Source organism: Syzygium oleosum, unplaced genomic scaffold (assembly GCF_021117445.2).
Source record: "Syzygium oleosum isolate NSW1041296 unplaced genomic scaffold, Sole_v2.1 Sole_v2.01, whole genome shotgun sequence".
NCBI classification, from domain to species: Eukaryota; Viridiplantae; Streptophyta; class Magnoliopsida; order Myrtales; family Myrtaceae; genus Syzygium; species Syzygium oleosum.
Window position 1 is genome coordinate 27,199,732 of NW_026607485.1, and position 57,521 is coordinate 27,257,252.

The 57,521-nt window shown below is 40.8% G+C and overlaps 2 protein-coding genes and 2 pseudogenes across 2 annotated transcripts; 3 read left to right on the top strand and 1 right to left on the bottom strand.

The window, feature by feature from the left end:
- Window positions 1-6,165: 6,165 nt before the first annotated feature.
- LOC115668237 (probable nucleoredoxin 1) lies at window positions 6,166-53,418 on the top strand (annotated as a pseudogene).
- Window positions 33,997-36,617, top strand: LOC115665164 (probable nucleoredoxin 1). Its single transcript, XM_030587051.2, has 4 exons — window positions 33,997-34,164; window positions 34,656-35,135; window positions 35,241-35,720; window positions 35,922-36,617. The coding sequence occupies exons 1-4, from the start codon at window positions 34,084-34,086 to the stop codon at window positions 36,441-36,443; spliced, it is 1,563 nt and encodes a 520-aa protein (XP_030442911.2). The 5' UTR covers window positions 33,997-34,083; the 3' UTR covers window positions 36,444-36,617.
- LOC115665163 (polyubiquitin) lies at window positions 37,629-39,371 on the bottom strand. The gene is made up of 2 exons (XM_056313076.1): window positions 39,339-39,371; window positions 37,629-39,252 (listed from the first exon to the last, which is right to left on the bottom strand). Exons 1-2 carry the CDS (start codon window positions 39,354-39,356, stop codon window positions 37,879-37,881), a joined length of 1,392 nt encoding a protein of 463 aa, XP_056169051.1. The 5' UTR covers window positions 39,357-39,371; the 3' UTR covers window positions 37,629-37,878.
- Window positions 46,184-51,947, top strand: LOC115686269 (probable nucleoredoxin 1; annotated as a pseudogene).
- Window positions 53,419-57,521: the final 4,103 nt, after the last annotated feature.

Below are 57,521 nucleotides of genomic sequence, written 5' to 3' on the forward strand. Positions count from 1 at the left end.
ATACTTGAATTAGGAAACTTTCATTGTTGGGCTCAAAATCGAGACATAATTATAACAATCTCCACATTGGCTTGACGTTTGAGCCAAGTCACAATCGTTTTGATAAAATCTGAATTTTGCTACTATTCCCCCCACAGCCCCAATGGGCTCAACTGCCACAGACGTCTTTCAAGTCCAAGCCTCGCTTGAATTTCGCCATAACCGTGGACCTCTTCAGATTACCAACTTCACATGAACCTTTAACTGCTCCACAAGGATTTTCTGACACAACCTCTTCAATTGCAGATAAAGCAAAATCATTGTTGCATCCATATCTGTTAGGAGATTGAATACGCACTTTGTCAATATTAGTAGTTATAACAACTGTTGGCTCTACAGTCTCCATCTCGCTACAAGCACCATATGTATCGATTACTTCACTAGTACTCACTACCTCAAGAGTTTCTAGTTGCAACTCCACTTCAAACTGAATACCGTTCAGATCCGTATAAACACTGCCACAAACACTCCTAACCGGAAGTACAAGAGACCCGTCAAATGTAACTTCTCTACTGACAACAGGTGAATTTAATTCCGGGCACCACTACCGATAACCTTGTTTACCTTGTGCATAGCCTAGGAACATGAATTTTCTTGCTCTATGATCAAGCTTACCATCACTAACTCGAACATAACATGAATAACCAAATATTCTAAGAACAGAATAATCAGCAATGTTACTTGATCACACTTCTTCGAGAGTTTGACATCCAATTGCAATCGATGGGGATCTATTTTCAAGGTAGTTCGCCGTACTAAGGGCATCCGCTAGAAATCTCCTAGCCATACCAGCACTAGAAAGCATTTTATAGGCCATCTCTAGTAATGTTTTACTCATCAATTACACAACATGTTGTGATTCACTAGCACTAGTACGGTGTCTCACTATGCCTTCCTTCAAGCAGAATTCGTTTAGCAGTTTCGAGCAAAACTCCATACTATTGTCGGTCCGCACCTGCTTGATCGTTTTACCAGTCTCCTTTTCGATCAAAGCTCTCAACTGCGTGATCCCAACAATAGCATCAAACTTGTGCCTAAGCACAAACACCCACGTCTTCCTTGAGTAGTCATCAACAACTGTTAGCATAAATCTAGAACATTTCCTCGAAGGAAACCGTGACAACCTGCGAATATCTAAGTGAATTAATTCTGCAATATCTATAGTTTCTCTAATAGTCGCACTGAACTGCACTTTCCGCCATTGATCTAAATTACAACACTTGCATACATTTAGTTCGTCAGCAACATAACCACACAGCAAATTCCTTTCGCTTAAAACCTTCAGGCTTTTCTTGCTAATGAGCCCCAAATGCATATACCATAATTCAGACTCTCGAACAGATGCATCCGACGTCTCCGCTGTGAATTTCGTCACTGTCTGACCTTAAAGCTCATACAGGCCATTGTGCTTGGTTCCTTTCATTATCACCAAGGCACTTTGAACAATTTTTAGAACTCCACATTCTGTAGAATACTAACACCCAGCTGAATCCAGGGCACTTAAGAAAATAAGATTTTTCTTCAACTTTGGAACATGCCTCACTCTAGTCACTGTCCATGTAATACCATCATGCATTCTGATTTTAATATCACTAACATCCACAACATTGCACTCAGCATTTTCCCCAACTGTACTGTACTACTGTCTATGCACTGATAAGTAGTAAACAAGTTCTTATTTGATGTAGCGTGAAACGAACAATCAGAATCCATAATACATTCATCAAACGACTAATCATTAGTGACAGACGAGACAAAATCAGCACTATCCGAATTACTGTCTGCTATAACCGCAACATCATTCGTAGAGTCAATTCTAATTCCTTTACCCTTGTCATTTTTCAGCTTAAAACAATCCCTTCTAAGATACCTCCTCTTTCCACAACTCCAACAGACAACACCACTAGTCCTAGACTGATTTCGTCTATTCATGTTTATACTACTTCTGCTAATACGAGTACTTTTTCTATTTTCACCTACTAAAGCAGTAGATACATGTTCACCAGATTCTTTTCTTCAGATGTCCTCACTCAGGATTAAATCTCGACTACCATCAAACGTCAAGCTTATTGACGCAGAGGAATTACTAACAGCATTAACAGTAGCATTCCAACTATTAGGCAATCAAGATAATAGAATCAAAGCATATACCTCATCTTTAAAATAAATATCAACTGAACTCAATTGACTAATGATCACATTAAATTCATTAATACGATCAGAAACTGATGCACCATTGATCATCTTCAAGTTAAACAGACGTCGCATCAAGTAGACTTTGTTGATTACAGATGGCTTCTCATACATGTTCGATAGGGCTTTCATCAAACTTACAGTGGCCGTCTCTTTCACGATATTAAACGCGACGTTACGAGCTAACGTCAATCAAATAACACCTAAGCTTACTTCATCGTCTCTGGCTTCTCCCCAGACAGGGGCAACTGCAGTTTCAACTGATATAGATGATCCTCAATCTGCATCTTTCAGAAACCAAAATCCTTCCCATCAAATTTGTCGATTCTCACTTTTCTTTCTTCCGTCACCATCGATTCGCTTCAACTTAGCCAAGCCTTGCTCTGATACCAATTGTTGTAGAAGCAATTGATCGAACAATAAATTTGACAGAATAAGAAAATAAATCAGACACCAGATTTATGTGGTTCGATTGTAGTGACCTACGTCCACGAGGAGAGCAGCACGAAATTCCACTATAGATCAAGCGATACAACGGAGATTACAACCAAACTCAAGTCACTTAAACACTCTCAGTATTTCCCAAGCCCCAATTACACTCAATAACTCACGCAGTATTTAGCCTCACAATTCCTCGCAAAATAATCTCTCAATCTCGCAAAGAAATTATACATAAATCTTATCGCAAGATTTAATCGCTACAAACACTTAGATATCTTCAGAGTGTAATTCACCTCCTCTTTGATGATCTTCGCAAATAACATCCCCTTCTTATTTATAGGTAAGAATTGGATCCAAATTAGGAAACCTCTTTTTTAGGAAACCTTCTTCAATTAGGAAACATTTTCCAACTAGGAAACCATTCAGTTAGGAAACCTATTCAAAATAGGAAACCTACTTGAATTAGGAAACTTTCCTTTTTGGACTCAAAATCAAGACATAATTTTAACACTTTTCTTGAGCTGCTGCTTCTTCTTCTTCTTTATCTTTTTCTTATTTTTTTTTCTCTTTGAATTATATAGATTAATGGCGATGATATTACAATATTTTAAATTACAATTACTATTTATTTGGATTAGGATTAAGAGGGCCCATTCATTTTTTTTTTCAATTATCGTTTGGAGTAATTCTTTTCTTTAACTATCCATATCAACTCGAGGAATTCGTATTCATCTTTTTCTTGTCTATGATTTTTCTCTTGATTAGATAGATTAATCGCGATATTTTTACGATTTTCTCATACCCTATTTTATTATTTATTTGGACTAGGGTCAAGAAGGCACATCGACTTTTTTTTTTTTGCCAACCAACTAAAAACTAAGGGTTAAAGCTGAAATTCTGAAAAATTTAAAATCTAACTTATAATAAAAAAATGTTCTTAAAACTGAAATTCTAAAAAATTTAAAGAATTACCGAAAATTAATCCTAATTGCTCTCCCATTAGCAAAGTCTAATACGGTCAACATCGGTATACTGTTCACCGTAGATCGATGTATATCCCCCACCCGCCAAGAAAAAGGGCCCAATTCCCTAAAAAACCCACAACTTTAGCCTTTGTCCCAATTATGTCCCAAACTTTTTTTTGTCTCATAAAAAACCCCAAACTTTCACTTTTGTCCCAAATCTATCCCATTAACTTTTCGTCCAATTTTTTAAATTTTTTTTTTATTTTTTTGAATTTTTTTTATTTTTTCTTTTCTTTTCTTTTTTCTTTCCTTTTCTTTTTTTTTTTTTGATTCACCTTCAACCTCTGGCCGGCGGGACCGACCTCGCCAATAGCCGGCGGGGGCCGAGCCTCGCCGTGGCACGGCGAGGCTCGGCCCCGCGACAACCGGCGAGGCCGAACCTCGCGTTGCCGGGCGAGGCCGAGCCTCGCAGTGGCACGGCGAGGCTCGGCCCCGCCGACAACCGGCGAGGCCGAACCTCGCCGCTGCCGGGCGAGGCCGACCTTGCTAGTTGCCGGCGGGGCCGAGCCTCGCCAGATCTCGGCGAGGGCTCGGCCACACCGACCGCCGGCGAGGCTCGGCCTCGCCGGCGTTGGGATCAGGCCGAGCTCGCCACCACCTGCGAGGCTCGGCCCCGGCTATTGGCGAGGTCGCCGCCGCCGGCAACCGGCGAGGTCGGCCTCGCCCAAGAACTGGCGAGGTTCGGCCTCGGTCGACCTCGCCGTTGCCGGGCTCGGCCGACCTCGCTGCAGCTGGCGGCGGGCCGAGCCCTCGCCGTGGCCGGGCGAGGCTCGGCCCTGGCCGGCCGGCGAGGCTCCTGGCCGAGGCCGAACCTCGCACGTTGCCGGGCGAGGCCGACCTCGCCGTTGCCGGCTGGGCCGACCTCGCCAATAGCCGGTGGGGTCAAGCCTCGCCAGCCCACGGCGAGGCTCGGCCCCGCCGACTATTGGCGAGGTCGGCTCACCGCCGCCGGCGTGGCCGAGCCCTCGCCGGATCTCGGCGAGGCCTTGGCCCCGTCGCAAGAATCGGCGAGGTCGGCCTCGCCCAAAGAACGGCGAGGTTCACCTCGCTGCTTGCCGGCGGGGCCGAGCCTCGCGTGGCTAGCGAGGTCGGCCCCGCCAGCTATTGGCGAGGTTGGCCTCGCCCAACGCCGGCGAGGCCGAACCTCGCCAGCGGCCGGCGGGGCTAACCTAACCGGCCAGAGGTTGAAGGTGAAACAAAAAAAAAAGAAAAGGAAAGGAAAAATAAAATAAAATAAAAAATAAAAAAATTCGAAAAAATAAAAAATAATATTAAAAAATTGGACGAAAAGTTAATGGGGTAGATTTAGGATAAAAGTGAAAGTTTGGAATTTTTTATGAGACAAAAAAGGTTTGGGATATAATTGAGACAAAGATAAAAGTTGAGGGTTTTTTAAGGGAATTGGGGCAAGAAAAAGAGGTATCAAAATAGTTGCGTTACATGTCAACGCGCGGTCATTTCATGATGTCTTATATTTCTTTCGTGCTCATCCAATAGATTATTTATTTATTTATACAATCTGTCGACATTTTCCAATCATTCTTTCACGTTCTTTCTTCTTTAGTTCCTTTTGACTAAACGACGACACATCCTGGCCACTACGCTTTGCCCTCTTTCCGCATCCCTACAAATCAGTCTCAAGTTCCTACTCATCGCGAATACGGACTTTACAGGATTCCTCGTTTATGACTTTTCTCTCGATTAAACTGATCAATCGCGACAATTTTACAAATTTTTCCAAATTCGAACGGGTGAGGGCGAGGGTGAAGCTTGAAAAATCAAGATTTAACTTGGAACATAATATTGAGAGGGTAAAAATTTAAATTCTTTGCAAGACTTCAAACATTTTGGAGACTAAGGAAGACGCGGTTTCTTGGGGAGGAAGCAAGGAATGATGGTAAAAGGGCGTAAATAAAAAAAAAAGTACAATAAGAAAAGATGAAGACTGAGATTTGCTGACGTGTCCAAGGCATTCTCACTGTCTTTTCTAGGGGTGTGCAAAACGGATCGCTCAAACCGAGAACCGCACGAACCGGACTGGACCGGCCAGTTTGGTCCGGTTCCCGGGAGTGTAGGTCCAGTTCCGATTCCAAAGGGGATCGGATCGGACCTACTGGACCAGACCAACTACATACATCTTTTTTTATTTTTTATTTCTTCAAAAAAATTAATAAAATGTCAACTAAACTCTAAGTGAAGCACGTTTTTTTATTTGTCTTTTCAATTGGAGGATCAATGCATACATTTCACTTAAATCAACACGAAAATATGGCATAAAATAGTAGGGAAAAAAAATGATCGGTTCCATTGGATCAGACCGGAAGCGGTCCGATTCTAGGTACAAGGACCAATTGGTCCGGTCTCCGGTTTCTAATTTTGAGAACCGATCTTCTTGGTTTGGTTCCCTATTTTATCTTGGAACTAGACCGGAATGGGAACCGATCACCCCTATTCTTTCCTACGTTGGAGCCCACTTCCCGAGATGCCCATCAACCTTGGCTTGCGTCAAACAGTCCCAGGAAGTCTCCAGAAATTTATATCTGCATGCCCGACATTTTTTCTCTATCTACTGCGTAAACGGAAGAGCAGGAGCCGGCCATTGGTGGATTCTCAGGCACCCTCACCCTCAGCAAACGATACCCTTGAGCACAGGAGCGAGCAAGAAGCGACGAGGATGGCGGACGTCGTCGGAGGCGGGGCTGCTTCTCACGGTGTTCAGTCCCTCTTGTCTTCTCCGGACAGGGACTTCCTCATCCGGAACAACGGCGATCAGGTAGAACTCGGTTCTCCTTTTTACTTTTACTCTTCGGAGAAGGGAAGAAAGAATCGTGGGTCGGCGTCCTTGTTGAAGTTCTCGGGAGCCTTCGTGTGGGTTGTTGTTTCGCTGACGACCCAGTTTCGCGCGAGGAATTATTGTTCTGGGGATCGGTTTTTTTTTTTAATTTCGAATCCGGGGGAATGGTGGAGAGCATTACTGGTCTGGTTCTTTGTTGGTGCTTCTGTTGTCGGATTGGAAGATGCGGTTCGTTCGTGCGCCTTTTAAGTTTAGATGCCGATGTTCTTTTTGGTTGTTCTTTGCTGGGAGTCTGTGATTACGAAGCCGTCGGTTTGCGATGGCTAAGCTGGCGAATTTAGTTCAAGATCAGCTAATTTGGTCTGATCTAGGATTATCATTTTTCGAGTACTACCCATTTGTTTCCTTCAGAAACTGGATGGTTGGTAAGTGATGCATTACTTTTTTAGAGAAAGATATGTACTTAAGAGTCACGTGAGTGTATATGAATTATTCGATATTGCTATAAAGTAATGCTCTTTAGTGTAAATGCTCACACCTTCAATGCGGTATACTTGTTTTGGTCGACGAGACTGCTGATTTGCGAGCAAATTAATGAGCAGTGCTCAAGGGAAGTGCTTCTCTAGTTGGCATTTGGATGTATCTTGAGCATTTTCAGGATTTTTGTTTGGTGATCAAGTGATCTGGTGTGCCTTGCTTGCTGATTAGTGTATGAAAGAACTCAAATTAGGAATATCTTTTGTCCTATATCAGGTTAAGGTCAATAGCTTGAAGGGGAAGAAGATCGGCTTGTACTTCTCCGCGTCGTGGTGCGGTCCGTGCCAGCGGTTCACCCCGACTCTTGTGGAGGTGGACAATGAACTTTCCCCAAGAGGTGACCTGAAAAGAGAAATTAATAGAAAACGAAAAGTGCGATTTGAATCATTTTCAATAAGAATCCAAAATATAAGGGGATAATGACAAAAACAATCCTTGAACTTTGGCTACAAGAGCAATTTGATTCTTCAACTTTTAATTTGTTTAACGTAGTCCCTGAACTTTAGTCTAATGTTCAATATGGTCCCTAAACTCTTAAATTGTTAAATGTGATCCTTAAACTTTTGGTACATGTTCAATTTTTTCATTCATTCATATTTCCAAATAGTTCCTTTTCTGCGTTCCTTTTCTGCTAAACGGATGGATCAGAAAACTTAAGTCACCGGTGCCATGAATTTCTGATCTCCTCCTTCCTTCTTCAAAGTTTAATTTGATCTCAAAGAGTGTGAACACCAAATGGATGAGATCAAAGACCAATTTGCTTTCATGTACGTGTCCGATCTAAACAAGAATAATTACATTACACGTCACCATAGACACGTCAGCGCGCGATCATTCCATGATGTCTTCTATTTCAATCATGTTCATCTGACAATGTAGTTTATTTTATTAGTACGGAGGTCATTTTCCAACCACTCTTTCATGTTCTTTTCTTCTTTAGCTCCTTTTTAACTATCGATAACACATCCTTGGTCGCTAGTTTCGCATGATACTTTTCGAGTTCCCCCTTTTCGCCTCCCTGCAAATCAGTCTCATCCTCCTAATTGTTGCGGAATTTGGATTTTATAGAATTTTCGATTTTCAAAAATTATCATTTGGAGTGATTCTTTTCTTGAGCTGCTGTTGCTTCTTCTTCTTTATCTTTTTCTTATTTTTTATTTTCTCTTTGAATTATATAGATTAATTGCGGCGATAGTACAATATTTTAAATTACAATTACTGTTTATTTGGATTAGGATTAAGAGGGCCCATTAAATTTTTTTCAATTATCATTTGGAGTAATTCTTTTCTTTAACCATCCATTTCAACTCAAGGAATTCGTATTCATCTTTTTCTTGTCCATGATTTTTCTCTTGATTTGATAGATTAATCACGACATTTTTAACATTTTCTCATACCCTATTTTATTATTTATTTGGACTAGGGTCAAGAGGGCGCATCGAATTTTTTTTTTGGCAACCAACCAAAAATTAAAGGTTAAAACTGAAATTCTCAAAAATTTAAAATCTAACTTATAATAAAAAAAATGTTCTTAAAAAATTTGAAAATCTAACTTATATAAAAATTGAGAGGGTAAAAAAACAAAATTTTTTGTCAAGCTTCAATTTTTCGAGATGGACTTCTTGGAAAGGAAGCAAGGAATGGTAAAGGGGTCAATAAAAAGAAAATGAGAAGATAAAGACATGGATTTGCTGACGTGTCCAAGCCATCCATGTGAATACTAAACCATATGAAATAGGATTAGTCACGAGTTAATTCCATAACTAATCAGGTGCAACCTAAATGCAATATTAATCCAATTTTTTTTTCGGGTTCTCTTTATTTGATAAACAGACCGAACGGCATCTTAAAAGAATTACCGAAAATTAATCCTAATTGCTTTCCCATTAGCAAAGTCTAATACAATCAACGCTGGTGTACTTGTACACTGTAAATATTATATATATTTATTTATTTATACATACCGAGGTCATTTTCCAACCACTCTTTCGAGATCTTTCTTCTTTAGCTCCTTTGAACTAAACGACGACGTATTCTTGGCCACTAGGCTTCGCGCAAAGCTTTTCAATTGCCCGCTTTCACGTCCCTACAAATCAGTCTCAACCTTCCTAATCATTGCGAATTACGGATTTTATAGGATTGTTAATGATTTTTCTCTCGATTGAACACATCAATCACGACAATTTCACAACCGGGGCGAGGGCGAAGTTTGAAAAATCAAGATTTAACTTAGTATAACACCGAGAGGGTAAAAAATGAAATTCTTTGCCGAACTTCATACGTTTGGAGACTGAGGGCGCAAATGATGATATTTCTCTTCCCTGACCCCATTCCTGGCTAGAAATAGATTTCTATTTCTCTTTCCGAGATAAGTTTTTGAGCAAAAGTAGCGTTTGATACCGACACAAAATTTCTATTCCCGAAATAGACGGGGGACAGCCGGCGAGCGGCAAGCAGCAGTGGACAGTGGACGGCCGGCCAGTGGACGGCGATGAGTGGCAAGGGTGAGCAATAAAAGAAAGTTTTATTTATGTTTCTGTTCGAAATCTATTTTTGAGCCAAAATTTATTTCAAAAATAAAAAAAATGCAATTATTTTACCGAAAGAATTTATGTTCTAAATATATTATCAAAAATAAAAAATATATAAGAAAACAGAACGATTATTATTCGTGCAACGAATATCCGCGATAACGATGCGGCTTCCCGAGAGAAGCAAGGAATGATGGTAAAAGGAGAGTAAATAAAAAAGAATAAAACAAGAAAAAATGAAGACTGAGATTTGCTGACGTGGCCTAGGCATCCTCGTCCTCGTCCTCGTCTCGTCTTTCTTTCCTACGTCGGGGCCCACTTCCCGAGATGCCCCCATCAACCTCGCGTCGAGCAGTCCCAGGAAGTCTCCAGAAATTTGTATCTGCATGGCCGACGTTTTTTCCCTATCTAACTGCGTAAAACGGAGGAGCAGCAGCCCGCCATTGGAGAGGATTCTCAGGCACTCTCGCCCTCAGCAAACGATACCATTGAGCACAGGAGGGAAGCGAAGCGACGAGGATGGCAGACGTCGGCGGAGGCGGGGCTGCTTCTCACGATATTCAGTCCCTCTTGTCTTCTCCGGACCGGGACTTCCTCGTCCAAAACAACGGCGATCAGGTGAAGCTCGGTTCTCTCCTTTTCTGCTTTTGCTCTTCGGGAAAACGGGAAGAAAAGAATCGTGGGTCGGCGTCCTTGTTGAAGTTCTCGGGGTCCTTCGCGTGGGTTGTTTCTTCGCTGATTGCCCAGTTTCGCGCGAGAAGTTCTTGTTCTGGTGATCGGTTTTTTTTTTTTTTTGAAATTTCCAATCGGTGGGAATGGTGGAAAGCAGTAAGCATTACTGATCTGATTCCTTGTTGGTGCTTCTCTGGAAGATGCGGTTAGTGCGCCTTTTAAGTTTAAATGCGGATGTTCTTTGCTGGGAGTCTGTGATTGCGAAGCCGTCGGTTTGTGATGGCTAAGCTGGCGAATTTAGTTCAAGATAAGCTAATTTGTTCTGATCTTTGATCATCATTTTACGAGTGCTATCCATTCGTTTCCTTCAGAAACTGGATGATTGGTAATTGATGCATTACTTTTTTAACGAAAGATATGTACTTAGAGTCGCGTGGATGCAGTATATATGAATTCGATATTGCTACAAAGTAATGCTCTTTAGTATAAATGTAGGCCACGAAAATGGCACGCCCAGGATCACCATAATTAGAAACCGAAACACGATAATGGAGAAATTGTAGATTCGTGTACCTGGTTTGGAATCCATCGAACTTGACGCGGAATTTGCGACGGTTTCCGAACACGAACTCAAATGCTTCTCCCCTATCCCTTCGTTAGAACACTGGCCTAATGAGATTGCCACTCACGAGAAGAAAGTTCTCTCTAAATCCGTATGTGAGTCAAATTGTGCATCATCAGGTTAGGGGAGGGACTTGAGCGCTATTTATAGAGTCTTCGACCACGGGCCCTCTCATTACGGGCCGGGCCGTACTCGGCCCACACCAGCCAGTCCCATATTAGACTTATTAAGAACCCATATATCTTACCTTTATTAGACCAAACTAATTCAGTTAATTTCAATTAATGAAGCCCACATTAGGAAATTCTTACATTCTCCCACTTGGGCGATATTAATTGAAATGTAACCGTGTGCGCACCCTTATATTGGTCTAGAGATTATTCTTAATAGTCAATCCGATCCCATAAAGTCTCGAACACCGAATCATGGCGGTAACTGCATGTACTCACGCAGAGCCTTCCATGGTCACGAGTGCTTTTAACTTTACTAATATGGATTCAATATGGTAGTGTGTCAAATGGACAATACCTCATAATGAGTGATACTTTATGTGTTGTCCACGTTGTTAGTCCAAATTATCTCTCCTTAAGTGTCACAAAACCTAATGTGTCACCAGAGAATATCCTCCATGGTTCCAACGAACCTTCATATGTCTTACCTTGATAGTTAACTGTACTTTATGTGTAACAAGACATATCGTTAAGGCTAATACTAAGAATGCCCCATAGCCTGTACTCAAGGTTTACACAATGTCTCGAGATTTTCATCAAATATGTATACTCAACTTGATAAATCTACATTCACAAATGCCTCATTGAATGCAAAAGAGTTGATACATATTCAAATATTACAAAATGTAACAAAATCAGATACAAACTTCATAAGAGCAACATAAAACTAAACAGCTCCCACTAATTAACAGTATCCCATGATACTCCTAAGCCCATATTAATGACATGTCGATCAAATACACAAGGGCGAAGGCCTTTAGTTAGCGGATCTGCAATCATATCATCTGTTGAAATGTGCTCTACTGCAATGTCACCATCCTGAACTTTTTCCTTTATAGTCAGGTACTTGACTTCCATATGCTTAGATCCCTTGAGACCTCTGTTGTTGTTAACAAACAACACTGCAGAGTTATTGTCACAATACAACTGTATGGGCCTATCCACAAAATCAAATACGGTCAACTCCTTAATGAGGTTCCGGAGCCAAATTGCCTGAGTAGCTGCCGAAAAGCATGCTACAAACTCCGCTTGCATGGTAGAGGATGTCATTGATTTCTGTTTCTCACTTTTCCATGATACCGCACCTCCCGCTAACTTGAAGATGTAACCCGTTGTCGACTTCTTTTCATCCCGACACCAAGAAAGTCTCGAATCCGAATACCCAACTAGCTGTAGGTCCTGAACATGTTTGTAAATCAGCATATAATCTTTTGTCCTCTTTAAGTACCTCAAAACCTTCTTGGCAGCAACCCAATGATCGTGTCCTGGATTTGACTGATATCTGCCTAGAAGTCCTGTTGCAAAAGCAATATCTGGTCTAGTACATACTTGAGCATACATAATACTCCCAAGTGCACTAGCATAAGGTACATTCTTCATTTGGGCTTTCTCAAAATCTGAATGAGGACATTGTGACAGACTCAACTTATCACCCTTACTGACAGGAGCAATTCCTGGCTTGCATTGCTGCATGTTGAATCTTTCTAAGATACGATCAACATATGCCCTCTGAGATAAACCCAATAGTCGGCGAGAACGATTCCTACGAATCTCAATGCCAAGGACAAAAGACGCCTCACCGAGGTCTTTCATATCAAAGTTCTTTGACAACATCCGCTTTGTCTCATGCAAGTAAACCAAGGTCACCGCTGTGCGTAATATCATCAACATAGAGTATAAGGAAAATGAATTTCCTCCCATCGACCTTGGAGTATATACACCGATCTACTTTGTTCTCAACAAAACCAAATGAAGCGACAACACTATGAAACTTCAAGTACCATTGTCTAGAAGCTTGCTTGAGACCATAAATAGACTTTTTCAGTCTACATACAAGCGTACTCGAATCATCTCGCCGCAAAACCTTCGGCCGCATCATATAGACTTCTTCATTAAGGTCTCCATTGAGAAAGGCGTTTTAACATCCATCCGGTGTAACTCCATATCGAAATGAGCTACCAATGCCATGATCACTCTCAAAGAATCTTTCGAAGAGACTCGGAGAAAAAGTTGCTTCATAGTCTACTCCTTCTCTCTGAGTGAAACCCTTGGCTACCAGTCTGGCTTTAAACTTCTCAATCTTTCCTTTGGAGTCCCTTTTAGTCTTATACACCCATTTGCAGCCAATGGGTCTATGACCTTCAGGTAATTCAACAAGTTCCCAAACTCCATTATGCTTCATAGACTGCATTTCATCTCTCATTGCATCCAACCACGGTTCCGACTGAGGACAAGAAACAACTTCCGTGTAAGTCACTGGATCGCCTACGAGAACCAATATCGTAGTCTTGCTCTCCTATATATACTAAATAGTCGGTGGTATAGCCGATCGTCTCTCCCTAATGGATCTCCTTACTGGAACAACAACAGCCTCATCCTGTACCTGAGAGCCTTGAGGAACTTCATTAGGAGCTGTCTCGACAACAGGATCCTGAGCCTCAACAGGTTCAGTCTGTGGTGTGGGAGTCTCCACAATTATCTGTATGGGAGGAGATAAAGATACAACATTACCAACCGTACTATTATCCTCAATAGTCTGTGAGCAGCTACTTTCTTCGGCCACATCAAACTCCAGAAACTTGGCTGTCTGTGATTCCACAATTCTTGTGCCTCCATTGGGATTATAGAACCGATATCCCTTCGAATGATCAGGGTAAGATACAAAGTAACACCGAGTGGTTCTGGAGTCCAACTTACTTAATGTTGGATTGTATAACTTCACTTCTGCAGGACATCCCCAAACCTTAAGATGGTTTAAGCTAGGCTTACGTCCAGTCCATAACTCAAAAGGAGTCAATGGAACAGCTTTAGTAGGTACACGATTCAGAATGTACAAAGCTGTTTTCAAAGCTTCACCCCACAGAAAAACAGGTAAATTTGTCCTACTTATCATACTCCTCACCATTTCCATAAGGGTGCGATTGCGCCTTTCGGCTACACCATTTTGCTCAGGACTTCCCAGGCATAGTAAACTGAGCCACTATCCCAGAATCCTCTAAGTATTTGGCAAATGGCCCCTTAAGCTGTCCGGCATCGCCATGTTTGCCATAATACTCTCCACCTCGGTCAGATCTAACAACCTTTATGACCTTTCCCAACTGTTTCTCGACTTCAGTCCGAAAAATCTTGAACTTGTCAAGAGACTCAGACTTTTCTTTAATCAAGTACAGATAGCCATATCGAGAATAGTCATCAATAAATGTAATGAAATAAAAATTTCTACATAAGGTTGCCGTATAGGGTCCACTTATATCAGTGTGAATGACCTCCAACAGGTCAGAAATTCGGACTGCAGTTTTCTTCCTTATCTTGGTCATTTTACCTCTACAACAGTCTACGCATATCTCTAGGTCATCTTTAAGAGCAGGCAGGATGTTAGTATTTATCAGCCTTTCTACTCTATCCTTAGAGATATGACCAAGCCTTTTATGCCACAATGCATAAGACTGTTCCTTAGGTAGTGGTCTTTTGGAAACAACCTTTTCAGCCGTATAAGCGACGTATATGTCATTGGGAGACAAACACAATCTGTACAATCCGTTGGACATATTACAGCACCCAACCTTATTTGAATTAAGAAACAAAGAAATAACATTGTTCTTGATTTCAAAAGAGTAGCCATACATGTCCAAACACGATACGGAAACTAAGTTCCGTCTAAAAGAAGGTACATAAAAAGTGTCTTTCAACATTAATCTAAAACCGAGTCTAGAATCAAGATTACATCTCCCACAAACACAACATCGCCTTTCTCGTTATTTCCCACAAGTGAGTCTTGACTCATCCCGATTTGGCTTCCTCCGGTTTATGAATCCCTCGTATGGTAAACGCAACATGATTAGTTGCACCGCTATCGAGCCACCAAGAACTGGATGGTGCTTCTGATAGGTTGGATTCACAAACAAGTGCCAAAGAATCATTACCTGTAGGCTCACGTTTGGACAACCAAGCTTTAAACTTTCCACAGTCCTTCTTTATGTGACCTTTCTTCTTACAAAAGAAGCAGTGGCCACCATCCCTTTTGAAGGATGTTTTCTTTGGACCCATATTGTCAGATTGACCGGTAGTTTCATGAGTACCTTTTCTGAGTACGATTTCTGAACTTCTTATCCTTCTTTTTGTGGGAACCAGAAACATATAAGGCTAGATGCCCTTTTTCCTTCTTAAGTTTCTCTTCCTCTGCCACCACCCTTGCTATCAAGTCATTCACTGACCAAGTCTCATCTTGGGAATTATAATTTGTCTTTATAATCCCAAAATCAGATGGAAGGGTGTTCAAGGCTTGATGCACAATACAAGCATCAGGAATGGAAACATTAAGAGCTTGAAGCTTCGTCTTTAGGTCTACCATCCTAAGGACATAATCTCTAACCCCAGCAGTACCATCATACTTCATATTGAAGAGCTTTTGAAGAAGTGTACCAACCTCAGCATTAGATGAAATGCGGTTTCTAGCCTCTAAGGCTGTCATCATTTCCTTAGCAGTACAGTCAGCTGGCAAATCACTTTTCAAGTGTTCTTGAATGGATTTTTTCATTGTCAATAAGCAAATCCGATTGCTCTTTTCCCAGGCAGCATAGTCCGTTTTCTCAGCTTCAGTACTGGTGGCCATGATATCTGCCGGCTTATCCTTTGTAAGAGCAATGTGAACATCCGCCAGCTCCATTCCAAATAGAAAATCCTCTTTCCATTTCTTAAAGTTCAAACCAGTAAGGACCTCAATGGAAATGGAATTGCCGTTTACAGAAAAGGTGATTGGAAAACAAACAAACAATACAATCAGCATCATGTGAGTACTTATCCAAAGAGTTACATACATCATCACATAATCACCTTTGGGCAGAAAATATGACATGCAGTTGTATTCTCTTCACATGACAGCGGCCATGAGAACATATTCTAATTTTTCGTGAAATCACCACCTTTGGGTGTATGAACCACTAAGATTAGTCATTTCTCAAGCACATGCTATACATGTACCCCTCCATGAACCAATACAAGATCACCTCCTTTGGGAGTATGATCATGCAATAGAACAGGAGACATCCCACCACAATATGAGACCGATATTTCTCAAACCCAGTCAAGTGTGCCACTTTGGCGGTCACTACCCAACTGAATCTTTGAAAATCTCTCATACCAGGGATATGTACTTTATGTATCACATTCACTATATACATGTAATGCTAGACGTAAAGACAGGGGCGTATATCTCTAAAATTACATGCCATGCTAATTATATTGTTCCATTCATTGATAGACAATGAATTATACTCTACATAGTCCTTATGTGGTGATATACATGTGAGCTACCATATGTATTTCCGAAACCAAAGAGAAATACAAGAAAATACGCAAAATACCCTAAAAATACGAGTATATAGGGTTGTATACGTATTTTCACATCTTTAAAAGCTTCAAACATATAAAATAAATACACCACAATGTAGAGCATCTCAATACGAGCGCGACGATACCAAGAATGTCCAAAACGGACGTCGGACGCGCCTCACGCGCCGTCGGAAGGCGCGGCGCGTGCGCAGCGTGTTCGGCACCGGTCAAACCGGTCCGAACAGCCGGTCCGACCGGTCCAACCGGTCAACGGACCGGTTTGACCGGTCGGGTCGGGTCAACGGGTCGGGTCAGGATCCGGGTCGGGGCAACTATCCGGTCGGGTCGGGTCGAGATCCGGGTCAACCGAATCCGCGCCTCGCCGACATCATGCCGACGTCTGCCTGCAGCTACGGCGAACAAACGCGCCGGCTTGGCACGGCCGCACGTGACCGTCACGCGCCTCCGCGCCTAGGGCGCGTGTAGGCGCGTGAAGGCGCGTCCGGCCTCCTCCGCCGACGATCCGCCCACCATTCTTCTCGTCTCGACGAGTAGATTCCAAATATATAATAAAATTTAACTTTTATCCTACAAAAAATTTCGAAACTGGGCAAAAATCTCTCGGACAAAACTAAAACGGTCCTAATCCGTATGTTTCAGTTCTAATCTATGGCAGGCTCTGATACCATATGTAGGCCACGAAAATGGCACGCCCAGGATCACCATAATTAGAAACCGAAACACGATAATGGAGAAATTGTAGATTCGTGTACCTGGTTTGGAATCCATCGAACTTGACGCGGAATTTGCGACGGTTTCCGAACACGAACTCAAATGCTTCTCCCCTATCCCTTTGTTAGAACACTGGCCTAATGAGATTGCCACTCACGAGAAGAAAGTTCTCTCTAAATCCGTATGTGAGTCAAATTGTGCATCATCAGGTTAGGGGAGGGACTTGAGCGCTATTTATAGAGTCTTCGACCACGGGCCCTCTCATTACGGGCCGGGCCGTACTCGGCCCACACCAGCCAGTCCCATATTAGACTTATTAAGAACCCATATATCTTACCTTTATTAGACCAAACTAATTCAGTTAATTTCAATTAATGAAGCCCACATTAGGAAATTCTTACATAAATGCTCACACCTTCAATGCGGTATACTTGTTTTGGTCGACGAGACTGCTGATTTGCGAGCAAATCAATGAGTAGTGCTTAAGGGAAGTGCTTCTCCCTTTGGCATTTGGATGTATCTTGAGCATTTTCGGGATTTTTGCCTGGTGGTCAAGTGATCTAGTGTGCCTTGCTTGCGGATTACTGTATGAAAGAACTCAAATTAGGAATATCTTTTGTCCGTTATCAGGTTAAGGTCGATAACTTGAAGGGGAAGAAGATCGGTTTGTACTTCTCCGCGTCGTGGTGCGGTCCGTGCCAGCAGTTCACCCCAACTCTTGTGGAGGTGTACAATGAACTTTCCCCAAGAGGTGACCTGGAAATCACTTTTATCTCCGCAGATGAGGATGAAGAGTCCTTCGGTGGATACTTTTCCAAGATGCCGTGGCTTGCAATCCCGTTTTCCGACTCGGAGAAGCGCGATAGCTTGGATGAATTGTTTAATGTCAGGGGAATACCCCACCTTGTGATTCTTGATGGCACAGGTACAGTCTTAACAATAGCGGAGTCGAGATCATCCATGAGTATGGAGTGGAAGCTTACCCTTTCACTCCAGAACGCATTAAAGAGTTGAAGGACCAGGAAGAAGCTGCTAGGAGAAATCAATCATTGACCTCTCTTTTGGTCCATGGATCTCGTGACTTCGTAGTTTCATGCGATGGGAATCAGGTAAACCTAAACAGATCATCAATGCATTTGAAATTGATTGTCGTGTGTGATTATGATTCGGTTTTCCATCCTCCTTTTACTAATCTAGTTATGTGACCAAACTAGGTTCCTGTTACCGAGCTTGAAGGGAAAACTGTGGGTCTGTAATTCTCATTGTCCACGTACAAATCATGCGTTGATTTTGTGCCAAATTTACTGGCGGTTTATGAGAAATTGAAGGCCAAAGGAGAGAGTTTTGAGATCGTTCAGATACCTCTCGATGATGACGACGCATCACTCAACCAATCCTTTGGAAGCATGCCATGGTTTTCATTACCATTGAAAGACAAGAAATGTGAGAAGTTGGCTAGGTACTTTGAGCTGTCGATTCTACCTACTCTGGTCATAATCGGTCAGGATGGGAAGACTCTCCATTCCAACATTGCTGAAACCGTTGAAGAGCATGGCGTTGGAGCTTACCCATTCACTCCAGAAAAGTTTGCAGAGCTCGCGGAGATAGAGAAGAAAAGGGAAGAATCTCAAACCTTGGAGTCAATCTTGGTTTTAGGGGATCTGGATTTCGTCATTGGAAAGGACGGAACCAAGGTAAATTTGTTCTTTCACCTAGAAGCTAATGACTAGGAAATTTTTAATGTCTACAATGAGGCCCCATATATCCTTGTCCCTCAGGGGAGGTGTGGTCGTTTTTTCTGCGAGGAGTGTGACTTTGATCTCCATCCAAAATGTGCTGTTGTAGAAGAGAAAGCAACTAAAAACGAGTCGGATGAAGACAATGAAGCAGCTGGGGAGGAGGCAGAGGAAGGAGGAGATGCCAAAGAAGGATGGGTCTGTGATGGTGAGGTCTGTTATAAAGCCTGAAAGTTACTTTATAGTAGTTTTGTTATCTGTGACTCGTTTGGAGAAGTTCTCCTTTCTTTTCTGGGTGGATGTTTCCGAGCTTGATCTGCGAAGGGCTTGTTTGTGAGAAATATGGTGTTTACGATGACTATGATGATTTGCTGTCATAATAAAATGTTTATTGTCGACGAGCCGTGTGCCAAACAGAGCAATAGGCTCAAATAGTCCGTGATCAGCAGTTGTCATACAAGTGGCTCCGTCTCTCCTTTTGAGGACGCAGCTTTGAGATTTGAATGCGCACTGGACTTAAAAGAACAGGCTCAATCAATACAATGTGTATGGATCATTCCTAAAGTCCCAGCGGTTGGTTCTTGCTCCGTTCATCATTATGGTAGTAGGTCCTGTGTCATCTAATTAGATGGTGACTCTAGATCCGGATCAGTTGATATAATTTGTGACAATGGAAAGTTGATCAGCCTCCCGTTAAGTCTCCCAAGTCTTGCTCGATAATCCCATGCTCCTGGAATGTGCGTCGCTAGACGTCTTAAGGAAGAGCCATCGGGAAAAATACAAGACGGAAAAAAGCACTGCGAAAGGAGTTCATTCCTAGCCGATACTTGATGCTTATAAAGCAATCCTGTTTGCAAGAACTGTTAACTTTTCTAGGCCGAATTGCAGCTCACGTTCATAGAAGAGCATCTGTCAGCAATACGTCTAGTCCTTGGGGAAAGAAGATGGATTAATTCGACTGTTATGTAATGTCAAGAACACGAGACTTGATGTTCGTATATCTTCAACTGCGTCGAAGAGGTTGAATTTACGGATAGAATCGGTACATTCCACGTCGAATGATCTTTCTTTCTTTAGCAGAAAAAGGAATTTGGTACATTCAACGACTCCATATGCTTTCAATTTCAACATTTCCGCACTTCTTTTTTCGGTCAAATTCTTTATCTTGTAAGGTCGAAACAATGACAACATTTCCACTCTTCTTTTTTGGGTCAAAATTCTTTATTTGAGCTGAATCATAGGTCACAAAACTTTTGATCAAGAAAATGAAGCTATGGAGATGCTAAACTCCTCTTATCTGGTCCAAGTTTTCCACTTGGCCATGTATCTAGTTCAAGTAGAGTGGCAGATTTTTTTTAATATTACTTGAAGCACAAAAGATTTTACTAAAATCAACATACAATATGTGAATGATTTACAATTATTGTTTCTCAATTTGAAAACATGACTCCATAACAATTCTAATACTTAGTCATGATTGCGTAAGCTTTTACTTTTTAAAGAAAATTATACAAACAGTTCATAAACTTTGGCCCAATGTGCAATGTGGTCTCTGAACTTTTAATTTGTTCAATGTGGACTCTGAACTTTAACCGAACATGCAGTGTAGTCCCTAAACTTTTAATTTGTTCAATGTCATCCCTGAACTTTTGGTACATGTTCAATTTAGTCTCTAAACTATATAAACATGTTCAATGTAGTCTTTCCATTAATTCAAGTTCATGGACTATATTGAACATTTTTATATAGTTCATGGACTACATTAAATATGTATAAAAAGTCCAGGGACCACATTGAACAAATTAAAAGTTCAGGGATCACATTGAATATTAGGGTAAAGTTCAAGGTTTACATTAAACAAATTAAAAGTTGAGAGATTATATTACGCATTGAGCCAAAGTTCAGGGACTATTTATGTCATTATCCATGCTTTTTAATTAGGGTAAAATCTTATAACCCTATCAACACTATATCTACGTTGATTTTAAGCAAGGACAAAGCCGGAACATTTGTCAGTGGGGTCAATAAAACGATATAAAAAGTTTAAAATAAATAAATAAATCCATCTAAATTTAAAAATTTATGGTAAAGTTGTAAAACTATGTTTACCAAAGCGTGAAGAAATATTATTTCGTTTATAGCATATGCTTTGTTTGATCTAAACTGTAGTTTAATGAGATGAGGTGGGGATTAGTTATAATAGGTTTGACAAATTAGTGGGCTCTACCTCCAAAACAATTTATTAGATAAATTTCATTTAAATGCAAAAAATGAAAATTACAGGTACATAGCAATATTTATGTACTTGACTCAAAAATTTAAGAAAGATGACATATACGATCTATGAACTTTGATCTAATATATAATGTGGTCATTGAACTATCAGGAAATGTTCAATCTAGTTCCTGGAATGCCGTCCTTTCGTTAATTCAATTTAACAAAATCTGGTGATGTGTTTGAATGGTGGACCAAAAATAAAATTACACATGGTGTTGCAACCCTTCTTTTTCTATGGGTAAAGGACGAGATTTAGAGGTAATGCCAAAAAGTGGGCCAATGGCCCTCAATTAGGTGTGGGCTCTCCCAAGCCCTTACCTCATGACGGTGGGTTCATTTTAAGTTTGAATTTAACCCTAAAGAATTCTATATTAGACGGGAGACGGCACTAGCCTTTTGGGGTTGGCTTGAAACAAAGTGAGGCATGAGAGATTCCCTCACTTTCTATGCAATTAGAGCTTTTTTAGGTTCGGAAACTTGATTACACTAATAGTCTAATAAGCACCGTTTTGGTGCCTCTAACTTGATTGATATGTTCATCTAAGTGATCAAACATTTTATTTGTTACCAATTACGAGTTATAAAGGCCATTCAAATCACTAACTGCTCATGCAATATTTTTTAGGAGTTTATTATGATCTTAGGCTTATTCTAACCATTCTAGAAAGGAAAAAAGAACAACCAATGTAATGAAAGTGCGGAAATTAAATATACAAGTATTAAAAGGCTCAAAGTAAAGTGCGAAAAAGAAACCCTATACTTATCAGGCAAAAAATATACATGATTCTGTTACATGCCCCGGGACATGATCCCCCATGAGCTTGACCCGATACCAGGTCGGGGAAAGAATATTACATTGCCTTGTTCTAAGCCTTAGGACATGAACCCTTATAAGCATGATGCTAGAGACTACTCCTAAATTTTAAATTCGGACCAAATTAAAGTGAGCCTAACTTCCACTCGTTTTAATCGAGGATGATGATGCTAATCTAGACTAAGCTACTCCTTTATTGAAAGAATGGCTCTAATTGATTTTTATTTTCTAACTAAACCATTTCAACTAAATTCTAAAGTTCAAAATTATTGATTAATAAAATAATGGTTCTAAGTCTGAAAATTTGTTGTCGAAAATTTAGGTGTCAAGACATGGATTATCAGCGTATATTATTAATCTCAAATCATGATATAATAATCCATGTTATGAAATAACGTCGGACATGTCAATGCACAACTTTTTTCCTTGTCTAAAATAGACAAGTAAAAGGATGGACATGTTAACTCACCATTTCTAAAAATTCAACTCAATATATAATAATTCACGTCTTCAAAATAACATTCGGTTTGTCCTTTGAGCAAATATAAGGATGGCATCGAACAGTTATCAATAGTTTGCAAATCACATTGAACAAATTAAAAGTTCAGGAATGACATTACATATCAAGCTAAAATCTCTAATTATTTGCGTCATTTTCCCTTAAATTTAACGAGGAAGAGAAAAGTAAAAATGCAGCAGCATATAAAACTCAGATTAAAAGCAAATGGAAAATAAATCTTTAGGGAAAAAAAGGTAAACAAAAGACACGTGGCACCTCACAATGCAATGGAAGGACAATAATTTTATCTTGTTTTTTCCCTCAGTGTCTGTACAAAGAGTCAGTTTTCCAACTCTGCTGTACCACGATGACCTGCCCTAGATTGGTACTGTCCACAACCGTCGCCAATAAGTAACACCCGAAGACTTGCTTTTGCCTCTCTGTTCTTGGCCTTTCCCTCTCGAAATTATTGGTACAAATGTTGTTGTGGACCTGTGGTGTGTTTATAAAATGATGTGGCCTTTTATGTTTTTGAAATGTATAAATTTTATAAATTGCAGTAGCTTCCCAAAAGGTCATTATAAGCTGCTGAAATTTTGAAATAGGGGCAGCCGTGGGGTGTTTACCAAATGATTTATGAAAGTCGCAACTCTCATTTTCACGACTGAAATTGCTACGGAAAAGCTGTTCAACAGGGTAATAGGCATATGAATTTTGGATCGTAATAAGGGGTTTCTGAAGATTCTTCGAGAGCGGATCCTTAATCCTTGATGGGGTTGGATAGAAAAAAGAAGTAATCTCGCCATTGATCGTAAAATCTTTTTAAGTCTTTGTGTGTTACACTATCTTATATACAAATTACGAAAAAAAGTATTTGATTACGATAAATTGCGATCCGAAAAGTCATTCTTCGAGACCATCAAGTGCCTCATAATGAATTGACATTTGGGATGGTATATTTTTCTTGGTTGATTTAGGACCCACATGTCTTTTCAAGAAAATAAATGTTTCCTTTTCATGATTTGTATATTAATTGGCGAAAATCCCAAGCTAATGCATATTAAAATATAAAGAGTCACTTCGATTAGAAAATAGGTTGTGCAAAATTACAATAGGGAAGGATATTAATGAGCCTTTGTCTATATGAGACGGGAGTTGCCACTAGCCTTTTAGGGTCGGCTTGAAACAAAGTGAGGCATGGGAGATTGGCTCACTTTCTATGCAATTAGAGTTTTTTTAGGTTCGGAAATTTAATTACACTAATAGTCTAATAAGCGTTGTTTTGGTGCCTCTAACTTGATTGATATGTTCATCTAAGTTATCAAACATTTTATTTGCTACAAAATACGAGTTATAAAGGCCATTCAAATCACTAACTGCTCATGCAATATTTTTTTAGGAGTTTATTATGATCTTAGGCTTATCCTAACCATTCTAGAAAGGAAAAAAGAACAACCAATGTAATGAAAGCGCGGAAATTAAATATACAAGTATTAAAAGGCTCAAAGTAAAGTGCGAAAAAGAAAACCCTATACTTATCGGGCAAAAAATATACATGATTTTGTTACAAGCCCCGGGACATGATCCCCCATGAGCTTGACCCGATACCAAGTCGGGTAAAGAATATTACATTGCCTTGTTCTAAGCCTTAGGACATGAACCCTTATAAGCATGATGCTAGAGACTACTCCTAATTCTTAAATTTGGACCAAATTAAAGTGAGCCTAACTTCCAATCGTTTTAATTAAGGATGATGATACTAATCTAGACTAAGTTACTCCTTCATTGAAAGAATGGTTCTAATTGATTTTTATTTTCTAACTAAACCATTTCAACTAAATTCTAAAGTTCAAAATTATTAATTAATAAAAGAATGGTTCTAAGTCTGAAAATTTGTTGGCGAAAATTTAGGTGTCGAGACATAGATTATTCGCGTATAATATTAATCTCAAATCATGATATAATAATCCATGTTATGAAATAACGTTGGACATGTCAATGCACAACTTTTTCCTTGTCTAAAATAGACAAGTAAAAGGATGGACATGTTAACTCGACTTTTCTAAAAATTCAACTCAATATATAATAATCCATGTCTTCAAAATAACATTTGGTTTGTCATTCGAGCAAATATAAGGACGGCATCGAATAGTTACTGGTAGTTCGCAAATCACAATGAATAAATTAAAAGTTCATGAATGACATTACACATCAAGTTAAAATCTATGATTATTTGCGTCATTTTTCCTTAAATTTAACGAGGAAGAGAAAAGTAAAAAAGCAGCATCATATAAAACTCAGATTAAAAGCAAATGGAAAATAAATCTTTAGGGAAAAAACAAGTAAACAAAAGACACGTGGCACCTCACAATGCAATGAAAGGACAATATTTTTATCTTGTTTTTCCCTCAATGTCTGTACAAAGAGTCAGTTTTCCAACTCTGCTGTACCACGATGACTTGCCCTAGATTAGTACTGTCCACTACCGTCGCCAATAAGTAACACCCGAAGACTTGCCTTTGCCTCTCTGTTCTTGGCCCTTCCCTCTCGAAATTATTGGTACAAATGTTGTTGTGGACCTGTGGTGTGTTTATAAAATGATGTGGCCTTTTATGTTTTTGAAATGTATAAATTTTATAAATTGCAGTAGCTTCCCAAAAGGTCATTATAAGCTGCTGAAATTTATAAGTAGCAGCAGCCGTGGGGTGTTTACCAAATGATTTATGAAAGTCGCAACTCTCATTTTCACGACTGAAATTACTACGGAAAAGCTGTTCAACAGGGTAATAGGCATATGAATTTTGGATCGTAATAAGGGGTTTCTGAAGATTCTTCGAGAGCGGATTCCTAATCCTTGCTGGGGTTGGATAGAAAAAAGAAGGAATCTCGCCTTTGATCGTAAAATCTTTTTAAGTTTTTGCGTGTTACAATATCTTATATACAAATTACGAAAAAAAGTATTTGATTACGATAAATTGCGATCCGAAAAGTCATTCTTCGAGACCATCAAGTGCCTCGTAATGAATTGACATTTGGGATGGTATATTTTTCTTGGTTGATTTAGGACTCACATGTCTTTTCAAGAAAATAAATGTTTCTTTTTCATGATTTGTATATTAATTGGCGAAAATCCCAAGCTAATGCATATTAAAATATAAAGGGTCACTTCGATTGGAAAATAGGTTGTGCAAAATTACAACAGGAAAGGATATTAATGAGCCTTTGTCTATATGAGACGGGAGTCGCCACTAGCCTTTTAGGGTCGGCTTGAAACAAAGTGAGGCATGGGAGATTGGCTCACTTTCTATGCAATTAGAGTTTTTTTAGGTTCGGAAATTTGATTACGCTAATAGTCTAATAAGCGCCGTTTTGGTGCCTCTAACTTGATTGATTTGTTCATCTAAGTGATCAAACATTTTATTTGCTACAAATTACGAGTTATAAAGGCCATTCAAATCACTAACTGCTCATGCAATATTTTTTTAGGAGTTTATTATGATCTTAGGCTTATCCTAACCATTCTAGAAAGGAAAAAAGAACAACCAATGTAATGAAAGTGCCGAAATTAAATATACAAGTATTAAAAGACTCAAAGTAAAGTGCGAAAAAGAAAACCGTATACTTATCGATCAAAAAATATACATGATTTTGTTACAAGCCCCGGAACATGATCTCCCATGAGCTTGACCCGATACCATGTCGGGTAGAGAATATTACATTGCTTTGTTCTAAGCCTTAGGACATGAACCCTTATAAGCATGATGCTAGAGACTACTCCTAATTCTTAAATTTGGACCAGATGAAAGTGACCCTAACTTCCCCTCGTTTTAATCAAGGATGATGATACTAATCTAGACTAAGCTACTCCTTTATTGAAAGCATGGTTCTAATTGATTTTTATTTTCTTACTAAACCATTTCAACTAAATTCTAAAGTTCAAAATTATTAATTAATAAAAGAATGGTTCTAAGTTTGAAAATTTGTTGGCGAAAATTTAGGTGTCGAGACATAGATTATTCGCGTATAATATTAATCTCAAATCATGATATAATAATCCATGTTATAAAATAACGTTTGACATGTCAATGCACAACTTTTTTCCTTGTCTAAAATAGACAAGTAAAAGGATGGACAAGTTAACTCACCATTTCTAAAAATTCAACTCAACATATAATAATCCACGTCTTCAAATAACGTTTGGTTTGTCATTCGAGCAAATAGAAGGACGGCATCGAACAGTTACCGATAGTTCGCAAATCACATTGAATAAATTAAAAGTTTGGGAATGACATTACGTATCGAGTTAAAATCTATGATTATTTGCGTCATTTTTCCTTAAATTTAATGAGGAAGAGAAAAGTAAAAAAGCAGCAGCATATAAAACTCAGATTAAAAGCAAATGGAAAATAAATCTTTAGGGAAAAAACAAGTAAACAAAAGACACGTGGCACCTCACAATGCAATGAAAGGACAATAATTTTATCTTGTTTTTTCCCTCAATGTCTGTACAAAGAGTCAGTTTTCCAACTCTGCTGTACCACGATGACCTCCTAGATTGGCACTGTCCACCACTGTCGCCAATAAGTAACACCCGAAGACTTGCCTTTGCCTCTCTGTTCTTGGCCTTTCCCTCTCGAAATTATTGGTACAAATGTTGTTGTGGACCTGTGGTGTGTTTATAAAATGATGTAGCCTTTTCTGTTTTTGAAATGTATAAATTTTATAAATTACAGTAGCTTCCCAAAAGGTCATTATAAGTTGTTGAAATTTTGAAGTAGCGGCAGCCGTGGGGTGTTTACCAAATGATTTATGAAAGTCGCAACTCTCATTTTCATTGCTGAAATTGCTGCGGAAAAATTGTTCAACAGGGTTCTAGGCATATGAATTTTTGATCATAATAAGGGGTTTCTAAAGATTCTTCGAGAGCGGATCCCTAATCCTTGATAGGGTCGGATTGAAAAAAGAAGAAATCTCGCCGTTGATCGTAAAGTCTTTTTAAGTTTTTTCACGTTACAATATCTTATATACAAATTACGAAAAAAAATATTTAATTACGATGAATTGCGATCCGAAAAGTCGTTCTTCGAGATCATCAAGTGCCTCATAATGAATTGACATTTGGGATGGAATATTTTTCTTGATTGATTTAGGACCAACATGTCTTTTCAAGAAAAGAAATGTTTCTTTTTCATGATTTGTATATTAATTGGCGAAAATCTCAAGCTAATGCATATTAAAATATAAAGGGTCACTTCGATTGGAAAATAAGTTGTGCAGAATTACATCAGGAAAGGATATTAATGAGCCTTTGTCTAGTAACAAAAGACCACCCACTAATATGTACAAAAATTGAAAAAAAAAAAATACGGAACGAAAAGTGCAATTTCAATAAATTTTACTAAAAATCCAAAATATAATTGGATGTACAAAAGTAGAATAATTGTTAAAGTGATAAGATATTTTATGTAGTAAGATGATATTTATATCATATTTTTGAAGTAATCAATTTATCTATCATTCGGTATTTACATCGTTGTTATTCATCTTATAGTAAATATTGGCCGGGTCGGAATTTCTTTTTCCGGAAAAGTTTTTTTTTTTTTGGTAAGGTTTTTCCGGAAAAGTTCTAGACCTCTCTTTTGAAGAGTTTGATGTGGGATGGATGTCCACTGAGATTGAACTATAACAATTTTTTTTAATTATTTTCAAGACCATTACGTTACTCGTTATGCTAGGACAAGATGATTATGGTTTGTCTTCGGATGTCTATCAGGCTCGGTTTGTTTCGCGAAAAATAAATGATTTGAAAAATAATATCCCTAAAACTGATCGCTAATATTGCTTAAATAATTAGCCAATAAAAAACTATTTTAATGACCGACAACAACTCATGTCTAAGCATATTTGCGGGCAATGAAAATATTTTTAGTTCATTCATTTTTCCAAGTCAGACATTTTCCGCAAAATAGACGGATCAGAAACCTTAGTCACCAGTCCTATGAATTTCCGATCTCCTCCTCCCATCTTCAAAGTTTAGTTTGATCTCAAATTTCATGTTACCTTTTTTTTCGGGGGTGGGTGTCGATATAGGAGAGCTCAACCAAAGAGTGTGAACACCAAGAGGATGAGATCAAAGATCAATTTGCTTTCACTTAGAAAAAGAAGCATCAACATGAAATATTCCTATGTTTTTGTAGGTGCCCGGCCTAAACGAGAATAATTGCGTTAAACGTCGCGACAGACACGTTAGCGCATGATCGTTCCATGATGTCTTTCATCCGTGCTTTATCCAACACGGTTTATTTCTTTATACGAATGTCATTTTCCAACTACCGTTTCACATTCTTTTCTTCTTTAGCTCCTTTTAACTAACAATAACACATTCTTGGCCACTAAGACTGCGCATGACAACTTGCCAAACAGTGTTTGATTACTTCTTTTGTTCCCGGAATCGGTTTGGGAAGTAAATGCGTTTGTTTAATTTTTTGATTCGGGCACAATTTTGTCAAAAATTGTTCCCTAATCGATTTTGAAGCGAGAATCAAGAATAAAAAAAAAGTAGCTTCTTGATTTTGGGAACAATTTTGAGAATCAATTTTTTTTCTTCTTCCTTTTCTTGGTTTTTAATTTAGCTTCTAATGTCCGGCGAGGACCGCCCTCGCCGGATCTGACGAGAATAAAATATTTTAATAAAAAATATTATTAATAAAAAATATTTTACCGGCCATGGCCGGCAACCAGGCCATGGCCATAAAAAAGAAAAAATATACTTTTAATAAAAATATTTTAATAAAAAATATTATTAATAAAAAAAATATTTTACCTGCCATGGCCGATGACCAGGCCATGGCAAAAAAGAAAAAAAATATTTTACCGGCCATGGCCGCCGACTGTGCCATGGCAAAAAAAAATAAAAATGTATATTTTTAATAAAAATATTTTAATAAAAATATTATTAATAAAAAAATATTTTACCGGCCATGGCGCAACGGCCATGGCCAAAAAATAAAAATATATATTTTTAATAAAAATATTTTAATAAAAAATATTTTAATAAAAAAATATTTTACCGGTCATGGCGGCGACTGTGCCATGGCAAAAAAAAAAGAAAAAAATACTTTTAATAAAAATATTATTAATAAAAAATATTTAACCGGTCATGGTCGCGAAAGGCTATGGCCAAGAAGGAGGAAAAGAAAAAAAGAAAAAAAAAAAGAAAGAAATATTAAAATATTTAAAAATATTATTAATATAAAGAAATTTTGTGGCGTTACCAAACGCATTTATGTTCTTTTTCTATTCCAGGGATGGAATTTTGGGCCATTAACAAATGCCTTAAAATGCTCAGAATCAATTCCGGGCACAGAATAAAAAAGAATCATTTCTGAGCAGAATCTGTTTCCGGGCACAGAATCGTTATCATGCACAGCCTAAGTTTCGCATAATGCTTTTCAGTTCCCCCCTTTCACATCCCTGCAAATCAATCTCATCCTCCTAATTATTGAGAATTTTGAATTTTTACAGGATTTCTTATTTATGACTTTTCTTTTGACTAAATAGATTAATCGCGGCACTTTTACAATTTTTCAGCTAAGAAATATCATTAGAAAAGTTAAATAATCAAACAGCAATAATAATGTACTTAAAAACAATATTTAACGAGCAAGAGAAAAAGTTAAAGGCAATATCCATATGAAAGTGAGATTGGAAGCAAATGCAAAATAAAATTTTAGGAAAAAAAGAAAATAAAAGACTGTGCAAGAAAAGGACAATAAATTTTTTTATTCTGTTTTTTTCTCTCCTCTTGGTCATGCCCTAGATGTGAAATGTTGTGAGGGGTTAATAATGTCATTAGAATTTCATATTGGTTGTACCCCTATTTTAAAAATTAATTTCCGTGTTATAAAAATTCGAGATTAGTACACTCGCGAAAATTCTATCGTCCGCTAACTTCCGCCCAATATACCCATTCCATTGCCAACGAAGAAACACTCGTGGCAAATAACCTGGATGATCGGGGCGTGACGAGAGTCCGACATGAAAATTCAACTTAAATGAGTCTTCTAAACAATGTCGTTTTGGGGAAGGCATATATGAAGAAAATGAACCGAGATTGAAAATTAGGACAAAATTGAATCTACTCCTCTCTTTTCCAGATTGCCAAGATCTTATGGCCAAATTAAAGATATATCAATTTGAGATTTTTAGTAATGTGGATCTTACTTTTAAAACTGAATACTTCGATTTTGAGTGAAGCGGCTTATAATAAAGCTATTGTAAGCTGCTCTAGTTTTGAAGTAACTGTGGCTGTGATGTATTTACAAATCGCTTTATGAAAGTCCCAGAACTCCGTTTCGCAATTAAAGTCGCAGCGGGAAAATTGCTGTAACCGGAAGTAAGCATATGAATTTTAAATTTACATAATGAAGGGAGCATTCCAAGGGTTTTTTTAAAAGCTTTTTTTTTTCTTTAAAAAAGCTCTTTTTTAAAGTTTAGTCAGACCCTACAATTATGTCACCTTTTTTTTTAATTATTATTTTTTTTTAAAGTTTTAGCGAACTCTGCTGTACTTGTGCACACAAATGCATCGATGTATTTCAACCAAAAAATCCCCCAATAAAAAAAAAGGTTAATACCACGAAAAATCCTAAACTCAGTACACTTGTGACACATTTATCCCAAACTATTTTTTGACCACAAAAACCCTAACCAGTACACACTGTGACAATTTTACCCGAACATACCACAAAAACCCCAACAGTACACACGTGACATTTTACCCAGAACTTACCACAAAAACCCCAATGGTACACGTGACAATTTTCCCCGAACTAATTTTTTAATAATATTTTTTATTTTTTTGAATGTTTTTTATTTTTTTCTTTTTTTTTTTTCTTCATCTTCAACCTCGGTGGTCGCCGGACAGCGACGGCCAGAGGCGGATGCCGGCAAGGTTGGCCCCGCCGGCCATGGCGAGGCTCGACCTTGCCGGCGTGGGCGAGGGCGACCTCGCCCGATGCCGGCGAGGCTCGACCTCGCCGCCGCCGGCGAGGCTCAACCTTGCCGACGTGGGCGAGTGGCGCCCTCGCCGACTCAGCGAGGTTGCCTCGCCGCCTGTGCGAGGCAGTTCTCGTCCGACGCCGGCGAGGGTGACCTCGCTCGCGTCGGAAAAGGGCGCCCTCGCTGGATCGCGAGTGCGGCCCTCGCCGGCGTGGGCGAGGTGCCCTCGCTTGACTCAGCGAGGGTTGCCTCGCCGCCAGCGACGCTCGTCCGACGCCGGCGAGGGCGCCTCGCCGACGCGGCGAGGGCCGCCCTCGCTAGGGGCCGCGGTCGACATCGCCGCTTCGCCTCGGCTGCCAGGTCCGGCCATCGCGAGGTTGAAGATGAAGAAAAAAAAAAAAATTAATAAAAATTCGAAAAAATAAAAAATAAAATTAAAAATTTAATTCAGGGTAAAATTGTCATATATGTACCGTTTGGGGTTTTTTCGTGGTAAGTTATGGGGTAAAATTGTCACTGTGTATCGGTTTGGGGTTTTTAATGGTCAAAAAATAGTTCGGGGTAAAATTGTCACGAGTGTACCAGGTTGAGGTTTTTTGTGGTAAAAAATAGTTTGGGGTAAATGTGTCACAAGTGTACCAGTTTAGGGTTTTTCGTGGTATTAACCCTAAAAAAAAAGAAGCATAAAAAAAAATGGAACATTCTCGATGTTTTCGCACGTGCCTGGTAGTGGTGTCTACAAGAGCAAATCGCGTGACACGTCACCATCCGACCGTCCCATGACGTCGTCCGTTTCCATCCTTGCCCATACGACGGATGGTTTTCCACCTTTTCTTTTTGTACCTTTCTTCTAGGGGTGTGCAAAGAATCGGGAACTGTCCAGGACCGCCCGAAACCGGTGATTCCTAAGCGAACCGGTCCGGTTCTCGGTTCCAATTTTTGGGAACCGATGGGTACCGATCTGGTTCCAGGTTCCAGGCGTGGAACCGCTCGCCTGTTCATCCGGATCGGACCATTAATATAATAATAAATATAATATATATTTTTAACTTTTTTTAAAAAAGAAAAATCCTAAATCCTTAAATTAAGCCTAACTCGCTCGACGTTCACAACCTCACATTGAGCCTAGAAACATCTTCTTTCGCTTTCGCCTCACGCTCACTCTAACTCTCTCACCCTTTTTGGTCGATGCTCACCTCACCGCCTTCGACTCTCCATCTCCGTCTTCGTCTTTCCGTCTTCGTCCTTAATTAGTATGACCGATTCCATGGAACCAACGGATGATTCCCGATTTAAATTTTTCAAAATCGATTTGTAGTGGGCGATTCTTGGTTCTTGAGTGAGAACCGTTCACCCAGATCATGCTTACCCCTACTACTTCTTCTTTGCTCCTCTTTTGACTAACCTAACGCGCTCTTGTATCTTTTTGGCACCATACCGAACACATACTTGCCCATTAAGTTTTTGCATAAACATTTTTCTTAATTTCCGCACGAAAAGAAATATTATCAGTGAAAAAAATAAAATAATCCCGCCTCTGGTGCGAAAACTACAAGGGCAACTGCGACAATTTTTCGCCATTTTTTTTTATGTCCTATTTATAATTTATTTATGACTGGGGTTATTCACTCGAGCCCGAGGCGAGCGATCATGCCCTTTAAATTTCATCTTTTATTATTAAATTGAGGGGACAAAAATGGGAGATTCTTTGCAAACTTCGACCTTGGCGACAAGACACGTGGACTCTGAGGAAGGAAGTAAGGAATGGTAAAAAAAAATAAAAGTGGGGTTAATAAATAATTTGTTTTTTTGGACAGTAAAAGAAATAATTCGAAAAGTAAGAAGAATGAAGACATTTTGACTGGCTGACGTGTCCTAGGCATCCTCCTCGTCTTTCCCGCGATGCCTTGCTTGCTCCCCCCGAAAGTAGCCCCCCCGAGGAGAAGCATCCAAGAAGCATCCGAAAAGACAAAAAAATCAGAAATAAAGGAGAATTTTTTTTTTAAAGAGTTAAAAAAAAAAAGGAAAATGACACAAATAGTCTCTAAACCGTGATTCAATATGCAATTTGATTTATAAACTTTTAATTTATTTAATATAGTCCATGAACTTTAACCCAATGTTCAATGTGGTTCCTAAATTTTCAATTTGTTCAATGTGGTCCTTGAACTTTTGGTACATATTCAATATAGTCCCTGAACTTTATGAAAATGTTTAATATAGTCATTCTATTAATTCAAGTTCAGGGACTATATTGTACATTTTCATATAGTTCAGGGACTAAATTGAACATGTACCAAAAGTTCAGGAATCACATTGAATATTAGGCTAAAATTCAGGAACTACATTGAACAAATTAAAAGTTCAGGGATCAAATTGCACATTGATTCAAAGTTTAGGGACTGTTTGTGTTATTGTACCAATAAAAAATAATATTTATAATAAAATAATCAAGAACTGCGTGCCTGAGATGTTTCGGTTTCCCTCTATCTTGTCGTGTGTGTATAAATATGGTAACTGAAGCAGTTCGAGACCGCCATCGGAGTGACTCCCTCGCGCGACACTCGGCGAGCAACGCGAAACCGCAAAGAGCTTCTTGGAGCGACGAGGATGGCGGCTGCTTCTCACGATGTCCAGTCCCTCCTGACTTCTCCGGACAGGGACTTCCTCGTCCGGAACAACGGCGACCAGGTGAAAAGAAGCTTGGTTCTCTCTTTTGCTTCTTTGCTCTTTCGGAGAAAACAAGAGGAGAGAAAAAGAGTTGTGGGTAGGGGATCCTTGTTGAAGTTCTCTCGTTGGGTTTCGTGAACCCAGTTTCATGAGGAATTCTTGCTCTGGTGATGGGTTTGTTTCCCAAAAAACAGAGTGGCGGCAGGTTGAGAGATTACCTTCGAGGTTCTTTGTTGGCGCTTATCTTGTCGGATTGGATGATGCGGTTCTTGCGCCTATTGACTTTAGATTCCGATGTTCTTTTGTTTGTTCTTTGCCCGGAGCCCGGGATTGCGAAGCCGTTGGTTTTTGATGGCTAAGCTGGCGAATTTTGTTCAAGATAAGCTAATTCGGTCTGATCTAGGACTATCTTTTTTCGAGTGCTTGTGTGTTGGTCAATAAATATTAGTGTGCCTTTCTTGCAGATTTCTGTATGAAAGAACTCAAATTAGGAATCTTTTGTCCTGTGATAGGTTAAAGTCGCTAGCTTGAAGGGGAAGAAGATCGGCTTATACTTCTCCGCGTCGTGGTGCGGTCCGTGCCAGCGGTTCACCCCGACTCTGGTGGAGGTGTACAATGAACTTTCCCCAAAAGGTGATCTGGAGATCATTTTCATCTCTGCAGATGAGGATGAAGAGGCCTTCAGTGGATACTTTTCCAAGATGCCGTGGCTTGCGATCCCGTATTTCGACTCGGAGAAGCGCGATAGCTTGGATGAATTGTTTGAGGTGAGGGGCATACCCCACCTTGTGATTCTGGATGGCACCGGCACAGTCTCAATAGATAACGGAGTGGAGATTGTCCGCGAGTATGGAGTGGGAGGTCACCCTTTCACTCCAGAACGCATCAAAGAGTTGAAAGAGCAGGAAGAAGCTGCTAAGATAAATCAATCATTGACCTCTCTTTTGGTCCGTGAATCTCGTGACTTTGTAGTTACATCCGATGGGAAGAAGGTAAGCAAAAAAGATCTTTGATGCAGTTGCAACAGACGGTTGCGTGTGCTTATGATTCGGTTTTCCGTCCTCCTTTTACTAATCTAGTCTATGTGGCCAAACTAGGTTCCTGTTACTGAGCTTGAAGGGAAAACCGTGGGTCTGTATTTCTCATTGTCCATGTACAAATCATGCGTCGATTTCACGCCAATGTTAGTGGAGGTTCATGAGAAGCTGAAGGCCAAAGGAGAGAGTTTTGAGATCGTTCAGATACCTCTGGATGATGATGAAGAATCATTCAACCAAGCCTTTGGAAGCTTGCCATGGCTTTCATTACCATTTAAAGACAAAAAATGCGAGAAGTTGATTAGGTACTTTGAGCTCTCGACCCTACCCACTCTGGTCATTATCGGTCCTGATGGGAAGACTCTCCAATCCAACGTTGCTGAAACCGTTGAGGAGCACGGCGTTGCAGCTTACCCATTCACTCCAGAAAAGTTTGCAGAGCTTGCAGAGATACAGAAGAAAAGGGAAGAATCTCAGACCTTGGAGTCAATCTTGGTTTCAGGGGATCGAGATTTCGTCCTTGGAAAGGAAGGAGCCAAGGTAAATTTGTTTTTCCTCCTAGAAACTAGTGACTTGGAAATTTTTATAGCCCTAAATTTCGATATCCCTCGGGTTACTTGAGGTGAGGAAAGGATTGAAACCAAGTCTATAACTAGGAAAATCCTTTTTGATATATGCAGTTTCGCGTGCCTTTTCCATCGATTGGTGGTTCATGAAGTTGTTTCTTAACTTGGATTGCAGATTCCAGTATCAGACTTGGTAGGGAAGACTGTCCTCCTTTACTTCTCGGCACAGTGGTGCCCTCCTTGCCGCGCATTCCTGCCAGTGCTAACGGAGGCATACGAAAAGATCAAGGCCATAGACAAGGCCTTTGAGTTGGTCTTCATCTCCAGCGACAAGGACCAAACTGCCTTCGACGATTATTTTGCTCAGATGCCGTGGCTGGCGCTCCCCTTTGGTGATGAGAGGAAGAAATCCCTGAATCACAAATTCAAGGTCGCTGGAATCCCCACACTCATAGCCATCGGCCCAACGGGCCGGACGCTGGCTAAAGAAGCAAGGGATCTTATATCGGACCACGGGGCTGATGCTTATCCTTTTACCGCTGAACATATCAAGAAGTTGGAGGAAAAGTCGACTAAGAACGAGCCGGATGAAGAAGAAGAAGACGAAGGCGATAAAGCAGCTGGGGAGGAGGCAAAAGAAGGAGGAGAAGCCGGAGAAGGATGGGTCTGTGATGGTGAAGTATGTTATAAAGCCTAAAAGTTACTAGTCGATCTATTTTCTATGACTCGCTTGAAGCAGTTTGCTCCTTTTTCTGTGAGTGATGTGTCTGAGCTTGATCTGCGAAGGTTCTCGTATATGGGATGTACATTCAGACTTTAGTGTGTTATTATGACTGAGAGTTTGCTGTCGTAATAAAATCTCTATTGTATACGAGCCATGTGCCAAGCAGAGTGGTAGGCTCAAATAGTCTGTGATTGGCATTCGCCGTATAAGCAGCTCTGGCTCTCCTTATGGAGACACAGCTTTGAGATTTGCATGCCGGCTGGACTTAATAGGACATGCTCAACGATACAGAAGTATGGATCACTCCTATAGTCCTAGTGCTTAGTTCTTGTTCAGTCTACCAATATGATAATAGATCATCCGTTATATCAATAGACGATGACTCTAAATCCAGATCGGTTGATATAATTAGTGGTAATGGAAAGTTAATAAGCCCTCAGTAATGGAAAGTTAATCAGCCCTCAATAAGTCTCCTAACATCAAGAAAATGATCCATTTTCAATTCATCAAAGAGGTTGAACTGCAGATAGAATAGGTATATTCAACATCATATGTTCTTTCCTACTTTAGCATCAAACGGGACTTGGCGAAGTTCATCATTTAGAATCATATTGGTTCCACTTTTACTTTTTTGATTGGCGATAAGGAAAATCGATACTTAGATGCGATAGCTAAAACTAGAGGATGGAGATTGGAGACCCTTATCTAAAGGTCCGCTTCCCACCCTTTCGCTCGTAAAACACCTAAAGACATTGAGAATGAATTGATTCGTAGCCTAGAGATTTATCCTTCAACCGATATCACTTGCTACTATTACCTAGTCAAGAAGTTTAACTCAGCAATTATCTGTAACAAGGAGCACAAGACCAAACTAATCTTGATTAAAGTCCGGCGTGAAAGATAAACTGCGATTAGAGAAAAAATAAAGAATCTTACAGTAAACCTAGTAATTGAAGAGATGAATCACATATTTCATTCCTGTATTATGCTAATATTTCATCTACCGCCTTAGAGATAATGCAGCCTAATTTATATTGCTTTTCCTTCCCAGCAACTGAAATTCATTCATTCATTCAGTAGGGATTTCGAAGCTTTGCTTTGCTGTATGTTAGCAATTACTTAGCCACATTCATACATATATGCATGCAATAGAGAAACTAACCACCGGAATATATGGCTCAAAAGCCAGAACCTTAAATGAGAGAATACTGTCATGCAATAGGAAAAACACTGAAGACATCAACTCATATCCATCAAACTAACAATAAAACTAAAGAAGTCACACATTATCCATACCAATTCCATCCATCAGCAGACATTATTTACCCTAACATGAAGCCAAACATTAGAACTGACCAAACAAGAGAAACACAACAACTTGACTTGATGAAACCTTTCCGCATGAGTCTTAAAAGCCACCACGCAGACGAAGGACCAAGTGTAGAGTTGACTCTTTCTGGATGTTATAATCGGCCAGTGTCCTTCCGTCTTCCAGTTGCTTCCCGGCAAAAATCAGCCTCTGCTGGTCTGGTGGGATGCCCTCCTTGTCCTGGATCTTTGCCTTCACATTGTCAATGGTGTCTGAACTCTCCACTTCCAGAGTGATGGTCTTTCCGGTCAGAGTCTTGACAAAGATCTGCATTCCACCGCGGAGGCGAAGCACAAGATGTAGAGTTGACTCCTTTTGGATGTTGTAATCCGCCAGTGTCTGGCCATCCTCAAGTTGCTTCCCGGCGAAAATCAACCTCTGCTGATCTGGGGGAATGCCTTCCTTGTCCTGTATCTTAGCTTTGACATTATCAATGGTATCCGAGCTCTCAACCTCCAAAGTTATGGTCTTCCCAGTAAGGGTCTTGACAAAAATCTGCATGCCCCCCCTCAATCGCAGCACCAAATGAAGAGTGGATTCCTTCTGGATGTTATAATCCGCCAAAGTCCTTCCATCCTCAAGTTGTTTCCCGGCAAAGATAAGCCTTTGCTGATCTGGGGGAATGCCTTCCTTGTCCTGAATTTTCGCCTTGACATTGTCAATGGTGTCGGAGCTCTCAACTTCCAAAGTGATGGTCTTCCCAGTTAGGGTCTTGACAAAGATTTGCATTCCTCCCCTCAGACGGAGCACCAAGTGAAGAGTGGATTCCTTTTGAATGTTGTAGTCTGCGAGCGTCCTGCCATCTTCGAGTTGCTTGCCAGCGAAAATCAACCTCTGCTGGTCTGGGGGGATTCCCTCCTTGTCCTGGATTTTCGCCTTAACGTTATCAATAGTGTCCGAACTTTCGACCTCAAGGGTAATGGTCTTCCCAGTTAGGGTCTTCACAAAGATTTGCATTCCTCCCCTCAAGCGAAGCACCAAGTGGAGCGTCGATTCCTTCTGGATGTTGTAGTCTGCCAGGGTCCTGCCATCCTCGAGTTGCTTGCCCGCGAAAATCAACCTCTGCTGATCTGGGGGAATTCCCTCCTTGTCCTGGATTTTAGCCTTCACATTATCGATGGTGTCCGAGCTCTCAACCTCTAGGGTAATGGTCTTGCCAGTGAGGGTCTTCACAAATATCTGCATGCCACCCCTGAGACGGAGAACCAAGTGGAGGGTGGATTCCTTCTGAATGTTATAATCAGCCAAAGTGCGTCCGTCCTCAAGCTGCTTGCCAGCAAAGATAAGCCTCTGCTGGTCCGGGGGGATTCCCTCCTTGTCTTGGATCTTGGCCTTCACATTGTCAATTGTGTCCGAGCTTTCAACCTCAAGGGTGATGGTCTTGCCAGTAAGGGTTTTCACGAAAATTTGCATCTAAAAGATTCAAACAGAAAAAAGGGAAGAAATTAGACGACATGAAACTAAAACACGTATATAGCTAAAACAACTGCAAGAAATACCAAGCGAACCAGCCACATTAGATTCAGTTCTAGACTCTTTGTGGCTTAATTCAATCGTTGCAAGTCTATTCTTGATTTGCATATGTAGGAGAGATAGAGAAACACCAAAAACGTTTCCCTAGATTCTTCTGTAAGCTATATCGAGAAACAGACACAACAATCAACATACGTTGGCAAGCACCGACCAGGACTGGCGAAGCTCTAAATTTAAAGGATGGGCACCAATCAAACAACCAAGAACACAGGATTCAACTCGCAAAAACAAAACTTTAGGCACAGTTAGTAATCACAGGAGTACTGGTTAAGTATTGGGATTAAACAAGCCATTGACAATATAAATCATACAGAAACTAGATAGCTAAAAGCTCTGAAACATGGGAAGCCACAAAAATTTAAAAAAAAAAAAAAAAAACCTTCTCTTCCACCCTAATAATCACTCCAAACAAACAAACAAACGTCCTGCACAACTTATAGAGATATCATCCGATGACACGCGCAATCAATTGAAGCCATGTACTCATAAAGATCAGCAGGAAACCAGCACAAGGACCGATCCAAACCGAAAACCCAAACCCCCCCACGGCACGACCAGGCAGGTTCACATGAATTTGTGCGCGTTCGCGCCCATCAATCTCGCGATCCGGCGGCATCTAGCGGAGCAAAAAGCCTGCGCCGCGATCGCAAAATCCAAAAGCGAAACCAAAGATGAAGATGCGATCGAAACAGCAGCGAAGAGGAGCCTACGGCGAGATTCGGATTTCCGGAAGAGGACGATCGGCGGATTATATTACCTTCGAAAGTTGAAGGAGGGGAGAGATCCGTTCGCGAGAGGGAGGCAGAGATTGCTGCGATCGGAGGAGGAGCGCTGTGTGGAAACCCTCGATCCGGGGTTGGGGTTGTATTTATAGGGCGCGCCTTTCCTCCGTGCCTTCTTCATCCGACTCCGACAAGAAGATAGGGTTTTCCTCGTGGGAGGATGGATGATGCCTTCGTTCGGATGGAGACCCCCGAGGCCCACGCGCCCCGCAACGGGGCGCATGCTACGCGCGGATTACGCGGATTTCCTCCTTCCTTCCTTCCGTCCTTGTACATCCACGGGTGCTCCTATGATCTTGACTTCTTGACCGTTTGCTTTGGTACGTTCAACTTTGAAAATACTATTCGGGAAACGCAAATACTTTGGTGAAAGCCTATTGGAAAAATGCAAATGGTGTTTGGTAAAAATATTTTATAAAGCTACTTTGGCCAAAATATAATGTTTGGTAAATTATTTTTGCAAATGGACTTTGGAAATAAAAACCTAACTTACCCTTCGCGAGCAGTAGCATGGCCGCATGGCTGAGCAGATCTGCGCCAGACATGCCGTCGCCTAAGGTGGCGACCACTCGCGGGCCAGATCTGGGCCGTGGTCGTCGCCGAGGCCGGGCGACCCTCGGCGAGGGTCGCCGGCCTCGGCGACGGCCGTCGGCCTCTTGTCGGCTCGATCCGGCCGTCTGCCGGCCTCGCCGGCCACCTCATGAAGAAGAAGATGAACGAGTACACACGAGGGCAAAATCGGAATAAGCCAAAATAACTAAGGGTAGTTTGGGAATAAAAATTTGGGTTCATTCCAAATGCAAGCATTTGGCAAATGCGATCAAATCTTGAACCAAGCTCTTGCCAAGGGCTTTCGCCTCAAAGCCCTTCCAAATCCGAACCAAACGGCCCTTGGACTTGGCAGCTTTTGAATCGCAGGATGATTAAAAAAAGAAAAACGTTAATATGACGAAAAATTCAAAACAGCTGTGGCGAATTTACCTTAAATTAATTTTTTAACAATAAAAAAATTTCAAATTGATATATTTGTGACAAATTTACTCTCCGTTAAATTTGATAAATATCACGAAAAATCACAAAATGGTACATCTGTGACAAACGGAGGGTAAAACCCCAAATTGATGCACCCGTCAACTATCACGTGTAATTCAGTGTTGATACTTAATTTTTTACCTATCCGTTTTAGGTTAATTACATATAAAATCAGGTGTTAATTTTTAATCCCTAAACAAAAATATTTTCATTAAATTGCGTGACATATAGATATTAGGTGCATTGGCATTAATGAGATCTATCAGATATATTTTTCTTGTTAAAAAAAACAAAAAACAAAAAAAAAAGGAGAAGAAGATCAGGCCGGTTCGACCCGGTCCGATTGAGCCAGCCCCTTATTGCTTATTGTTATTTCTTTCTTTCTCTTTTGGGCTTGGCCCTTTCTTGCTTTCCTTCCTTTTCTCTCCAGCCCAAACCTCTTTCCCTTGTTTTATTTCCAGCCCAGCCCCTCCTCTTCTTTCACTCCCTCACGCTCGCACGCTCTCCCGCTTTCACTCCCCTTCACGACAAACACCGAAGACGACAGAGAAAGAGCAGAACGCGCAGCAGCAGAGGGAGCGTCGCTCTGCGTCGAAAGGGGAGATGTCAGGCACGTACAGTGGTCCAAAAAGGAGGCCCCGTCCCGGCATAAAGAGGCTGAGAGTGAGAGAGAATAGGGGGGATGCTTGAACGAAGAAAGAACAGGGAGCGAGAGAAGAGACGGAGAAGAGAGAACAGAGAGTGAGAGGAGAGACACCGAGAGAGATCTTGAGGGGAATCGGAGAAGACGAAGCTTCGCTCGTTATTCGGAGGACCGCCTCAATCGCCGTCGAGCCCCCTCCGCCGTGCACTAAGAGCTCGCGAACGCCCGACTTAGCCGTTCTCTCATTCTTGGCCGTCGGAGCTCCTCTCGACCGAGCTGAGAGACCCGTGGAGAACCCTTTCTTTGCAAGAAGATTAGCGATCATCAGGAGCATTTTGCGCGCCGGCGACACTTGCCCGACTGATCTGGAACTCGGCGACTGAACCAGGTACTTACTTGCCCTGTTCTTTCCCATGCATCTCCGTAGTCTCACGTACCAAGTTCACTAGGTGGTGTCGTGACCCAATCATGTGATACCGAAGCTGGATCGTAGTGTATAATGACGACTTGGGTCTGTAAGTATCATGTTTGGGACCAAGGATCATGTCGAAATTAAATTCGGACCTCGCATTCTTAGTCGCATGCTAACTGTTCGTCGAAATGCTTGAATGCGATATTAGAAGCTTTGAGCACCGAGTTTGGGTCTGAAAGTTTCGAACGTTTTTGTGTAAACTGAGATGAATTTTTCGTCATACACGGTCGTTTAGAGTTGTATACATCGTGTTTAAAGCTAGAAATCGCATTGAATCTCACCCAAGAACGTGTTTCTCAGCTTGCATACCACATGTTCAACGAAATGCCTAAATAGAAGTCCGAATGGTTTTTTTGTGGAATCGGTGCTTGGAACTCGGTTTTTATGCCTTTTTGGTCTTATACGTGTTGGATCAACACTGACTCTGTGGTTTCTTTCGATTTCGTGGCATGAAAATCGTTTTCCCGAGCATCCATGGATGAACGCCTTTCATGGGAGATCCATTCCCCTCGCCGGAGTTGCCCGCGGTTAAAGGCCGCTCCGGTCCGTCGCCAGCGCTGGCGGCCTGAGCCGACGGCCGGCGGTAGCATCCCGGCGCGGCCTCAGTTGGAGGCGTGAAGCCTCGGGCGTGAAGGGGCCTTCGGTGAAGAACAACACGAAGAAGAAGACTTTCTAGGGAGAAGACGTCCAGAAAGAGAAAAAGAAACCAAAAAAAAAGAGGCAAAAAAAAAGAATAAAAAAGGGAATTAAAAAATTAGAAAATAAATGTTCAAATAGGGTTCCGGGCGGGTAGGGCCGTCAAATGGGTGGGAAATGTTCAAATGGGGTTCCGAGCGGGTAAGGCCATCAAATTGATGGATCGGATCGGGTTTGGGGGGGTCGAATATGATTTGACCCATATAACCCGTTTTAACCCATTTTCACCCAATACAATTTTTATAACCCATACCCGACCTGATCCGTACTCGATTTATACCCGACATGACCCATATAACCAAAACACATTAATATTCTAGGAAAACTCATACTCACCCATTTAACTTATTTTAAGCTTTGCACATGTATATGTTATATGGATAAACACTTCACATAATATTAAGCAATAAAAAATTAGTAAATAAATAAAAAATGTAAAAAACCTATAAATTGAAATTTGTTTTAAATTTTGGATAATGCCATCAATCATGCATCCAGTGAAACATACGTTTTATTTTTGGATAAATCGGACGGGAAAATTATAATTATGCGTAAAAATCGATAAAGAGAAACAAAGTCAAAAATGAAAAGTTACAATGACATTCCTTTTTTTTCCTTAAAAAAGAGGAAAAACCGAATAAACACAAAATGTTGTCGGTACACCTCCCCCCCTCTCTCTCTCTCTCTCATCTCTCTCTCTCTGTATGCCTCATCTCTCTTTCCTTCCATGTAAATCTCCATCTTCAATCTTCTTCAGCTACTCACTCTCCTCTCTCTCTCTCTCTCTCTCTCTCTCTCTTCTCGTTCAAGGCAGCAGTCAATGGCTCTCTCGGCGACGTCATTCCATTTCTAGATCCTGAAGCTCCTCTCTTCCTCACTCGAGTCCGGATCTTTCGTGTCGCTCTGGTCACCCCCGATCCCGAATCACGCCCTCACTCGGGTTGGGATCTTCGGCGGCCACATCTACTCGCGGAAGCGTTGGATCCCCACCGCGTCCTCGAGGAGGTTTCCACCGAGTCGAGCGGTTGTCGGTTCAGTCCGAGTCGACTCGGTCGTCGTCGTCCTCGTATAGCGACATCGTTCGATTGGGGACGGAGTCTCGCGGTGGCGGTGGCGAGTGCAACCAGGAGACGATCGGAGGCGGAGGGACGGAAGAAGCGGAGAGGGGGCGGCGAGATTCAAGAGCGAGAGAGAGGCGAGGAGCGGTGGTGCTGCTGCTTCGTCTGCGGAGGGGGAAAGAGAAGAGAGTAGTTTGGGTTGAAAGTGGGTTTATTACTTAACCCATATTTTTTGGCCTTTTTCTTTCTTTAGAGCCCATTTTGACCCGTATTATAAGTTTAAGCTGACCCATTTATGGCCCATTTTCATAAATATGAGTTAAAATATGAGCTTGTGATTCATTTTGACAGCCCTAAGCGGGTCAGAGATCCAGGTCAGGTAGCCGGGCGGATCGGATTAGGGGATCCGTTTTGGAATTCTTATTTTATTAATAAAAATATTTAAAAAATATTGAAAAAAATTAAAAATTCCAAAAAAATTCGAAAATGTTTAAAAATCTCAAAAATATTAAAAAGTCTGAAAAAAATTTAAAAAAACATTAAAAAATTCAGAAAAATTCAGAAAAATTCCAAAACATCTAGAAAGTTAGAAGGTATCCAGAAATCACTTTTTTGGCTTAATTTCACTAGACATTAATGTTTTTCTTATTCTAGACTTAGTTTAAAACTTGTAAAAAATGAGAAAACCCTTTAAATTTGTTTCTAAAAAATCAGACAAACCATTAGGGCTTTTAATTGTCTTTTCTTTTTAGAGACGATGCTAGGTCGCTGGTTATTTTTTTTTATTTATGATTATCTGATTGTGCACCTTTAATATATCGGTTCTTATTTTCCATTTTTAGCATGGTTAGGAAGAGCTTTAGGCTTTTCGATAGACTGTCTAGCACGTTAGTTTGCGAGCGTTCAAGTTTAAGTATCAAAAGGGCACTAGTTAGATCACTGGTGTAATCAAGTCCCCGATCCTTAGAATCTCTAGTTTTTGCGCATATCAAGACGACATCCCCACGTCTCGATGACGGTTTCTAGCCAATCATTGATCATGGCTAGTGACGACTCCAATTGAATGCTTAGTTTAGACAATTCTCGTTGAATGAGATATGAGGCTGGGGAGTGCCTCGGTCCTTGGATTAATGAACTATTTGGTTTGTCCTTCAAACGAATCAATCAATATTCACATCCATCAACAAATATCTCTTGACCTATTCGATCATTTGGGATCCCTCAATCGGGACGGGTAGGTCGCGACATCCAGCTCAGAAATTTAAAGGTAAAATTTAACGGAAACTAACAGATCGTAAAATTATCACAGGTGTACCGGTTTGAGATTTTTTGTGGTCAAAAAATTAGTTTGGGGTAAAAGTGTCACAAGTGTACCGGTTTGGGGTTTTTCATGATATTAGCCCTATAAAAAAATCAATCTTTTTCCCCTCCTACGTTATTGTGTACGGAAACTACGGTAAAATACTAGTTATTATTACGATTTATTATCAGAAGATTGGTTTTTCGTAGATCTGTAAAAGTGACCTGGATTTGGGCATATGCTATATAATGCTACAATGCCAAAATCTTCCGTAGGAACCGAAAATATTATGCCTTTCGACAAGTCGAACCACGTAGAAAGCACAACTTGATCCGGACGGGGTTCATTCTTTAATTGTCTCCGCCTTTACAAAAACTGATCTGGTTCAATTTGAATTTTATGGGGAGAGGTAGAAAATAATTATTAGGGACGTCAATTGACAAAACGACCTATACATAATGGTCTCGTTTAGATTTGCCTAATTGAGTCGGTGTTGATATGGATATGTCCCCAACTTATTCGCCAAGCTACCGTTTGCCTTCTGGGACCTACGTAGGCAAGATTTTTAATGGCAACAGAATTTTTGTGGAGGAGAACAGGTACACGTTTTTTGAGATTTTCGGTGCTACGGCAAACGTGTTTTGTGGTGGGCATTTGTCCTTTCAATTTCTTTTGTAACCCCCACAAGGCAAGAAACGGACAATGACTCTATCCTCTTTTTTCTCCCTCGAATGTTCCGTGTGAGTGTATGTTCCTAGGACGATCTGACCCAGATCGGTACCGTCTGCATTGCTTATTGATCCGCGAAGACTTGACGTTGGCTCTCTCTTCCTAAGAGTACTTCCCCTTTCCAAATTCTTAAAAGCCAGAGTGATATGAACTGGAGTGATTCCTAGAGCCTGCTACCACTCTCCACCAAAACACGAGTGAAGCGACGAGAATGGCGGGTGTTGTCGGAGACGCAGCTCCTCACGATGTTCAGTCCCTCTTGTCTTCTCCAGAGAGGGACTTCCTCATCCGGAACAACGGCGATCAGGTAAACTCAACTCTCTGTACTTTTGTTCTCCTGAAAGGAGAAAAGAATCGTGGGTTGAAGTTCCATGTTGAAGTTCTCGTGGTTTTCGTGTGTGTTGTATGACTGACTTACCTAGTTTCGTGCAAACGATTCTTGTTCTGGTGATCGGTTTTTAGGGGGATGGTTGAAACTAATATTTGATCTGATTCTTTGTTGGTGCTCCTCTCGTCAGATTGGATTATGCGGTTCTCGCGCCTTTTGAAGTTTAAATTATGATGTTCTTTCGGTTGTTCTTTGCTAGGAGTTTGTGATGACGAGGCCGTCGGTTTGTGATGGCTAAGCTGGCGAATTTAGTTCAAGATAAGCTAATTTGTTCTGATCTTCGATCATCATTTTTCGGGGGCTATATATTTGTCTTTTTCAGAAACTGGATGATTGGTAAGTGATGTGTTACTATTTGAAGAAACATATAGGGATTTACAATTTGTCTCCTTCAAATTAGCGTTCTGTTTACGATTTGCATGTGTGCACCCTTTCAATCAAACCCTAAAGAATCACACCTCACGACGGTCAAGTGCATTATCAAATAAATTTCTAGTTTTCCAAAACTTGGTTTGTGATACCTAACATTCAGAATTTCTTTAATTAAGGTACTCAAATGCTAACTTTGCCGGTTGTAAATTCGATAGAAAGAACACATCTCGTACTTGTAAAATGATGGGATGCTCCTGACCAAAAAAATAAAAATGATGGGATCCATGTTTCTGTCACGGACCGGAGTGACGCAGGGATTCTCCCGTACTCATGTACTCTTGTGAGTGGAGTTTAGTGGCGTCGAAATGAAGAGTGAGTAATGCGAAAAGATGATACAACTAGTTATTATATTATGTCTCTAGTTTGAGCCATTTATAGGAACCTCGACCCGAAGGTTGAAGGGTCGTAGATATAAGTTTGGGCAGTCTCCTATGTACTAAAAGAAAAAATTTAAGGGGGAAGGGGGAGTTGGGGGGGGGTTGATTTCCTAAGATTTCTTGGATATCATTATTCTTTTCGAAGAAATAATATTATCCGTGCGATTTCACATTATACAAAAGTGAAAACATAAGTGTCAAAAGTGTTCTTATTTTCTCAAATAAGGGCTTAAAGTCGCTAGAATGGCCTAACCTCGCCGATTGGTCAAGGACATCTTCGTCCTTATTTTTTTGATTTTTTTTCCTTTTCTATTTTTTTCTTTCTTTTTGCCGGTGGCTGGTTTTAGGCGATAGCCAAATGATACCTTGAGAGGGTCGGGCGAGGCCAGGCCCTCGAAAGCCATAGGCGAGGCTGGCCATTGCCGTATCTGGGCGAGGGTCGCCTCTCGTGCGGCCGAAGTGAAATAAAAACGTTGTTATTTTGGCTCAAAAGTTATCTAACAAAACCTCGGCGAGGCTTGCATGCCCTCGCCTAGGACTTGATTTTCCCTAACTCCGTTCAATTTGACTAACGAAAAATGTTGACATGATTTTTTTAATAATTTATCTCTCCCACGTGATGTCACAAAAAATAATTTAAGGTAAATGTCCAAAGCACTAAAACGGCGTCGTTTTGATCAAAATCCTAATATTTACACAAAATCTTAATTAAATTAGGTTAAATCCAAATTTTTCTTCATAAAAAGACAAACTCAAAAAATAGAAGAAGCTAAAACTTAAAAAAGAAAAGAAAACACACGCACGTAAACAACCCAAGCACGATGACTAGGGCGCCCTCCCACCTGTGGTTGCCGCCCCTAGCCACCGGTGGGGTGTCGGTTATGGTTGATGAGGTTGCTAGTGCTGGCTCTCGCCAAAACCGGGAGAGGGCCAAATTGAGAGATGGCATGTTGGCCCTTGCCTCCGGCCGCAGAGGGTCGTTAACCCTTGCCGATGCGCCGGGCGACCCCAGCGCCATGGCCAACGCCCCACTAGCAATGGGGCGCGACCACAGGTGCGAGGGGCCCTCACGCCCGTATCTTTTTAAAAATAGATTTCTTAATTTTTAATCTAATTTAATTTAAAATTATATTAAAATTATTTTTGAACGAAAATGCCTTTCATTGGCGGGCGAGATCAAATCTTTATTTGAAAGCTGTTATAGCCACTTTGGGGTTTTTTATGTTAAAAGAAAAATTTTAGGGCAAATCCTTATTTGGGATTAAATGATGGGTAAAAAAGTTTATTTGGAATTTTTCCTATGGGTTTATTTGTGGCATTTTTCTCCATTTGTTTGTGTTTTTGGTTATTACAATTCATTTTATTTCACAGCGAGTCGAATCTTTGCACGTTGGCTGGTTTATTTCAAATAAGGGCTTAAAGTCGCTAGAATGGCCTAACCTCGCCGATTGGTCAAGGACATCTTCGTCCTTTATTTTTTTGATTTTTTTTCCCTTTTCTATTTTTTTCTTTCTTTTTCGCCGGTGGCTGGTTTTAGGCGATAGCCAGTGATACCTTGAGAGGGCCGGGCGAGGCCACCCTCGAAAGCCATAGGCGAGGCTGGCCATTGCCAGATCTGGCGAGGGTCGCCTCTCGTGCGGCCAGCGAGGACTTGGGCGAGGTGACCCTCTCCAACAGTCGGCGAGGGCTTGCATGCCCTCGCCTAGGACTTGATTTTCCCTAACTCCGTTCAATTTGACTAACGAAAAATGTTGACATGATTTTTTTTTAATAATTTATCTCTCCCACGTGGCGTCCTAAGTGGTGTTAAGGTTAACCAAAGCACTAAAACGGCGTCGTTTTGATCAAAATCCTAATATTTACACAAAATCTTAATTAAATTAGGTTAAATCCAAATTTTTCTTCATAAAAAGACAAACTCAAAAAATAGAAGAAGCTAAAACTTAAAAGAGAAAAGAAAACACACGCACAGAAAAAACCCAAGCACGAGGGCTGACTAGGGCCAGCCCTCCCACCTGTGGTTGCCGCCCCATAGCCACCGGTGGGGTGTCGGTTATGGTTGATGAGGTTGCTAGTGCCTGGCTCTCGCCAAAACCGGGAGAGGGCCAAATTGAGAGATGGCATGTTGGCCCTTGCCTCCGGTCGCAGAGGGTCGTTAACCCTTGCCGATGCGCTGGCGACCCCGCTGGCCATGGCCAACGCCCCACTGGCAATGGGGCAGCGACCACAGGTGCGAGGGCCCCTCACGCCCGTATCTTTTTAAAAATAGATTTCTTAATTTTTAATCTAATTTAATTTAAAATTATATTAAAATTATTTTTGAACGAAAATGCCTTTCATTGGCAGGCGAGATCAAATCTTTATTTGAAACTGTTATAGCCACTTCAGACCTTTTTTTAAATAAAATTCACTTCAAATCCTTATTTGATTAAATAAGGGTACTTCAGCCTCTTATTTGGAATTTTTCCTATGGGTTTATTTGTGGCTTTTTCTCCATTTGTTTGTGTTTTTGGTTATTACGATTCATTTTATTTCACAGCGAGTCGAATCTTTGCACGTTTAGGGCGGCTTTCAAATTCTGTCGTAACCCCCCACAATGCAAGAAACGGACAATGATTATATCCTTCTTTTTTTCTCGATGTCTCTGCGAGAGCGAATGTGTATAGGACGACCTCCCCTAGATCGGTATTGTCGGCATTGATTATTAATACGCGAAGGCTCGACGTGAACTCTCTTCTTGGTCTTCCCCTTTCGAAATTCTTAAAAGCCAGACTGATATAAAATGGAGTAATTCCTAGATCCTGCAACCACTCTCCACCAAAACACGAGTGAAGCGACGAACATGGCCGGTGCTGTCCAAGACGCAGCTTCTCACGTTGTTCAGTCCCTCTTGTCTTCTCCGGACAGGGACTTCCTCATCCGGAACAATGGCGATCCGGTAAACTCAACTCTCTGTACTTTTGTATTCTTGAAAGGAAAAGAGAATCGTGGGTTGGCGTCCATGTTGAAGTTCTCGTGGTCTTCGTGTGGGTTGTTTGACTAACTACCCATTTTTGCGCAAACGATTCTTGTTCTGGTGATCAGTTTTTGAATTTCAAATTAGGGGGATAGTTGAAAATAATATTGATCTGATTCTTTGTTCGTGGTCCTCTTGTCAGATTGGAAGATGCAGTTCTTACGCCTTCGAAGTTTAAATACCGATGTCTTTTGGTTGTTCTTTGCTGGGAGTCTGTGAGTATGAAGCCGTCCGTTTGTGACTAATTTGGTCTGATCTTTGATTAACATTTTCGAGTACTGTCCATTTGTTTCCTTCATAAACTGGATGATTGGTAAATGATGAGTTACTATTTGAAGAAACATATATATTAAGAGTCATGCGGACACGGGATATAAGGATTCAACACTGTTATACAGCAATACCCTTTAGCATAAATGCTCACATCTTCAATGTGGATTCCTTATTTTGGTCGACGAGACTGCTGATTTGCGAGCAAATTAATGAGTAGTTCTTGAGGGATGTTCTTCTCCAGTTGGCATTTGGATGTATCTTGAGCATTTTCAGGATTTCGTGTGGCGGTCAATTGGTCTAGTGTGCCTTGCTTGCTGATTACCGTATGAAAGAACCCAAATTATAACTCTTGGTCTAAATCAGGTTAGAGTCGATAACTTGAAGGGCAAGAAGATAGGCTTGTACTTCTCCGCGTCGTGGTGTGGTCCGTGCCGACGGTTGACCCCTATTCTGGCGGAGGTGTACAATGAGCTTTCCCCAAAAGGTGATCTGGAGATCATTTTTATCTCCGCAGATACGGATGAGGAGTCCTTCAGAGGATGCTTTTCCAAGATGCCGTGGCTTGCATTCCCATTTTCTGACTCGGACAAGCGTAAAAGCTTGGATGAATTGTTTAAGGTGAGGGGAATACCCCACCTTGTCATTCTCGATGGTACCAGTACAGTCTTAACAGATAGCGGTGACAAGATCATCTTCGAGTATGGAGTGGCCCTTTCACTCCAGAACGCATCGAAGAGTTGAAAGACCAGAAACAAGCTGCTAGGAAAAATCAATCATTGACCTGTCTTTTGGTCCGTGATTCTCGTGACTTCGTAGTTTCCTCCGATGGGAATAAGGTAAACCTAAAAGATCATCAATGCATTTGAAACTGATGGTTGCGCGTGCTTATGATTCAGTTTTCCATTTTTCTTTTTATTAATCTAATCACGTGGCCAAACTAGGTTCCTATTACTGAGCTTGAAGGTAAAACCGTGGGTCTGTATTTCTTGTTCAAGAACAAATCATGTGGTGATTTCACGCCAAAGTTACTAGAGGTTTATGAGAAATTGAAGGCCAAAAGAGAGAGTTTTGAGATCGTTCCGATACCTCTTGATGATGACGAAGCATCATTCAACCAAACCTTTAAAAGCATGCCATGGCTTTCATTACCATTTAAAGACAAGAAACGCGAGAAGTTGTTTATGTACTTTGAGGTCTCGACCCTACCCACTCTGGTCATAATCGGTCCTGATGGGAAGACTCTGCATTTCAATGTTTCTGAAACTGTTGAAGAGCATGGCGTTGCAGCTTACCCATTCACGCCAGAAAAGTTTGCAGAGCTCGCAGAGAGAGAAGAAAAGAGAAGAATCTCAGACCTTGGAGTCGATCTTATTTTAAGGGGATCTGGATTTTGTCATTGGAAAGGAAGGTAACCAAAGTAAATTTTGTTTTTCCTCTAGAAGCTAATGACTCAATGTCTACAATGAGGTACTTAATATCATTATCCCTTGGGTTACATGAGCTGAGGAAAGGATTGAAACCAGGTCTATGGGCCCGTTTGGTTCGGCTTTTCAAATGCAACTTGGGGGAATGCAAATACCTTTAAGTGAAAGCCACTTAGGAAATGCAAGTGGTGTTTGGTAAAAAAAAATTTGTGAAGCTACTTTGACCTAAGTAGTGTTTGGTAAATTTTTTTTACAAAGGGCTTTGGCAATTTTATTCTTAATATTCCGGTTTTGCCCCTATTACCATTCATCTTCTTCACCGGTGAGGGTGGCCAGCGAGGTGGCCGACGAGGCCCAGTGAGGCCGGATCCGGCCGGCGAAGGCCTAGCGAGGGCGGCGAGGTCGCGACCTAGGCGACGGCCGCTTGGGTCGGGCGACCGCCGGGCGCCGTCACAGGGTCGGTGTCGCCGGAGTCGCACCAGCGGCCTTCGCCGCCGGGTCGCGCGACCACGGCGGCGTCGCCTGTGGTCGCGCGACCCAGCGAGCGCCGGGTCAGCGACTCCCGGCGACCGCCGACCAGGTGGACCGGGGCTGGGCGTCGCCCGCACGCCGTCGCCTAGGTCGAGGCGACCTCGCCGGCCTTCGCCGCCGCAGATCCGCCTCGCCGGCCACGTGAAGAAGATGAACGTAATGTGGCAAAACCGGAAAATTGAAATTTGAGTGAGGGCAATTTGGGAAGGAAAAATAAGCTTGACATTCCAATGGCATTCCAAATGCTGGCTTTCGGCTTCCGAGTCCAGGAAAAGTCGAACCAAACGGTTCGACATTTTGGGAAGGGGCTTTCGAGGCCGAAAGCCCCTTCCCAAAGCCGAACCAAGCGAGGCCTATAACTAGGAAAATCCTTTCCATATATGCAGTTTTCACATGCCTCTTCCATCCATTGGTGGTTCATCTAACAGGTTGTTTCTTAACTTGGATTGCAGATTCCAGTATCGGACTTGGTAGGGAAGACTGTCCTCCTTTACTTCTCGGCACACTGGTGCCCTCCTTGCCGTGCATTCCTGCCATTGCTTACGGAGGCATACGAAAAGATCAAGGCCAAAGACAATGCCTTTGAGGTGATCTTCCTCTCCAGCGATGAGGACCAAACTGCCTTTGACAATTATCTTGCCGAGATGCCATGGCTGGCGCTCCCCTTCGGCGACGAGAGGAAGAAATCTCTGAGTCGCAAATTCAAGGTCCGTGGGATCCCCACGCTCATAGCCATTGGCCCAATGGGCCGGACGTTGACTAACAAAGCAAGGAATCTTATAATGGAGCATGGCGCTGATGCTTATCCTTTCACCGCCGAACATCTCAAGAAGTTTGAGGAAAGCGAGTAACACGAGTCGGGCGAAGGAGATGAAAACGATGAAGCAGCTGGGGAGGAGGAAAGGAAGGAGGAGACGCCAAAGAAGGATGGGTCTGTAATAGTAGAAGTCTGTAATAAAGCCGAAAATTTACTTTTTAGTTGGGTATTTTAAATGACTCGTTTGAAGCAGTTGTCTCCTTTTTCTGTAGGTGGATGTGTCCAACCGTGATCCGCGAAGGGTTTATTGTGGACTAGACCTGTCAAAATAGATCATAAATCAATTTCTTATCCTATATATTAGTAAATGGGTCATAAATGAGTAAGTTATATTTAGTAAATTGGTCATAAATGGGTATATGTATAATATGGGTGTTAAATAGATCATATATAGATCGTAAATGTGTCGTAAATGGGTTTACAACTTATTTAAACTTAACTTATCTCTTTCACCCTCACTCAATATCGCACTAACTCACTCAGAACTCTCATATTAGTTTAGGTATGAGTTTTCCTAGATTTAATTAAATATGGAAGTGTTTTAGCAATACGGGTTGGGTCAGGTATGGTTCGGGTCGGGTATGGGTCAAGAAAATTGCATTGCTTATAAATGGGTCATAAACGGGTTAACGGGTCAATTTGGATCGGACCATATGTGATTCGACCCAAACCCGACCCGATCCACCCATTTAACAAGTCTATTGTGGACGGTGTACCGCACAGAACACCTTGGACTTAATACAGCATGCTCGATCAAATATAAAGTATGGACAATTTTCATGCGATGACCTGAAAACCTAATCCCATCACGAGAAAGCAGATTATATGCCTGGCATATACAATTCGCATGCATCATTTCACCGTATGGCGACATCTTTCAAAGCATAACATATTGTCGTCGAAGCCATTAATCAAAGAGAAAACAGACGAAACCTTAATCACCGAGTTTAGAATGGGGAATTGCTAGAAGGTAGAAACACCCGTGGCTCATTCTACAAAACTTGACAGAGTAGAAATGGAAGGAGGTAGGCTCAAAACTCTACATAAGCATCATAGGATCATTTTTATATCTTACTGCTTTTAGGTTGGACATCATATTTAGCATTTGCATGTGTGCACGGACTAGGTGTTATGCTCAATCTCTCCTGCTGTTTGTTCAAAAGGACTCCTGTTAGATCCTTCGAAGCTTACAAAGCCCATTACCCAGGAGGAATCCTTTCAGAGAGAACACAGTAGACATGTGTCACGGACCAAAGTGACGCAGGAGTTCTCCCATACTCGTGTGCCCTTGTGAGTGGAGCTAGGGGCGTCCTTGTGATGATTGAGTGATGTAGAAGGGAATATATAATTGGTTCGTAGGAGAGGCGTTAGGGCAATTTGTGTTAGGAGTTCCATATTAGTATGAATATACTCTTAGGAGCTCTGAAGATGAGGTTGGCCTTCCGTGCACAAACTGGTTGAGACCACTCTCCTGATGAGGCCATGGTAGGTCGAAACTAATTGCCGTGTCTCAAGTGTTTGCGTGTCTCGCTCAATGGACTAGATGCCCAAGCTAAGCTAGGCGTGGTACGATCCAATACAAGGATATTATGTGCCGTATTGTTATTTGGAACAACTATAGAAGGAAGGCTGTCTTGGGGTCTTCTCGACTCGCCAAGTGCTGCACAGATTATTCCGTGGTCAAGAAATTATCGGTCCGTGACACATGTCTCACACACTCTGCTCCCTCTCAAAATGAAAATTCTACTATAAAAATCCTTATCATGTGTCTTAGACCCAAGGCCGCCTTTACCAATGACATCTAAAAATACGAGGGTAGACTCCTCTGGCCAATCCTAAAATTTCAATTCAGCCTTCCTCATACTGTCTTTTTGCATATGGAGAGCAGATTACATGACGCGGCATCCATAGTACAACCACTTCAAATGAGGTTTAAGTTACGTAAATAACTCGTTTATGATACTGAATACCAATGAGGTTTCTCATAATATTAACTTCTTTAATTAATCCGTTTGTTTTGTGGAAAATGAATGATTTGGAAAATAATTGGGAAAATGACACAAGTGGTCCCTGAACTTTGGCCAAATGTGTAATGTGGTCCCGAATTTTTAATTTGTTCAATGTGACCATTGAACTTTTTTCCAATGTGCAATATGATCCTTGAACTTTTAATTTGTGTAATGTGATTCGTGAACTTTTAATTTGTTCAATGCTGTCCTTGTACTTTTGGTACGTGTTCAATTTAGTTCCTGAACTATATGAAAATATTCAAAGTTGTCCCTGATCTTAAATTAAAGAAAGGACTACATTGAACATTTTTACATAGTTCAAGGACTTCATTGAACACATAGCAAAAGTCTAGAGACCACATTGAACAAATTAAAAGTTCAATGATAAAATTGAACATTAGGTTAAAGTTCAGGGATCACATGAACAAATTAAAAATTCAAAGGCCATGTTGCACATTGGGTTAAAGTTCGGGGAATTTTTATGTCATTATCCTTAAATAATTTCCTCAAAATGATTGCTTGAAATAATTAATTAACGAAATGTGTTTTCACTATTGATAACAATTTATGTCTAAATATTTTCGTAAACGATGAAAATATTTTCCTTTATTTATTTTGTAAGCGATAAACGTTATCATTTTTAGGAAAATATTTTCCAAATCATATTAGGACGTTTGAATTAATGTGAGAGCTTCAATTGTTAAAAGTTTCGTCCCAGAAAGTATGGGCAAGATTGTTTGTCTCATTTTCAGTGTTTCTCAACTTCTAAACTTGATGAAGATGATGATTGGTGAATGTTTCTTTCTAAGCCATATATGAAAGGGTTAATACCGCGAAAATCCCAAACTAGTACACATGTGACAAATTTACCACAAACTAATTTTTTGACCACAAAAAATCCCAAACTGATACACCTATGACAAATTTACCTTTCGTTAGTTTTTGTTAAATTTTACCGTCAAATTTATGAATTAGATGACAAGTGACAGTTGGCAGGTATACCGATTTAGGGTTTTTCCCTCTGCTTGTCACAAATTTATCATTTTGTGATTTTTCACGATATTAATCCAATTTATCGGAGGGTCAATCTGTCACAAGTGTACCAGTTTGGGATTTTTGGTGGTCAGAAAATTAGTTTGGGGTAAATTTGTCACATGTGTATCAGTTTGGGGTTTTTGGTAGTCACAAAATTAGTTTGAGGTAAATTTATCACAAATGTACCAGTTTGAGGTTTTTCGTGGTATTAACCCTATATGAAATTAGCCATTTTATTAAGCAATTGGCAAGCCTCTATTACGGTCCTGTCAAAAGACGCTCAACTTGGTAAGGTCATATCATTTGCGAGAAAGCTTGGAACCTCATTGACACGATGGTTGTGCGAGGTCGAGTGCTTCTCCTTGCTAGCATTAATGGCGAAAAATAATTATTATTTTGCATGAGAGTGAGTGAAAAGTCCTTTCAATAAAAAAAGACTTTTACTTAGCATTTTTCGTGGACCACGTTGAGAATAAAGATTGTCCTGACGATTGCTTTTTCCTATGGAAATTTAGTGATGTAGATATGGCAAAATGGCCATACATAGCCTTATGATGTTTTCCAAACCTAATCCTAGTTTCGAATCCCGATTTAATTCTAGATTAGACTTTGATTGACTATCGTTTGGAATAAGCACAATGCTGGCTTTAAAATTTTTCCCAATTAGTGCTCTCTAAAGTCCGGAGCCTTTCTCTTTTGTCGGGTAATGACTCTTGCGACCCGAAAACTTTTTTTAGCCATTTAAACTCCTGTAGGTGAGAAACCCCTGACCGTCATCCAAGTGCAATGAGAAAATTTAGGTACTCTTACTCGTTCGAGTCCTTTCAAGCCCTAATGCCGAGGACCTTAGAGGTGCTATCTTAAATCCTCAGGCGACGACACAGGTGCTCATCTGATCCATCTAATCGAATGGTCATCCACTTATTTACCTATTATCCATTCAATCTTAGCCCTTTATCATATCCCCATGTGCCACTTAATCTCAATCGTTCATCTATTCTAGGCCTCTCCTAGTCCTAATCCTGCTAGGATCACCAAAGTCTATATACAAGGGATTCCATCCATTTTGCCAAGGCATCCATGACAAGGTCTCTCCCTCTCTTCTTACGTGATGAAAGAGTTTGCAAATTGTGAA

Excerpts from the sequence above, each read along its gene's own strand:
- LOC115665164 (XM_030587051.2), top strand. The coding sequence starts at position 34,084 with ATGGCGGCTGCTTCTCACGATGTCCAGTCCCTCCTGACTTCTCCGGAC. Across the intron at positions 35,136-35,240 it reads TTACATCCGATGGGAAGAAG|GTTCCTGTTACTGAGCTTGA; the intron begins GTAAGCAAAAAA and ends TGGCCAAACTAG. Across the intron at positions 35,721-35,921 it reads TTGGAAAGGAAGGAGCCAAG|ATTCCAGTATCAGACTTGGT; the intron begins GTAAATTTGTTT and ends CTTGGATTGCAG.